Below are 52753 nucleotides of genomic sequence, written 5' to 3' on the forward strand. Positions count from 1 at the left end.
CTGGTTGTGACAGTAAGTTTGTTGCTAGAAGATGTTCAATAAAATACACACAGACCATGGGTGATTTCAGCCCAGGTGTCTACATCACAAACACCACTTTCATAACTGATACTCCTAAGCACCCTCTTTTACAAGTCTCAGCAGAGAAGCCAGGCATGGTATAGACAAAGGATGGTGGAGGGAAGGAAGGTTGGACTTCGAACGTAAGCTCCTTGGGGCAGGTACCATCTTTTTGTTCTGTGTTCGTGCAGCACCTAGCCCAGTGGGGTCATGACTGCGTCTCCTACACGCTATGATAATACAAATAAACTTGTAGTTTGGAGCACAGCAGTTTTTCATCACTGCCACAGACTATGAGAACATAAGCAAGTCACCGCCTCAGTTACTCCCTTTGACGCTTTGCTTCCCTACTCATAAAGTTATGAGAGTTCATTCATTAACATTTATCAGTGCTTTGAGATGGAGGATGCTATCGAAATACAAAAGGTGTATTAAGAACCCTCACATCAAGATTGAAATATAATAGTGGAGTAAACGCTTACACTGCCACAGCTAATGATTTAACTAGTCTGTGAAAAAACAGAATGTCAGATTCTCCGGCTGTCATTCCAGCACCTTTCAAGAAGGCTAAAGCTGCAAAATAATTGTTTATTAGCCTGTAGAAATAGACTCACCACTGGTGTGCCCCTGGTTTCTGGGCATGGTGTAGTAAGTTCCTTCTCTACTGACGCCTGCTGGCAGCTGCTCCAGCTCTGCAGGGGTCTGCCTCTTCCTATGTTCCTGCCCTTCGGTCGGTCGCTGAAGTATCAGCACTCCCAGGGTAACAGAAAATGCAACAATCTCAAGCAGTCTTTGGCATGACTCCTGACTCATTAGTCCTTCCAGCCCCGGTGTCTGGGGTCTTTGCTATGGGCTGGTAGGAGAACCCTGACAGTCTCTTCTCTGGGTTTCAGACTAGGGACCCTGTATTAAGCAGGTAAGGTCTGGCTACTCAGACCCCCTGCTTCCGTCCTGGTAACTTCCTACTGTGGTCATCTGCAGGCTTCCCCACCAGCCCCTTCATGGGTTCACTGAATCTATAGTCCTCTCAGGGTGCTTGCAGGATCATGTGAAGGATTCCTCTCTGGAGTTCTCCAACAAATCCCAAACCAAAAATATAAACTTAAATCACTTCCACCCTCCTCAGGCTGGATCCCACAGCTGTCTCCATACAGTCTTGCCCCTATTTTGCCAACCATCAGAGGGGCTAAATCCCCTCTTCTTGTGGCTTTTCACCAATGTTTCTCTCCTCTCATTTCAATTAGCCCATTTGCAAAAGCAGGAACTCACAGCCTCCTCTCTGCTGGGCCCCAGCCTAACTGAGTTTTTCTCAATCCTTGTAAAGCAACCTGATTACTTTCCAGGTGGACCTGATAACTGACCCACTTAACTCCCCTCCAGGTGCCAGCAGGAGGAATAATTGAGCTCTCAGGCACCTGGTACAGCTCTCAGGACCAGTATGGGATTTACACCCCTCACTAACTATATTAAGAAGTGAAGTGAATTATGGAACACCCTATCACTCCAAAGACCTGGGGTTCAAATGCTAACTTTGGGGGTCAGTGGTAAAACAAGAGTAAGGTGATTACACCTTAAAGCAAAATTCATGACACAGCAAAATTACTGCTCAAGTTAGCTCGACAGACTACCTCTGCTGAAGGAAGCCCAGGCTCCAGGGTAACAGGATAGGAGTGAGGGGCACTGTCACAGTATAAGTAACTAGAGGAGAAAGAACAGGTCTTTCTGCTGTGGAAGCCAAGAACTTTTTAAAAAGAAGTTGTTTCAATGACTGGATTAGGGCTTTTTAAAGTTCATCTTGCACCAGGAGCAAGAATTAAAATCTACTCACAGGCAAGAAAAACAGCAAAACAAATGGAACCAGAGTTTTTATTGGAGTTTGTGTAGTACAAGAATAGTCCTTGTGGCAAAGCTGTACCAAAGTAACCACTACAAATCGTCTTCTGGAAAATAAGGACAATGCTAGTGAGGCCCCAGCAAGGTGGGAGGGGACAGAAAAGTGTCCATATTTCATCCAGACCAAATGGGGCTCATCAATGGAATGCTATTGTGGAGGATTCTCCTGTACGTCTTTCTCCTTCCTGATATTAAGGTGTATGCAGCATGCCTTTGGGATGGGAAGGCATCATGTTCTCAGTTGCCCCAGCTTCTTCTACGACTCTCCTTGCACATCCTGGCCCTGAATCAGAAAAGTACTTACCCATGTGCCTAACTTTAAGCATACGAGTCTTCTCACTGAAGTCAATCGTACATGTGCTTAAGCAGGGGCGGTTCTATGTATTTTGCTGCCCCAAGTGCAGCAGTCAGATGGCTTTCGGCAGCACACCTGCGGGAGGTCCACTGGTAACGCGGATTTGGCGGCATGCCGAGGGGAGGTCCGCCGGGTCCTGCGCTTTCGGCATACCTGCTGCCAAATTGCCACCGAAACCATGGGACTGGCGGACCTCCCGCAGGCATCCACCAAAGGCAGCCTGACTGCCACCCTCATGGTGAGCAGCAGGCCGCCCCTCGCGGCTTGCCAACCCAGGCACATGCTTGCTGTGCTGGTGCCTGGAGCCACCCCTGTGCTTAAGTTCTCTCCTGCCTTAGGGCCTTTAACTGGTAGGCTATTCATGCTGAACAAGCCTACAAGAATAGAAGAGCTAGGTGTGCTGCCCAGCCTTCACAAGCACCCCTACAAAACCAATCACCAGCACACAAACACACAGAGAGGGACATTTCTAGGAAGGAGACATATTTCTCACCTTCAAAGGGGTTTGTTGTAAGCAGGGGAAAAGGTTTTAATAGAAAAAAAAAATTACCCTAACATCGTCCTTTTAATACCCAAGGCTATTTCAAGGCCTCAGGCTCATCTCTATTCTGCCATGGGCAACTCCCATCACACCTGGGTTAGAGTTGAGTTAGGCTTTATTACTTCACAGCAGCAACCCCGACTCAGCAGTGTGGAGGGGGTGAGTGGGAATGACCACTGGGCGGTGGAGGTCCCATCAAGATTAAAGGGAAAGGCAGAAGGGAAGAGAAGATGAGCAGAGATCCAAGACCTGCCTCTCCCGACTCCCTAACCCAGGGTCACTTGTTCTGGAAGAGAACGTGGGTTGGTGGAGAAGCAGTGACTGCCGTGCTGGTGACAGACAGACAATCAGAGAAAGAGGCTGGGAGGTCGGCAGAAGAGGTGCCTCTGTCTCTCCGTGGCGAGACTCAGCCGATGTAGATCCGATGGAAGTCGTTGGCACCAAAGGCAGCATTACACTTGGGGCACTTGCGCTGCCGGGTGTCGTAGCGCGTCTTCACACACTCAAAGCAGAAGACGTGAAAGCACTTGGTGAGCACAGCATCCTTCTTACGCATGTTGCAGCATGGACAGGTCAGACGAGCCTGCAGGAGAAAAATGCTGCCGTGAGAGTCTAAGCTACCACACGTGACAGACCTTTGCAGAGCTTTCAGGTGCCTCAAGTGGAAAATACACCATCATGGGAAGCAGACTTTACCTTCTGCCCTAGGAGATGGTGGTTCCTCCAGCTCAGAGCTGACCTTCACTGACAGAACACAGCTAGGGAAGGCCAGTACTAAATGAATATGAAGACTAAATCCTTTGGCTAGGAAAGAGTAAACAGGGGAGAGTGACAGAGTTTCTCACCTTGTAATCCTTGATCTCCTCCATCAAGATCTCATCACAGTTGGGCACCATATCGGGTTTCTTTGTGGTCTCCAACTTCCTACGCAACCTGGAGATGTCCTCCTGCAGGAGGATAAGAGACCAACAAATAAATTATTGGAGCCATTTCTCCAGAGAGCTTGTGCTTCAAGGATACAGAACTGGGGCCCTTAAAGTACATGGTAAAATACACCAATGCACTGCTTCCAACCCCCTCTGCCCAGTGCACTGTAGAACAGCCTTTCACAAGAAGAAAGTGGTTAGATTAGATCTGTACTGGAATGTTGTCAGATCTCAAACTGGGCCAAGCCACAGGGGCTGAGTGCAGAAGGTTGGGGAACTGAGAGAAAGGACACAGGCAGGGGCCAAAATGACTTATGGATGGAGCTGGAAACAAAATGAAGTTGAAAATACCTGGAGAGGAGAGAGAAGGGGTGGGGGAGTAGTATGATATGAACCCTATTGAAGTTTCACTCTGGCAGGCAGAGGCAGACTGACTAGAGATGGAGAGTGAGGGCCTGTGCTATATGGCACGTACCTGAGCCCGTTTGAAGTTGAACATATCCTTCTCTTTAGTCACACTGTTCTCCACAATCTCATCCTGAAAGTCATGTAGCTTCTTCTGAGCCAGCTCTAATTGTGCTTTGAGATCATCTGCAAGCTGGGCTGCATCCATTGCCTGTTGAAGGAGATGGCCACAGGACCACAGATACTGGAGATGGAAAAAACCTAGAAAAACCTTCTAGTCCCAATCCCTGCCCACCCAAGACTGTGCCCTACAGTACTTTCAGGGTTTTCCCTCCAGTCTAGTTTTAGAAGACCCAAGCAAAGTGATTTACAGGACTTCCCTTGAGGGCCTGCTCAACAAACTAAGATTTCATTGTCAAGAAGTTCTTGACAGTCAGTCTAAACTTTCCCTTTCTTAGTTTAATTATTTAGTGAGATACACAGAGTAGGACTAATGCCCCTCCTTGGTGTTTATACCCTTCAAATATGTGTAGCCTTATGTCCCCATGGTCCTGTAGCTCCTGGCTCTATTACCTTGTAGATATTTTGTGACTGTTCTGCTATTTAAACCAGACAGAGAACTACAACAATCATTATTTTTCCCTTTATGAAGACCAGTCCCTCATTTTCTTTGCTCTAGTCTTCCAGCACCCCACTAACTGTCCATGATTTTTTTTAATTTGTCAGTGGATCAGTAAATCTTTTAGCTAAATTCCCTTCATACCATGGGATGCGACATCCAGAACAGCTGACTGTTGGTTACAAAGAGATACTTTTATCTTCCTTCCTTAACAGTCGTTCAGATTTCTTTCCAACATTTTTCTTGACAAGAGATTTAGAAAGGGGGGTAGAATCAGTGATACCAGTCCATCTAATTCCACTCCTTATTAGTAGACATTTTTTCCATTGCCCTCTCTCATTCCTCTGAAGTCATTATGCTTTTTTACTGTCTTTATCTTTTCTCTGCAGGCTTTAACAGACCCTGATCATATACATTTGGCTGCCTCCTCTTTTTCCATTTGCAGGATAGTTTTCCTTTTACCCTCAGCTCTCTTCTCAGTCTTTCATGAAACCACTTTGATTGCTCTCGTTCCTTGCATTCTTTATCAGTCTATTGTGCCTTAATTAGAACATTAGTTGGCATTCCTTTGCCTTCTGCCACAATGGTGTAATGACATGGAATACCAAAAGCCATCAGAGAAATCCAGTGCTAGCAGCTTTGCACACCTGCCCCAGGAGGAAGAAAACTCAACCTTGCGAGTCAAGGGTTCATGCTCACCTTGCGTTTGTTCATCTCCAGCGCCTGGGTGCGGAGGCCTAGCTCCTTCTCTCCCGTGCCTATAGTGCTCTGTAGCAGGTGTTCCTTTTCCTCCAGCTTCCGCACAACCTGTAACTGAGCATCCACCTTCCGCATGGGAAGGGTGGCGGAAGGGACAGAAACATTCAGAACATGTGCTGCTGATATTTTGTTTTTGAATTTTCTCCTCCTTCCCATGTCACAACTTCCACAACTATATGTTGCAACCATCACATTTCCCTGTCACTGTGTTTTCTCTCCTCCCACTCCTGCAATCCCACTTCTCTCTCTCAGGTTGCAGACACATGGACAATCAACAGAGGTCAAACCAAGGGGACATCTTCCCACAGCTCCAAGGTGAACCTTTCTAAACCCAGCGATCAAACACCCAATAACTAGCTGTTAAACATATCTATCCCTCTCCTTTGGAAGAGCACTTAGTAGAATTATTCAAAAGCAATGAACATTTCCATGTAGGCTCCAAGAAGAGGGCTATGGGAGGGACAGCACCTAGGAGCACGTTTTCTCATGTGATTAAAAATATCCCTCACCTTTTCCTTCTCCCAGCCCTACGTAGTGGTGAACCTCTCTCTAAGAAATTTCACATTTACACACAATCTCTCATTGCATAGCTCAAACAGTGGGGTGTGCTCCCTGGAGGGGCACAGAGGAAGGTTGGGGGCGGGGGGAACGGAGGGAGCGCCACCCAGCCCCACTCCACCCCCAGCCACAGTCCTGGCTCCGCATCTGGCCCTGTCCTCAGCCTCATCTCTGCACCCAACTCTGCTCCTGCCACTGCAACTCCGCTACCAGCCCCACTCTCAACCCCAGAACCGCCCCCTAGCAGTGGACCGCTTCCCCCCTTCCGCCTCAGAAGCCATGGCCCTGCTCCATTAGGGACAGGGGCAAAGGAAGGGACAACTCTGAAAACTTTGGGGACCACTGGCATCTTTCAATGCATCACTGAAGAGGTTTAAATCAAATCTAAGCAGCAGCTTGTCCTGATCCATTGGGGGAGTATCCCTACCCAGCCTGTTTTCCCATCACCCCTCTTCTGCTTACCTGCGTCTTCAGGGTCAGGACCTGGTCTGCCAGCTCCTCCTTCTCCTCCTTCAGTAGTTTATGGATCTGGTTTGACTTGATGCGTTCTGACATCAGCTTGAAGTTGGCATCGTCCTTCTCCCGCAACTGCTGCATAAGGCGAATGTTCTGCTCTTGCATATCCTCGAAGGCCTGTCCAGTGACATCCATTTCTGAAAGCAGGGCCTCCTCTTCCTAGAACAGAGATGGAAACACACTGTAATTGGAATCTCTTTCCTCTTCCACTATAGGGCGTTGAAACACTAATACCCCCTTATCTTTATTTTAAGAAACAGAATTTAGTGTTGCTGAAAGATGCAGATCAACATCCTGGAGAATAATAACCTCTCTTTACCCAAACAACAGGTAATACCACTGAACTGAAGGATGCTCCACTAGGGGACAGACGGTAGTTCAGTCTCCATAGGCACTCAGTCCTTGATCTCTGTGCTAGGAAAGCCGACAAAGGTGAAAGTTGGCTCTAACTGTTACAAGGCCATCTCTCCACTAGGAACTAGACAGAGACAGTGACCTGTTTAAAATTAGTTGATGAACAGCCATCAGGCGGTAACATTTTTGGGCTGAATTTCAATTTAGGTCAATTAATCTAAAAGTCAATGGCTCTATAGCTCATTACTGCTTCCCTGAGCCATCCAGCCCCCTTAACAAATTCTGTCTTAAAATTCACAAAGGAAACAGGCAAGGTGGGATCAATCAAAGATCTCCACTGTTAACTGACAAGGAACAGGGACATGCCCCAAGTACTGGTGCTCTAGTCACCCTCGCACAATCCTGCCTTCGGAATGCAGGATTTTCCCCATCAGCGAAAGTATTTGTTCCTTATTCATTAGTACTTGTGTTATATAGACTACACCAATTGTTGCTATTTCTAAATCATATAAACTGTGGGCTTGTCTTAATTCTGAAGTGGATTAAGATAAACAGAATGAAGGCCACTTTAATTCTGAAGAAGAGTGGCCACACAGGAGTTTAATGCAGTTAACTAATCTATTATGCATTCACAACTTATTAATTTGGATTAATTTTCCTGAGTGTCCCTGTTTAGCCAAGCTCTGTATAAATCAAGTGTACTTTAAAAATGAAACATCTTACCTCACCGCAGACTGACTCTCCCCTCTCCTCACTCACCTCACGCATTAATCGCCTCAGCAGTGTTACTCTAGCCCGATATATATGTGTGTGTGCACGCGTATGTGTAGAAATTAACTCTTTCCTCACTCTGTCCCACTTACACCATGATGATATTGCCTTACATGGCCATGGACAGAGCTGGAATATCATCTGATGGAGGTGGTGGATGTGGCGTAGAAGTGCTCTCTCTTGATTAATTCCAGCCATTTCCTTATAAGGTTTGCCCCACAAGAAGGCCTTACTAAGAGGGCATTTCCATAAGCTCCTCTCACCTGCTTGGCCATGGCTAGTTTCTTCTGCAGATACTCGATCTGCTCCTCCACTGCCCGGATCTTGCGTAGGGCATCCTCATCTGCCATTTTTTTACTTTCTTTTTTCTCTTTGTCCTCCAGGTCCTTCACCCTCTGCCTCAGCTCATCCAGCTACAGCAAGGAAAAAGAGTTGAGATGGGGGGAAGAGGAAAGAGCCCTGAGGCTAGGCAGGGAATAGAACAGCAAGAAAGGACTCTGCTAAGGAATCAACCTTCCTCACAATTTTCCAACGCCACGGAGAAACCATTCTTAAAAAAAAAAAAAAGACCCATTTTCTCATCTAGTCCAACTCCCCAGCATGGTGTTAGAAGGCACTGTGCTATTGGAGGTGTTGCTGTAATAACTGGCCCACAAATTTACCCTAATTTTAAATGTGAAGAGCGAGAGCTGATTAGATGTCACAGTAACCTATAACAATCAGTGTTGATGGGAAAAGGTGCAAAAGGGAAACAGATTAAATGAATCCAAACAAAAAGGCCCCCTGATATTATTCAAGGACTGTTTTAAAATCATGCCTGGTAACAAGAAAAGTCTGGGACTGGAAATCAGTGGTCCAAAATTGATGTGTTGGAAATTAGGCCTAATTGAGGGCAAAATAATGAGGGAATGGGCTATTCCACCCATCACTGCCTTTGGGGTCCTCAAAAAGTCTTTTGCGGGTAAAAATTGGCAAAGCAAAGAGGGACAACTGCTAACTGACAGGAGAAGGAAAAGGAGAAAGCTTCACCAGCAAAGCTGCCACCCCCAGTATCTCCTGGGAACCAAGGATCTATTGCAATACCACTGGGCCTTCACTGACCCAACCGCAAGAGATGTCCTGACCAGACTAGGCCAAGAAAGGGATGCAAATGACAGCGCCACCTTCACTGGCTCTGGCTAAATCCCAAACACCACCTGGGATATAAGACTCTCTCTCTCACAATTGTCTTTTCCTTCCTAGCCCTCTTCTTTTTCCGGCTATCTAACAAGAGTCTGGTTTAGCCAGCCCAGAGTGCATATTTTGCAACACTGCTGTGAGAGCCTATGACCAGAGGGGCAACTAAAAGCAGTGCCCTAAACAACCTGATACTGGAACAAATCTGTCAGATCTCTAAGCGGTTGATGAGATCTGATATACCTGTTTTACTTGCAGCCTTGCTGCTGGAAAAACTCACCGTATCAGCCTACTTTCAGCTCTGAGTCTGTCCCAACCTTAAGCTGTCTGACAGAGAAAAAAGGGGAGGGACATTCTGGAGTCAGGAAGAGGAAACAACAGCCCTACAACAAGCTTGAGGAGGGCATTTCAAGAACAGCCGTTAGATGCTGAGGGGCAAGAGAAAAAGGAGGACTGAGACTGAACATTGTTACCTCAGCTTTGGCCTTCTTCTCAGCTGCCATGAGCTGAACTTTGTCTCTCTGCTCCTTTGGGGCCGAGCGGTACATGTCTAACAGCAATTTCATCTCCTTCTGGCTCTCCTGGGCTTTCCTAGCAATCGTGAAAGAAAAACCCCAATTTGAATATTTGGGAGAAATGCTATGGTGTGATGCTGCCTGCCTGAAAGCAAGAACAACATTCTCTCAGCGTCCTCCAGCGTAGGCTTGTATGTGACTACTGGGCTCGTCTTGCTCTGGGCACATGTACATACTGTACATGGAACAATGCAGAAACATACATCGGAGGATGAGCAGACACAGGGCCGGCTTTAGGAAGTGCGGGGCCCAATTCGAACGCTTTCGGTGGGGCCCTGGCAGGGATGACTTAAAAAGAAAAAAGTGTAAAAAAAAAAAAGCCTTCCATTTCTTCCATGTATTATTTACTTTCCATGACTATATAAATAATAAAATTGTATATTATGTGCATTGCATCATATATGATGTTGATTGGTTATTAATGACTGCCGTTTCACATGTGTGGGTCCCCACTGCTTCCTGCCCCCCTCATTTAAGCAGGTGTGCAGGTTACTGGCCTGGGAACTGCAGGGTAGCAGTGGACATGGGGCTGGTTCGAGGCAGGGCAGGGGCTGACTGGAGATAGGGTCTGGTTGCAGGCTAGCTGGAGACAGGGGAGTGTGGGGCAGGCTGGCTTCAGACAGGGCCACAGGGGGGTGCAGCAGGGGTTGGCAGGGCTGGAGACAGGAGTATGGGACTGGCTGGCTTCAGGCAGGGGGGTGCAGCAGGGGTTGGCTGCAGACAGGGCAGGGCGGGCAGTGCAGGGCTGGTGTGGGCAGGAGTGTGTGGCAGGGGTTGGCTGGAAACAGGGCAGGGGGTTTGGTAGGGGCTGGCTGTGGGCAGGGGGTGCAGAGCTGGCTGCAGGCAGCAGGGGGCGGGGCTGGTGCAAGCAGGGCAGAGGGTGCAGCAGAGGCAGCTGGATCTCCGTCCCTTTAAAAAGCCCCCAGAGCCCCCCGCTATCCCAGGGCTCTGGGGGCTATTTAAAGGGCCTGGGGCTCCCCTGCTTCTACCCACCCCGGACCTTTTAAATAGCCGTGGGATCCCTGGGGAATGCATGGGGGCGGCGGGGCTCCGGCGGCTATTTAAAGGACCGGGGTGGCAGAGGCAGCTGGAGCCCTGGCCCTTTAAATAGCCCCCAGAGCCCCCTGCTACCCCAGGGCTCTGGGTGCTATTTAAAGGGCCCGGAGCTTCAGCCAGGAGAGCGGGGCCGCGGGGCTTCTCGCGCTCCGGCCAGAGCTCCAGCCAGGAGAGCGGGGCTGCGGGGCTTGTTGCGCTCCAGCCAGAGCTCCAGCCAGGAGAGCGGGGCCAGAGCTCCAGCCGGGAGAGCGGAGCCGCGGGGCTTGTCACACTCCAGCCAGAGCTCCAGCCACGAGAGCGGGACCGCGGGACTTGCGGCGCTCCGGCCGGAGCTCCAGCTGAGAGAGCGGGGCTGTGGGGCAGCCCCGCTCCCGCCGGCGCTTTGGTCAAGGGAGCGGGAACATGGAAGACCCCTGAGCAGACCGCAGCCAGGGTAAGTAAAAAAATTTAAAAGGCGCCTAAAGCGCAGGGCCCTCTTAGGCGCGGGGCCCGATTCCCAGGAATTGGGCGAATCGGACTAAAGCTGGCCCTGAGCAGAGACATGCTAATGTGGACTCAGACTAAGAAGGAAAGAGAGCAGCAGAGGAACTTACCTTGGTAGTAAACTCTAGACTTTCTCAGTCACTGATCCAAGACAAAGAGGAGTGTGGTCTTTGATTGGAAATCTGCACCTGACAAGCCCCACCCTTTACAGATATCTGCAACCAGTTAGGTTTGTTGATTGAGGAGGACCTAAATACCACCTCCTCTGTGTGTCCCTTGGGCACAATCATAACACCAGTGACCCAAGGAAAGAGTTACCTTTACCAGAATTAAGACACTACCTTTGGGAGTTAATCAGGGGTTTCTAGCTATGCTCCCTGGACACCCCACATTAGGGCATGATGCTGGAAAATAGGAACAAGAATTTCAACAGTACTTCTTACTTGAGATCAGCCTTCAGCTGCTTGATCACTTCAGCTTCTTTCTTCCTCCCATCCTCATGCTTCCCTTTCTCCTTGGTGGACTCTCTCTCCTTCTCAGACTCCTTCTGCTTCTGCTTCTCCCGCTCCCGTTCTTTTTCCTTCTCCTTTTCCCGCTCTCTCTCCTTCTCTTTCTCCTTCTCACGCTCCCTCTCCTTCTCCCGCCTCTCACGCTCCCTCTCTTCTTCATCTCGCTTGGCCTTGGCATCACTGGCATCCTCGGGGGCAGTTTTGGGCACAGACGCCTGGGCAGAGGAATCATCAGGCTCCTGTTTGACCTCCGGTGGTTCCTCCTTGGTCTCTTCAATGCTGGACTGGGACTGCAGGAGGGCACTCCCACTGCGGGAGCGAGTCTGGGGGGGGGGAGGGGGGAGCAGTCAGGAAGAAACAAAGGGAAACCAATCAAGTGAATAGGAGAAGTTCTCAGCCAGAACATATTTCTCATTGCTAGCCCTGTAGGATTCCCTTGCATGTTTCCCTCACAGATGCTATTGCCATGCTTTTACAGAGTACAATTCAGCCATGGAGAAGGGTCCACTCTGTGGGAGGTGGAAATCCAAGAAGCGGGTTCTGCATAGAGCACGATAGAAAACTGTACAGTTTATCCCCTTGGGCCTGTAATGCTTTTCCCAAAGCCTGTGGCACCAGAGAGACATTTACACAGGTAAACTATGAGACAGACTGGTAGCCTATGCTTGCTGTAGCATGTTTTTCCTCCCTCTCCATCTTCCCCATTCTCTCCCAGCATCTCCAGCTCCGGTACCTTGCTCAGGTCAGACTGGGCCTCTCTCAGCTTGCGTTTGTACCTCAGCACCTCCCCCTTCAGCTGGTGGTTGTGATTCTGGAGGCTGCTGATGAGGTGACGCATCTCCCGATTTATTGGGCCTATAAAAAAAAAAAACCAAAAAAAAACCAACCACACACACACACTAGTTACCACAGGCCACAATCAGCTCTGCCCTCCAGACCTCAGAGTATTTTTGTAGGTCTTTTGAAAAGTCCTTCCATTGTATCAGTATATTTCTGGTAATGATGTACCCAGAAGTGAATGAAATGTGCCAGGGACAGGCATAGTCACTGAGAAAGACTCATCTCCCTGCTCCGTGGCATGGTGGCTTGGACAACTGTAGTGGTCCTATTTGCCACCATATCTTCTTGCAAATCATCACTGTAGATCTCTCTCAGCACCACTGCTTCACAGATTTCTTCTTCCCATCGAGAATCTGAGTACGAGAAGGCAGTGCTACCCCATTAGAAGTCTCTTATCTAAATGCTATTTAAAAATACCTTTTCGCCGCTCTCTGGAGAAAGTTAAATATGCCAGGGTATAAACCCAATTTCCTAGACAAAATCCCCTCTCTCAGAAAGAGAGCTTCTGATAGTGTAAGAGGGATATTCTCCCTACACAATCTCTCCACTGCCAATAACCAATTCATTCCCAAACATACTGGAAATCCTTTTAGGAACATTTGGCCACAACCAGAAAGACAGAAAATAACTTGACACCTGTTTGTCTTATACATCTAAGGAGCATTTTTTCCTGAGACAGAACAGTGCAAAAAAGTATTTAACAAGAGCAGAGAAAGCTCCAAAGAAGGCATTCTGCTGAAATCATAGAAATGTTGGGCTAGAAGGGGCCTCAAGAGATCATTTAGTCCATCCCCCTGCCTGAAGCACCCCGACAGGTGTCAGTCCAACTGTGACTCCAGGAGCCCCTAAATGCCAACTGATAGAGTGTCTCCTCCAATGAAGTAACTCACATCAGGCCTGACACTTTGTACATTATGACAACTATGTGTTGGGGGAAAGGTGTCATATAATGTGTCATATGTAAACTGGGAACACACTGGTCCCAGAAATCACTGTGTATGTAGAGGTTATGTACAAAGATTTATAGAAGTGCACTGAAAATATGTTTTTAAAATGTGTTTGGGAGGCATCGCATGAACCCAGCCTGCTCTAGACAAAGAAATGTGTCTTTCCTTGTCTGACTGGCTTGGTTACAGGCAGAGGACAATGAGTACCTTTGCATGCAAGGTAAAAAAAACTCATTAAGCTGAACAGGCAGAGGAGAAAACCGGTCAACAATCATACTGGGGGACAGAATGTGCACCCTAGAAAGCCTTCCTGGCTCCTGAGTCAGAGACAATGGACTTTGAGTAATATAAAGGAGAGCAACAAGATCTTTTAGTTATCCACCACTGAGGGGACATTGGGTACAGCACCCCTGTGGAAGTTGGATCCCCTAGCATGGAGGGTTAGGGATGCTGACAACTTGATGTAAGAAAGAAAATTGTTTAGACAAAGACTGTAACTTGCTAAAATTAAGTTTTAGTGACTAGAAAGCATGTTCTGTTTTGTTTTATTTGTAACCATATTTGTCTCTTATTCTTGCTTAGCATAACTTAAATCTCTGCTCTTTGTTAATAAACTTATTCTTGTTATAGTACAAAACCATCTCAGGGCTGTGTATTAAAGTGAAGTGAGAGTCCTCAGCTAACCTAACGTTGTGATGTATGCTCTGTCTGTCTCTTCGGACGCAGCAAATTTAATTGCTGTGAGGTTTCAGAGTAGCAGCCATGTTAGTCTGTATCCGCAAAAAGAACAGGAGTACTAACAAATTTATAAGATCATAAGCTTTCGTGGGCTACAGCCTACTTCATCGGATGCATGCAGTGGAAAATACAGTAGGAAGATAGATACACACACACACACAAAACACTAAACAATGGGTGTTACCATACACGCTATAAGGAGAGTGATCAGTTAAGGTGAGCTATTATCAGCTGGAGAGAAAAAGAACTGTTTGTAATGGTAATGAAAATGGCTCATTTCCAGTAATTGACAAGGAGATGTAAGGAACTGGCGGGGGAGGAGGGGGGGAGATAAGCATGAGGAAATAGTTTTACAAAACTACATGCATTCGATGAAGTGGGCTTTAGCCCACAAAAGCTTATGCTCTAATACATTTGTTAGTCTCTAAGATGCCACAAATACTCCTGTTCTTAATTGCTGTGAGTGTCCTGTGAGAGGGACTGGACGCTACCGGGAGACGTCTTGAGGAAGTGGGGTTCACTGATTGGCAGAGACTTGAAGAGTTTGCTGGCAAGGCAGATGGGCCGGAGTGTCAGGGTACTGACACACAACTTCGCAAGAGCAAAGCGCACACTCTTGCTAAGGCACAGTGGTAACACAGTGGCTCACAGTTCTGCATGAACTGAGCATAATGTCACACCAACCTGTTCTTACAAGCCACCAAGAACAGGGATACCACAACCTCCTCAGGTAACCTGTTCCACTGCTTAACTATCCCTACAGTGAGAAGGTTTTTCCTAAAATCTAACCTGAATCTCCCTTGCTGCAAACTAAGCCAATTGCTTCTTGTCCTACCCTCAGTGGACATGGAGAACACCTGATCATTTCCTCTTTATAACAACCTTTTACATATCTGAAGACTGTCACATCCCCATCACCTCCTCTTCTCTAGATTAAACATTCCCAATTATTTCAATCTTTCCTTATATGCCATGTTTTCTAAACCTCTTACTTTTGCTGCTCTCCTCTGGGCTCTCTCCAGTTTGTTCACATCTTTCTTAAAGTGTGGTGCACAATATTAGACACAGTACTACCACTGAGACCTCATGGTGCCAAGTAGAACAATGATCACTTGTATCTTACACCTGGCACTCCTGATAATATATCCCAGAATGACATTTGACTTTTTTGCAACAGCATCACACTCTTGACTCATGGTAAGTCTGATCCACTATAACTCCAGACCCTTGGTCTCCTTCCCCATTAAGTCGTGGACTAACACTTTCCTCCATCATTCTCTTACCTTTAATGTATTTTTCGAACCTCCTCGTATTGTTTATGTCCCTTGCTGGTCATGACTCATTTGGTGCCTTAACTTTCTGAAATGCAACCTCTGTTTACAAACAAAACGGGGAAAAATGTGGTACCTGCTTGTTCATTGGCAGCAAGTGTCTGTTCAAACTCTATCCTCAGCATCTCATACTCCTTGCGAACCTGTGCCAGAGTGTCCTCTAGCTGGATCACCTCTGTGCGCAGCTTCTTGTGGAGGCTGACCTCATCCCGCTGGAGAGCAAGAGGGGACATGGGGAGAGAGAGATTAGTGCTATGATCTAGGTGTCTCACATTTCCTCATCAACCTGCTTTTATAAAAGAGAAGCGGATTACTACCCTCCCAAAAAACAGAACAATTGAGCCTGCAAAGACCACTGCAGAGGGCTGGTCCACTCCAAGGCCAGTCAGAGGGCTAGGGCAGAGTGGGAAATCTCAAAGAGGAGAAGATGGAGGAATGAGGTGGTTACCTCAATGAGCTCCACCTGGCGCTGGTGTGTGCTGCGAGTGCCGTGAAGCAGAGTGCGTGCCTCATCCAGATGTGCCTTCAGCTGGAGACTCTCATTATACAGGACCGAGAACTGGGACTGCATGCAGCGGTACTCAGGAGTCTCCTTCACAGCCTCTTCTACCGCCCTCCGCAACTCCACCTGGGTGAGACATACATTTCCCATGAAGAAAAGAAGAGAAGCAGAGAGGAAAGAAATGTTACCTCAGAGTGCATGCCAAACACAGGAAGATAACAGAACTCCAAAGCCCAATCTCCTTCCATATCCTTCCCTTGACTAGAAAGAACTTCTACAGGGCAAGGTAATGACTTTGTGAACTATCCCATTGCTGGAGTTTATCTGTATGAATTCAGTACTGATTAAAGTATCAGAGGGGTAGCTGTGTTAGTCTGTATCCACAAAAACAATGAGGAGTCTAGTGGCACCTTAAAGACTAACAGATTTATTTGGGAATATTTCCTTTTGTACTGACCCAGCCACACCCAGTCCTTATACAAGCCCAAATTGATGGCATTAAGTTTGCAAATGAATTGTAGATGAGCAGTTTCTCTGAAGTCTGGAACCTGTCTTGAAAGATGACCCTCCACTCTCACAGACCTTGGGAGGCAAGCCAATCCTCATTTAAAGATGACTACACACCACAGAAACACTAACCCAGGAACCAATCCCTGTTGCCTACTCTGTCCCCAGATCTACTCTAGCGACACCATCATAGGACCCAACTACATCGACCACACCATCAGGGGCTCAGTCACCTGCACATCTACTAATGTGATATATGCCATCATGTACCAGCAATGCCCCTCTGCCATGTACATTGGCCAAACCAGTCTCCATGTAAAAGGATCAATGGACACAAATCAAACAACAGGAATGGTAACACATAAAAGCCAGTAGGAGAACACTTCCATCTCCCTGGACATTCAATTACAGATTTAAAAGCAGCCATCCTCCAACAAAAAAACTTCAAAAACGGACTTCAAACAGAAACTGCAGGGCTACAATTCATTTGCAAACTTAATGTCATCAGTGTGGGCTTGAATAGGGACTCGGAGTGGCTGGCTCACTACAAAAGCAATTTCCCCTCTCTTGGTACTGACACCTCCTCATTAATTACTGGGACTGGACCACCTCCACGCTAACTAAATTGGCCTTCAACACAGGTTCTCCACTTGTAAGGTAACTCCTTTCTCTTCATGTGCCTACCTGTCACCCAGGCTGTCAGTTGGGGGGATGATTTCTATAATGTGGACTACCAAGAGCCAGGCTGAAATCAACAATTCATTTCACAGAGGCAGCAGTGCAAGCAATTTTGAACGAACGAACAAACAAACAAACAAACAAACAAACAAACAAACAAACAAACAAACAAACAAACAAACAAACAAACAAACAAACAATCAAACAAACAAACAAACAAACAAACAAACAAACAAACAAACAAACAAACAAACAAGGGGTCTTAAAAATGTAATAGCATCCAGTTGGAACAAACTGACTCATAGAACTGTTCCACTCACTGGAGAAGCTCTAAAACCCCCTTTTCTCCTCTCTCACTTCCATTCACTAGACTCTCTCGCAGTCAGATAATTGGATTTGTTGAGCACTGAGCTCTGCATTAGTTCCCCCACAATCAGACTATGAGCTGGGGAAAAGAGCTAATCCCTGTCCTTCTGGGCAGTTATTAGTGTTGACAGATGGTCATTGAAGATGCAATGAATGGATGAAACCAACACACATAACAGGGAACAGACAGCTACGATTCCCTTTATTGACCACATAGTGTCACCATTATGCCAGGAAGGCCAGTCACAGCAAAACCCCAGGTTTCAATTAGCATCCCGGCCTACTGCATGTAAAACATCACCCAAACGCAGAGAATGTGCCTGAAACAGAGACAGAGACTGACCAGAAAATCTAGCTTCACAGAAGGAACTAATGAGGTTTTACACAGATTCAACAGAGTGAAAGAGAGAGGAGACAATCACATCCATCCATCTTCATGTTCCCCAGAGAATTTTGCTCCTACCTTCAGTTTATCATTCTGCACCGTCACCTCTTCGAGATCCTGGCGCAACTTTTCCAGCTCACTTAGTCGGTTCCCAGCCAGCTCTTTGTTCTCCTCCAGCTCAGCGTTCATTTCCTCAAACTGAAGAAGAAACAGTTTTTTTAAATGTCTTGAAAAAACCCATTTTGCATCTATCTACAGTAGTCATATGACCCAAAATACCATAGTATCTGCGCACCTCACAGTCTTTAATGTTTTTATCCTCTTAACTCGTGACATATATAGGGCAGTGCTATTATCCTTGTTTTAGAGACTGGGAACTGATGCCCAGAGAAGCTAAGTGACTTGCCTGAGGTCACACAGGAAGTCTGTGGCATAGCAGGGGCTCAAAGTCCGGTCTCCATAGCTCTAGGCTACAGCTCTAACCACTGAACCATCCTTCTTCTCTTTCACCAATCAAAGCTTCCCCTCACCCCGCCAACCCCAAAGCCCTAGATTTTACCTTGCGAGCATTGATGGTGATCGTACCCCCATAGAGGCTGCTCCCAGCTCCATATACTTTGTAGCCTTTTGAATTCACCTGCAATGAGGATAAAGATTTTATAACAAAAGAGTGTAGTGCTTGAATCCTGCCACACTTCCTAAACCAGTCACACAAACAGAAGACAGTCACTCCATCCTTAGCTCATGTCTATTATGCTATTCCAATTAGCAGTGGTTTAGTAAGGTAGAAGAAGGATCCATAAAGATTCCCCTCTCTTTCTCTCAGCAATATTCCCTATGAAGATGTTAACAGGTGTTTGTGAGCTCTGATCTGCTCTAGCCCTGGATCTCCTTGGCCATTACCCGTTCCAGCACATCGGCCAGGTGTCGGTTGAGCCGCTGCTCTCTCTTGCGGATCTTGTCAATATCCCACTGAAGGTCATCGATCATGGTCTCCAGCACGCACACCCGTGACTCTGCCATCTCTACTTTCTCCTGCAACTTGGAGAACTGCAGCCAAGGGACAAAGGGGAACGTGGGTTAGGATAAGCCGCAGTGTCTGATTCACAGCCTTCCAGGATTGCCCTGCACTAACTTCACACAGTATTGCCTGGCTCCATTTACTTTTAGTCTTCAGTAATTCTACAGTGCTCATTACCATGGCAATTGTATCTTGCTTAGGAGTCACTCTGAGAAAGGGGCAGGATGGCACTGAGAAGCCGTTCAAAATTTCAGGCCAATTAACCCCAGTGAAGGAAAAAATGGGAAGTGAAGAACTCAAGAAGCTTGTGGCTTTTGGTGAAGTTAGGTGGCAGCTGCCTAAATGCATTACACGTGAGGCACTAGTTCTGCATTTAAATATCTGTAATTTTTGCTCACACACATCTTTTGAGTGTTCAGCTGACAGGCCAGAACTGGAATTTCAAGAGCTGAAATTTCCAAAGGAAAACCTGGCTAGTCATTCATACTCCTTGCAGGTAGAATCATTTTGTAAGGAAGGCTCTTACACCTCAAATAACTACCAGAACAGAAGAAGCATGTCAGCTCCAACCTGCCAGCTGTTTTTAAGAGCATCTTAGTAGCACCTCCCCTGCTTTCTTTCCCTCCACTATGCCCCCAATCCCCTTTTCCTCTAGCAATAAAACCAAGTGTCCCTCTAACACTTGAATTCAGTTTTTGCTCCAGTCAAGTTTGCCAGGTACTTTACCACATGATTCTGCTTCAGAATCACACAAGTACAGTGCACATTACAGTTCTCCAAAACTAATTACTCCTCCCTTAACCTTTGCTCAGAACTTGAATTCTTCAGACCTAACCATCCCTGGTGCTCTACAGTTCGCCCTCTTCATGGCAATAACATGCTTCCTGGGTGACAGTAACCAGAATCGTTCAGTATTCCAGACAGGGATCAAAAAAGCACAAACACAGACAGATTCTGTTTTTCTTTCTTGTACCTCTTGAGACATGATTCGGTGCTTTTCCTGGAGTAGATCAGCCAGTTCCTGCAGCCGCCCATTTTCATGTGCAAGGTAGGAATTTAGTTCCTGGACCGCTTCCTCCACCAGTGATGCATCTGAAGGAAGTTGGGGAGGGGAAGGGGGAGAATGAAAGGGGAGTCATGGATGAGTGTCTTCAATTCAGCAAGCAAAGGGAAAGGGGAAACAACATAATAAACCTATTTAGGATGGTGGAAAGAGAAAAGGGGAGGGGAATCTGAATGGAGACAATTGCTCAACCCTTATCTATTATACCATTTCTATTAGCAGGCTCCCAAATACCACATGTACCACAACACTTAGGCACATCTGGGCAGTGGGGAAAATTATTGACAGAGCAAGAATTCATTGTCTGTTGTGCAGAACTGAGTGAGGCTTTCCTAAACATACAAACTCAAAACTCAGGCCAGTTTCACAGACTTTTCAGGGAACAGAACCTGGGAATTAAGAGAACCTGAGCTCATTTTTATTTTGAGGTGAAAGACATGGAAATCTCAGCTGCTTTTGCAGAATTTTTCTTGACTTCATGTGACCCTTACACAAAGAACCTTTTCAAGAAATCAGCCCGTTTGGAGTTTGCAATCTTCCCTCAGCGCAATGTGGTTACCATACATCTCTGTGTCAAATAGTTACATACCCAAGGAATCAGACTGCTAACATCTTGTCCAGGTGAACTATTGCCTCAAACCACAAGGAATCCAAGAAGTGTCCTCCAGCAGCCCACATTGCTGGTGAATTGTGAAAGGAAGGAGGATGGTACCAGTTTCCATCGTTCCCACTTTGGATATAATTTCCACACTGCTGCTCTTGACAGCACCTTTTGTGTAGTGGCGGACGATGTCAGGGTTATAAGGTTCCGCTGGGACTTAAGTATTTCCAAGTGGATAAACAGGTGATTCAGCACTGGAGATGCCCTCCACTTAAACCCCTCATACAAGGCATAGTTTTCAGTATTCAAGTAGTTTAACTATCTGAAGAAGGACTTTAGCACGGAGGGACAGATTTTCAACAGAGCTCAGCAGCCAACAGACCGCACTGTTCTCAAAGAGGAGCTGATGGGTGCTGAGTGCTTTGGAAAACCTGGGCATTTCATTTCGATGCTTAATTCTGAGAGGGAAAATCTGACCCTTACCACTTACATGGCAGGAACTGGTTCATCCCTGACTCAATGTGTTAAGAAAGTTGGAATTTGCAAGCATAGGCTCTCACAGTCAACCAGCTCTGTCGTACCTCCACTATTTAGCTTGTGAGACAGCATGTCCATTTTCTCCTGAAGCTTGTCATACTTTGTCACAATTTGGGCGACAGCTCGGCGGGAGGACTCCACACGCTCCTGCAGCTGAGACTCCATCTCCTCACTGGTACTGCTGGCCAGGGTAGCCAGGAAGGAGAATGCTGGCTCCAGCCCTTCCCCTGGGAGACAGAGGTGAAGGAAATGGACAAGTGTATATTTGTGTGTAGTGGGAGAAGTAGTCACCAGTATCTGCAAATCATTCATTTTCCCAGAGGCACAGAACATCAACACTTCCCTCAGTGAAGTCCATCTTCCCAAACTGCCACAGATAACTACATGGCACAAGCCCTCACCTCGCTCCCTCTCATCCTTACGTTCCTGATTGCTGTCTGAGTCTGGTTCTGGTTCTGGCACCACCAGGGCTTTTCGTTCAGACAGAAGGTCTCCAAGACCTTGCTCCGGGTCATAGCGTTTAAGAATGATGCGGATATTTTCATCAAACTGAAAGAAGGGAAAATGAGAAGATACATACCTTGCATAGCATCAGAGTGAATGAGACCAGGACAACAGAGAGAACAAGACAGCTCGACTGAGCATGCTGCACACCTGACTCCAGTAGCGGTTCACAATCAGCAGAGAGGCATCATCGGTGGCCTGCCGCCGCTCCAGCTTCTCAATATGCTCACGCAGCTCATCCTCAATGGCCTGCCGCTGGTCCAGCATCTCCGCCAGCTTTCGGTTCTTAGTCTGCAGTGTCCGGATGTCCAGCTCCTCCTGTGCAGAGGTGAGAAACACATCAGTGCAGTTAATGCAGCACAGGCCTGTTCTACCCCTTTCTATAAAAGGGCCCTGGAGCAAGATCTTTAGGCTTGGGTGAGGATGAAAACAAAACAACATGGTGGAGGTGAGAAGGTTGGTTGTATTACTCGCAGGACATGACAGAGATCAATGAGTTGGGGGCCCATTAAGGAAGAGGTTGTGTGGGGTGCCATAGATATACATACCGTTGAGGAAACGCCTCCTAATTTAATGGTCTCCACTGTAGTTCCTGAGTCTTCGACCCCTGCCTTTTTCTCTGGGGGCCCAGAGGGGCCAGGCTCTGCCACCGCCCGCTTGTTGCCAATCCCAGACATTGTGGGTAAAGAGTGGAGATTCCCAGCTCTTCCTGAAACAAAAAGAAGAAGTTTAATAAACATCTACCATCTAACCAGTACTATTTTAAGGATTTCTAACATGCCTAACACTATGGTATCTGCAAGCTTTACACACCACAGGAACACAAAACACAATAGCAGATTCTATACACCAGAAATAGACTGCATGAAGGATTTGGAAGGTAAGAATTTAAAGTAAACATTACAAGAAATTGGCTGGGCTAGTATTATGAATGTCAGAACAACGTATGATGAGATACTACAATAAACAGAAATTACTCCAACAAGTTCAGAACAAATCCTTGAACTCTTAACGAAAGACTCCTATTGTCTTCAATGGTCTTTGAGATCAGGCTTCTGGAGAAAATATCCTAGAACATTAGAAGTAAATTAGAGCTTTGCAAGTGGATATGGTCATCTAACTTTGATATGTACATGCAAAGAAATCTAAGAATACTTTTTAAAATGTTTTGGGATCTACATGCTCCAAAACATCTGTTAGTCTATAAGGTGCCACAGGATTCTTTGCTGCTTTTACAGATCCAGACTAACACGGCTACCCTCTGATACTGCTCAAAAGTGATATATAAGAGCTACGTGTTATTTATTTTTTTATTTTAACTGTAAGCTTTTTAGGATAGGGGCTGAGACCACTGTAAAGACCTCAATATTTCTTATAGTATAAGCTCTTTGGGCAAGGATTGCATCTTACATATTTGTGCAGTGCTCAGAATAATGGGATTCCTATCCTGAATGACCTACTACAATATAGATATTTAAATATTAATTTCTCATATACAAATGTATTTTACTTGTTTCCTCTCAATTTTTATTTTAATGGATCTTAAATAAAAGACTTAAAAAATGCACCAATCATAAAAAATACCAACAAACAACAAGAACGGGGACAGAACTGCTGCATCTGATGGCTTATAAAAGAGGTCTCAGATGTGGCAGGGACTGGTATAGTGACGTTCCCCATCAGGATTCTCACATTCTAATTTTGACCCAGGATTAAAGGGTTTGGTAATACTCCTCCTTATACCCCATATGTCTACCGCACATTCGGACTCTATTACAACTGTGCAAGAAGGAAATGCTGCGACGCAGGGCTGAGGTGCACGGGCAAAGCTCAGCAGCAGATCTTTTCATATCTGCCAACATCTGAAGGCTATAAATAGGAACACTGCAGAGAAAGTCTGAGGATACTCCTTTTAAATCCACTGAAACCTATTGCTTTTTACAAGCTTATTAATACTCCTTGACCTACATATTGAAAAAGGAAGGAGTGGAGACTTCCAGCTGCAAACTCACCATAACTTGAACAGCCTGTGTAATCACAGAGTTTCCCTATATCTTACTGTTTTAAAATGAAGTGCATGTGAATGGATTAGGGGCCATCTGAACCTAGTGCAGGGGTTCTCAAACTAGGTGTCAGGACCCCTCAGGGGGTCACAAGCTTATTACATGGGAAGGTCACAAGCTGTCAGCCTCCACCCCAAACCCTGCTTTGCCTCCAGCATTTATAATGGTGTAAAATATATTTTAAAGGGTTTTTACTTTACAGGGGGCTCCCATTCACAGGCTTACTATGTGAAATGGGTCACCAGTACAAAAGTTGAGAACCACTGACCTAGTGCTAGTGAAAGGCATTAGCTTGATGATCCTGAAGACTGAAACGAAAGCAGCATCATGTTTCCCCACACTGTCCCACCTCTAAGCCGGTGGGACTACATCCAGAGCCAAGAAAGCATAGGTCAGCCTCTGTGCCTGCTCAGTCCTTGGCCTCCCCACATCTTATTGCTTTTATAAAACGACACTCAGTTGCATTTTTAAGAGAACTGTTACATGAGCCTTGGAGATTACATCAGGGAAGTGGCACCATAACAATCCTTATTGACCAAATTTCTCCCACCATAGACAGATCCAAGACAGCGGGAGTTGAGGGTGCTGGCCACTTGATATAAAAACAGGTAGAGACCCTACAAGTCCTACTGAACTGAAAGGAGATTCTAAGCGCAGGTTTTTAGTTTGTCCATCTTATGAAGAATTTTGTCATTTCCATAATATCTTTAAAGGGCCACTCTTCATTTTAATTTGGCCCCCAAATAATTTTTAAAATAATAATCTGCAAAACTCAAGACCATCATTTCTATTACAGGTTTCCCCCAACACTGGAATTTAAAATAAAAAAAAAATCCCAAACCAATAAACATTTTCTGGAAATGTTTTTAACCCAAACATTGCAGCACTGTACTAGTACAGGAGAAGCTGCATGAAAGAGACTAATTAATTTTTAGGGCCAGATGCTCAGATGATGTAAATGGACACACTCCAACTGACCTCTCTGATGCTGAGCCCATTCACAGGAGCTGAAGATGTGCCTCTACCTACAAGCTGAACAAAAGGAAAAGGTAAATAAAATGCATAGCATAAACAAATATCATTTTGAAACTTCTTTCCCTCTTATTCATTTACAGTGGTATTTCTAATACAGCTAAGGGATTAGGTTCCAAACCAGCAAAGTGTTAAATCAGTGGTTCTCAACCAGGGCACGTTTACCCCTAGGGATACGCAGAGGTCTTTCGGGGGTATATCAATTCACCTAGATAGTTGCCTAATTTTACAACAGATACATAAAAAGCATTAGTGATGTCACTACAGACTAAAATTTCAAACGGAAAATGATTTGCTTATACTGCTCTATACACTGAATCATAAGTATAATATTCATATTCCAATAGATTTATTTTATAATTATATGGTAAAAATGAGAAAGTAAGTTTTTCAGTGGTAGTGGGCTGTGACACTTTTGTATTTTTATGTCTGATTTTGTAAGCAAGCAGTTTTGAAGTGACGTGAAATTTGGGGGTACACAAGACAAATCAGACTCCTGAAAGGGGTACACTAGTCTGGAAAGGTTGAGAGCTACTGCATTAAGTGCTTTGCTCAATCAGAGCATTATTTTGCAATATGTTCTTTTTTAAGTGACCTTTTCAAGTGCCTCAGGTTTTGAAGTCACCTTCATACAGATTCCTGTGGCACCTTATAGACTAACGGAAGTATTGGAGCATAAGCTTTCGTGGGTGAATACCCACTTCATCACAGGACTGTGTGTCGCTTTTTACAGATCCTGAGTAACACGGCTACCATTCTGATACTTCATACAGATTGTTACGGCAGGTCAACACGGCCCTTGAAATGTCCATATAAAGAGCCTTGAAATGTACAACCTCTGTAAGTTCAAGTCTCTCCTTCTCCCACTTCCTTCTCTCTCTAAAATTTGACTGAAGGAAGATTTTCAGTTCCTTGTGATTAACAATTTCCCCCTTTTTCAGCAGAACATGCTTTTGTTATTTGGGTGATCGTTTTTCCACAGAGAGCATTGTTAACAAGAAACAACAAGAAACCAGAACCAACAGGCTGGCAGGAAAAAAAACACTCTAAGAAAATATCTATGCGTGCCCTCTTACCCTCAGAGGTGACATCCCCACCACCACACAGAGATAAGGGACTGACACCCCACAAATCCCACTGACAAATGACCCTGTCCACTCAGACCAGAGACAGAGGTGATACTGACCCCCCAGCATACACAGACCAGGGGCTGACCCCTACACACCCCAATCAACTGATACTCACCCCTCTCCCCCATCCCAAGGTCGAGTTCCCCACCTCCTCACTCTGACGCTCCCCCCCACACACAACCCAGCACAGATGCCAAGTCCCCCTCCCCCCTAACATACCCCTTCCCCACAACGCCTACCCAGGGGCCAAGCTCCCACTCCCCCCGACACTCCCCCACCCAGCAACCCCCCACCCAGGGGCCAAGCTCCCCCCTCCCCATAACCCCCACCCGAGGCCAAGCTCCCTCTCCCATCTATGCTCCCCCTCCCCACAACCCCCATCCAGAGGCTAAGCTCCCCTCCCTACAACTCCCACCCAGGGGCCAAGTTCCCCACTCCCTGTAACCCCACCCAGGGCTAAGCTCCCTCTCCTCCCTATGCTCCCCCTCCCAGCAACCCCGACCCGCTGCCAAGCTCCCCCTTCCCCCCGACACTCCCCCTCCTCACAACCCCCACCCAGGGCCAAGCTCCCCCTCCCTCTGACACTCCCCCTCCCCACAACTCCCACCCAGGGGCCAAGCTCCCCCTTCCCCCCGACACTCCCCCTCCCCACAACCCCCACCCAGGGGCCAAGCTCCCCCTCCCCCCGACACCCCCACCCAGGCACTGCATTCCCCACCGAGCCGCTGCCCCCAGTCCAGGCTCCCTGGAACCGAGCCGCCCCCGATACTCACTCACCCCCGGCCCCGCCACTGCTCCTCACCTCCAGCCTCCCACCCCTGACCCTGCAGGAAGCGGTCGGTGACAGCAGCTCAGCCAATCCCCGCCACCTTCTCACGTCGTTTGTCGCCCTCAGTAAAAATGGCTGCCGTCGCCCATGCCCGTCAATAGGCTGGGAAGCCAGGCTGCCATCGCCCATGCACATCCATAGGCTGGGCAGCCAGGCTGCCCTTAGTAAATATGGCTGCTATCGCACATGCCCGTCCACAGGCTGGGAAGCCAGGCTGCCCTTAATAAACATGGGTGCTATCGCACATGCCCGTCCATAGGCTGGGAAAGCCAGGCTGCCCTTAGTAAATATGGCTGCTATCGCACATGCCCGTCCATAGGCTGGGAAAGCCAGGCTGCCCTTAATAAACATGGGTGCTATCGCACATGCCCGTCCATAGGCTGGGAAAGCCAGGCTGCCCTTAGTAAACATGGCTGCCAGCGCCCTGTGCGTTCCTTCGGCAGGCCTTGCAGCCCGTCTGCCCTTAGTTGCCATGGCTTCCAGCTCTCCGCGGTGTCTAGGTGTGTGAGGTCAGAGTGCCCTCCAGCCCTGCCCCTGGTCGGGAGGAAGCGGCTGGGCGGAGGGGAAGAGCGAAGCAGTGAATGGGGTAAAGGCGAGGCTCCGCAGCAGGAGGTGGGAAGAAGGGGTGAGGTTTGACCCCATGGCCCAGATCCTCTCATGCATTTAGACGCCTCACGTCCGTTGAGAACCGTGGAAGCGAGGAGCCTGAATGCCTTGGAGGATCTTGGTCTATGTTCCTCCTGGTCCATCGCCACTAGCCCCTGCAGCGCTGTGGGAGCAAAACAGCCAGCCCAAGGGGACGGGGGAGACACATGGCGGGGAGCGGGGGGGTAGAAGGGTTGTAACTGCGGGGTTAATTTGATGACTGCACATTTCTGTTACCATCTATGGAAGGAGAATTAAATTGCACTGTGAGATACACTTCAGCAGGTGGCAGACTTCCCTCTGAGTCAGTACTGAAGCCGCGGGCCAGCATCATGCCAGCAGGCACTGCATCCCTAAAGAGCTACCCTGCATATGAAAACTCACATCTGCATGTTGATAATTTGTGATGCAAATGTGCAGGGGCCAGAGGACCGCAGTAGGAAACATAAGATCAGCCTACAATTGTTCTGTGACTGGGGCAAATTAGCTCACCTCTCTGTCTTAGTTTCCCACATCCACAGTGATGCATTAACGGACATGACAGGAATGTTGTGAGGATTAATTAATGGTTGTGCAGGGAATTGAACATGAAAGTGCTAATATTACTGCAAGTAACTAGAATATAGGATGTGACTTAGAAAACTGAGCTATCAGATTTTTAAATCTAGTTCCTCTCTCTCTCTCTCTCAGGCCTATGCCTATTATTTCAGAGGAAGACAAACCTCAATCCGCACAGCACGCCTAGCCACTGGCTCTTGAGTTTTGATTATACTTATTTGATCATGCATGTTATTAATGGCCATAACATTATCCAGCCTTTGTTAAAATCCAGCTATAGCATTTCACTCTGATTTCCTTCAATGGCAAATTCCATCAGCTGATCACATGATATATAAAGAAATATTTCTTTTTGTTTTAAACTGTTTTGCCACTAACTTCATTAAGAACCAAACTTTTTAAATTATTATTATAGGATCATATAAGAATAAGGGGGCGGATCAGTTTTTACTGTAACTTTCAAAATTGTAAATACTGTATTTCAGTGATGTCCCCTACCTCTTCTGTCAAAGCTAACCCTAGTTTTCGCAGTGCTTCATCTCAAAGACCCACTTAACCCATCTTCATTGACATTCTCTGGACCTTTTCAGTCTGAGTTGTATGCCTTTCTTAAAGAGAGACAAACCCAGTACTCCAGAAGAGAGTGTATCATTGTTCAGTATAATGTGATTATAATACAGTCTATATTGCATTCAGAAGAGAGAGAAGCTTTTTTAACTGCTGTTATATAGTAGGCAGATCTCATTAAAGACCACTTGGCTCTTTATGTTAGAATAAGGATGTTAACACTTATGGGCTAGACAAATTCCAATTTATTAAATTACATCTGCCTTCCAAATCTCATTCTGGTAGTTACATTCTGCCATCCCATGAGGTACTGAGAATCCTCAGCTCCCGCTGAAATAATCAAGTAAGCAGATAGCTTGTCTGTGCAGGAGACAGAACTTTTTTGGAAGTAAGTTTGAGGCTGTGGCATGAATATCCATAGGAACGAAGGACCATCACAAACTTCACCACTTTACACTCCAGGGGCAAGGAGTTCTTCTTCAAGGTGTTGTTGTGGAAAATTGACCACACGGTTGATTTTGGATCAGATAGCCTGAGGCTCCTTTATTTTATACGAGCATATATGCAAGGAGAGTCAGCATGGCCCCATGCAAGGTGGCAAGCTGCTCATAACTTGTTATAATTTGTGCAGTAAAATTAGGTTCACAATCACGGTTGCTGCATATATGCTATAAAATAAAGGAGCCTCAGGCTGTCTGATCCAAAATCAACTGTGTGGTGACCGCACCATTTCCTGGGAGAAAGGATCTCTATAGGAACCAAAACACAATCAATGCTACTTAACTGCATTTTCACCTTGAATGCTGCAGTTCCTTTCAGGCTGTTCCTGGCATTAACTCAGCAACAGGAAGTTTTGGAATATATGGAAATATTTTTGGAAACTACAGTAAAGGAGGATTTTAGGCATGCGTAATTTAATTACCTCTGCCTACAGTGCTCCTTGGCTCGAACAATATAAATGGAGCAATAAAATTCATGTATATGAGATGAGTGCCTCCTGGATAGAGGTTTCTGATCATGTGACTGGATAACCGTAAAACAATACCTCCATTAAACAGCATGTGGTGTACTAAAGGGAAATACACACATTACTTTTTGCTGTATTTGCAGAATTTTTCTAGCAACAGGCGAGTTCACAGGCTGGCCAGCAGTATGAAAATAATTTAACCCAGATATACAGCCATTCTCTTCTGTGCTAGATCAAGCACTAAAAAGTTCTGCAGAAATTTCCCTATAGAGACAGAATCACAGAGGTATAACTTGGGAGATAGCAAAACTGAACTTTGTTTTCTACCGCATCTTTCAAAGGAACAGTAGCTGAAAACTCTGTAAATTGTTAAATAATATGAGCTTGGAGAAGCTGGGGAGGTGGGACTGTTTGAAGGCCAGAAGAGGGGCTTCAGGAAAGATTTCTTTCAGGAGGGGATCCCCATAGAGTATGAGTTGCAGTTGTTTGAGGATACCCCATATTGGTTCGAGTGTAGGGTGGTAGATGACATCTAGGGGCATGTGGTTGGAGGGGGTTTCCAAGCTCATCATCAGAAGCAAGCTCCCCACAACCTAGGACACACCAATGCCAAGCAACATCAGACCTTGCCAAAACAACAGGTGCAAAACGTGCAGATACATGTCCAGTGATCAGCACCCCAACAACACACCTTTCAAGACCTCTGGGTCCTAAACGTGCTTATCACAACATGTAGTGTTCCTCAGCCCGTGCACTAAATGCCCCAATAACAACTATGTGGGTGAAACCAGACAATGATTCTTGAATGAACTCACACAGGAAACTGATAAAAGACAAAAATACCCTATCACCTGTGGGTGAACACTTCACAAAGCGATCACTCTGTATCTCACCTTAGTCCTCCTCCTCAAAGGAAACCTGCACAACACTTTCAAAAGACAAGTGTGGGAGATTAAATTCATAACTTTGCTAGACACTAGAAATCATGGACTGAATAGAAACACTAGATTTATGGCTCATTACAACAAACTATAACCCACTAACAACCTCCCATCCCCCGGCTGCTTTCTCCCTTATGACTGGAGAGGTGTTAACAATTTATGCTAAATAATCCGTTCCACCTTGTATTTAGCTGTGACACTGCGCAGCGGCCCGGACTCCAGGAATATTCAGGGCCAAGAATGTCTGTAGCGGAGTCTCTCCCCCGGCCCTGTCTGTTACGCTCCAGGAGCATCTCCCGGGGCCCCAGAGCGGGCAGCTGCCCTTCCGCTCTGCGCTGCTCTCCCTTGCCTGCGCGTCTCGCTGCTGCTGCCTAAGGCGAGGCCACAGCACAAGACCAGCGAGGGCGGCAGGCAAAGGCAGCTGCTGCACCTGTGGTGGGGAGGAGGTGCACACATGATTGGCAGCTCTTCCCTTCACGGCAACCACCAGGAGGTGACACTCAGGCGACTTCCAGTCGGGAGACGTCTGGACTCACTCGCCTGAGTAGTCGCTGGGGCTTCAGTGAGTGTCTGACCCCGTGATCTGCCCGCCCCCAGCTGCTGCTCCTGCCCCATGCTGGGCAAGGGTCAGCCTCACCCCCACCCCAGTGAGGCTACGGTGAAGGGTAGCAGCAGGGGAGGAGGTCACACAGGATGGCAGCCGCCCCACTTCCCTCCCTGCACCCACCACAGGGGAGGTGAGGTGGCTTCCTGGACCTGAGGCAGAGGGTTGGGGTGTGGGGTTGAGGGCTGTGGGGTGGGGCCAAGAAACAGGGGTTCAGAGTGTGGGAGGGGACTCAGGCCTGGGGCAGGGGGTTGGGGTGTAGGAGGGAGTCAGGGTTCTGGGCTGGGGTTGCAGGCTCTGAAGGTGGGGCTGGGGATGAGGGGTTTGGGGTGTGGGAAGGGGGTCAGGGCTCTGTGCTGGGGGTGCAGGTTCAGGGGTGGGGCCAGGAATGAGGGGTTCGGGGTGTGGGCGATGGCTCTGGGCTGGGGCAGGGGGTTGGCATGTGGGAGGAGGTCAGGGTTCTGGGCTGGGGTTGCAGGCTCTGGAGTGGGGCCGGGGATGAGGGGTTCGGGGTGTGGGAGATGGCTCTGGGCTGGGGCAGGGGGTTGGCATGTGGGAGGAGGTCAGGGTTCTGGGCTGGGGTTGCAGGCTCTGAAGGTGGGGCCAGGGATGAGGGGTTTGGGGTGTGGGAAGGAGGTCAGGGCTCTGTGCTGGGGTTGCAGGCTCTGGAGTGGGACTGGGGATGAGGGGTTCGGGGTGTGGGCGATGGCTCTGGGCTGGGGCAGGGGGTTGGCATGTGGGAGGAGGTCAGGGTTCTGGGCTGGGGTTGCAGGCTCTGGAGTGGGTCCAGGGATGAGGGGTTTGGGGTGTGGGAAGGGGGTCAGGGCTCTGTGCTGGGGGTGCAGGTTCAGGGGTGGGGCCAAGAATGAGGGGTTCGGGGTGTGGGCGATGGCTCTGGGCTGGGAGTTGGCATGTGGGAGGAGGTCAGGGTTCTGGGCTGGGGTTGCAGGCTCTGGAGTGGGGCCAGGGATGAGGGGTTTGGGGTGTGGGAAGGGGGTCAGGGCTCTGTGCTGGGGGTGCAGGTTCAGGAGTGGGGCCAGGAATGAGGGGTTCAGGGTGTGGGCGATGGCTCTGGGCTGGGGCAGGGGGTTGGCATGTGGGAGGAGGTCAGGGTTCTGGGCTGGGGTTGCAGGCTCTGAAGGTGGGGCCGGGGATGAGGGGTTTGGGGTGTGGGAAGGGGGTCAGGGCTCTGTGCTGGGGGTGCAGGTTCAGGGGTGAGCCAGGAATGAGGGGTTCGGGGTGTGGGAGATGGCTCTGGACTGGGGCAGGGAGTTGGCATGTGGGAGGAGGTCAGGGTTCTGGGCTGGGGTTGCAGGCTCTGGAGTGGGGCCGGGGATGAGGGGTTTGGGGTGTGGGAAGGGGGTCAGGGTTCTGTGCTGGGGGTGCAGGCTCAGGGGTGGGGCCAGGAATGAGGGGTTCGGGGTGTGGGAGGGGGCTCTGGGCTGGGGCTTGGGGTGCAGGAGGAGGTCCAGCACTCTGCGCTGGGGGTGCAGGCTCTGGGTGGGGCTGAGGATGAGGAGTTTGGGGTGCAGGAAGGGGCTCCAGGTTTGGGGGGGGCTCTCGGCTGGGGCAGAGGGTTGGGGTGCGGGCTTACCTCTGGCACCTCCTGGTCAGCAACGCAGCCGGGGTGCAGAGGCAGGCTTCTCACCTATCCTGGCACCACAGACCACGCTGTGCCCCGAAAGTGGCCAGGCCGTATTCTGCCTTAGCTGGGCAGCATTGCCAACAGGATTTTTAAGTCCCCAGTTCTGGGTCATAACCCATGGTTTGAAAGTCACTGCTCTAAGGCCTCATCTACACTACACTCACTCTTCCCCCCCCACTCATACACTGGTTCTCTTTCTCTCATACACCTGCCCCCCCTCCCACACACACAACCCAGCGGTTTAATTACAACTGTACATTGACATAATTTACATCAATAAAATGCTATAGACAAGGCCTAATTCTTGTCTCTATCACCAACAGAAGTTGGTCCAATAAGATTTTACCTCACCCACACAGTCTCTCTAATATCCTGGGACCGACACAGCTACCACAACACTGCATAAATCAAGAAAGACAGTTATTCTGGAGAATATAGTGGTAACATGGTGCATGACAGAAGAGCAACAGGGTTATGTCACAAAGGATCAGGTGGAGGAAGGAGCTTTTAAACAGCCAGGGAATGTTAAGTGTACTTGAAATCCTGTCCAGAGTCGGAAAAGGGCCAGTAGGGGGTAATCTGACTGGATTACCAGCCAGAACAGAGAATTGCAGCTGTCTCCAACAGTGAAGGGGTTAACATTTCATTAGTCCTACTGGAATGTTAATGGACCCTAGCAGAAATCCAGTGAGTCTAGCTGCAACAGGAGCTCAGTCCCTGGCTTTGTTGACATTTGTCTTAGTTATTTTTCCTCATTCTTTCTCTCTCGTTTTTGGTCTCTCTCTGTCTCCTGTGGTCATGTTTGGTTTTAGGTGCTTTGTTTAATCCCACCCTCCTGGCCTGAGAGAGAGGAGGAGGAGGGAAACTGCAGGGGAGAAGTAAGCAACAAGATAAAATGGATAGCAGAGGCAAGAAGCATGGAGGGTAGAATAGTGTGCTGCTAGGGAATATTGGAAAGGAAAGCGGAGACACCCAGGATTTACATAAAGCCAGCGGCTCAGGTTTTCAGGATTACTAGCTCTTTCCTTCTCTACATGCTGGGCAAGAATCCAGATGGGAAAACGGATAATTCTTTCTTCCTGTATTTTCCAGCCCAGCTTCTGTGCAATTTTTCCATTATGGCTTTTGCTGCTATGGTGAGTTTGATTTTTGCTATTTTTATACTGGGGTGCCAGGAGGCTTAATGATCTCAAAGGGCCATTGCTTTCTCAGACGAAAGGCACTGCCTAGACCGAAAACATTGTATTATGCTCCTGCCAGTTGTACAGCTCCTGTGGGGGAGATATTAGCGGAGGGTTGGGGGAAAGGGGGCGGCAGAAACTTAATGGTTGCAAAAAGCTGGTTTCCTTGAATGAAGATCTCTAGAGGGACTGTCGTTCTGGGAGCAAACTGCAGTGCGTTCTGATCACTGGGCAGGGGAAGAGGAGCTGTGGAAGCCCCTGCAGGGACAAGATGGATGTTTTGTGCTTGCTAGAAGGTGGGTGGCCAGGAGTGGTGTAATAAAGAAGGGGAAATGGATAGTGGTCAGGGCACGGAAGAAGCAGCCTTCTGGAGGAAAATTTAATGACGACCTAGTGTAAGGAACGAGTGACAGCTTCCCAGAACGATTCCTTAAATCAGTCTGAGTGAACGTAGCCCGAATTTCCTAGGACAACATCCCTGCGAGGAGCTTTCTGCCTGTTGGCATCTAGTAACATCTGCGGCGCCGTTGCCTTGGGAGAGACGGGGAAGAATCAGCTCAGCTGACACTCCCTCCTCTTTGACCGTCATCACCAAGGTAACTGCCATTAATCTCAAGCGATCAGCGCTTTAAGGGTCACATCATGCTACCTGGCAACGCTCCAGAAGGAAAGGACGCACTGGGAAAAACAAGGGCTGTAAGTATGAGATGTTTAAAAATTGTTGCATGGGAAGTTTGCAACCACAGTGATTGTATGGTGAAACATAGTGTATATTCTTAATAACTGCGTGTGGGGAGGAGGTTGGGAGGAATATCTGTAACTGGAACTATTGGTGATGGCTCTCTCTAAAGTCACTGGGAAGATGGTTTCATGCACAACTTCTGAACTGCCATAAATGCACAGTGGTTCAACACCTCAACTAGCATTTGCTGGGAGGACAGGGGAACAAGCTGGTCCACTTTACCATTAGTCAAAGCCTGCTGCTTTGTTGCCTCTCAAATGTGTAAAATATGTGTGTGCACAATGTATTTTCCAGCTGCTCTATTTTTCCCATTCACCCTCCCTTACTAGCTGTAGGGATGGGCCTAAATGGATTAGCGCTTTGCTCCAGAGCCAGTAGCATCATGTTTGCTGTCACTTCTTGCAGGGTGGCGAGGGTGGCACATTGTTTGTTTTGTATTCAGGGAAAGGCTGCCCACAGAGCTCTGAATCCTTCTGAGTTGAGTACAAAGAAAATGACCTAATGCTGCTTAAGATTTTCAACTGTCTCATTCAAAATAGGTGACTAATGTTTGCCTCTGGACACTGGCTGGAATCTGGATCCTCTGGTTCACACCTGCTACATTTGTACTGTGCTGCTGATCTGTCCTGACTGGAAGCTTTCAGACTTATCAGCAATGGTGTTTGATCACAAGGAAGTGTGTGCCTGAGACTGTTTTTAGACTGAGAGGCAAGAAAGGTGCAGCCAGAGGTGAAAGTAAGTCAGTAAACTTCCCCAGGCTGGCAATTTAAAGGGCCTGGGGCTCCCAGCAGAGGCCAAAGCGCCAGACCCTTTAAATCACCACTGGAGCTCTGCCGCCGCTACCCCAGGGCTCCAGCAGCAGGGCTGGGGCAGCGATTTAAAGGGCTTGGGGCTCTCTGCTGCTGTAGCGGTGGCCAGAGCTCCAGGCCCTTTAAATCGACCCTGGGCCCAGGGGCTCCCAGCAGCCTCTGCAGCTGGTAGCTCTGGGGATGATTTAAAGGCCCCGGGGCTCCCAGCCGCAGCCGGAGCCCCGGGGCCTTTAAATCTTGATTTAAAGGCCCCGCCTCTTCCGGTCGAGGCCACGCCCCTGCTCAGGACTCCAGCGTACCAGTAAGTCCTTTAGCTTACTTTGACCCCTGGGTGCAGCATTTCCTGAGTGGTGCAGTGATGACCCCATTCTACTGTTTTGTCCCCCAGCCCAACCACTCAAGGCAGGGGAATGGGGAGTTGTACTGCCATGCATGTGGTTAATGCAGAGGTTTTGCTAGTAGTGAGTGTTAAATGCCCAGGGTGTAGGGAGGTAGGAACAGCTCCTCACCTTGTGTGATCCTGGACAAGTCACAACACCCTTCTGATTCCCCTCCTACCTTTTGTTTGTCAGGTTTTGTCTATTTAGGCAGGAAGCTCTTCAGGGCAGGGCTTGTCTCTTCCTATATTTACATACAATGCCTAATATAAGGGGGCTTCGATCTCAGTTGGGGCCTCTAGTTGCTACATCATACAAAAAGACAATAACACCAGGGAGAGGAAGCCACCTGTAGGTCTGAAATTCCTGTAGTGCAGAGCAAATGATAGAAGGGCATCCATATGTGATTTGAAAATAAAAGGTGCATCCATATGTGATTTGAAAATAAAAGGTGCATATTAAAAGTAGAGATGAGCCCATATAAACCTCCATGTTCTAGACTTGGGGAAGTTCCCAGGCCATCTCTAATGAAAATTCCTTGTATTCTTTTTATTCAGGACATGTCTACTCTACAAAATTAAGTCAACTTAAGGTAGGTCGACCTACATCCACCTCAGTAATTAAATCGGTTCTTCGTGTCCACACTGTGCTCCTTCTGTTGGCAGTATGCATCCTCACCAGGTGCGTTTACACCAACTGAAGTGGGGCATTATGGGGCACTGAGAGCTGTAGCCCCAGCCCTTTGGGATGGAGAGTCAGAGCCCCACTGCCTCCAGTGTGCTAATCAGCAGAGCTAAGCCAGTATGGAGGAGCTTTTTGGCCACCAGCAAAGCAGATTAACTTCACCCCTGAAGCAAAGGCAGCAACGGGGAAGAAACTATAACTGAGTCATAATTCGGTGGTTGGGCTGCTCCTGGGATGGCATAGTTTACTCAGGGCAAATTGTAAGGGTAACCTCTGGCTACCACACCCATTTTACTCTCACTTATTTAACAGCTTGACTCTGTTTTCACTTTCCTTTTTCAGTACTCTCTTTCAGTAAGCCTGTTCAAATAGAGGTAAACAAGGTTTAATTCTTCTCCATCAGTCTCAATGCACTTGTTTAGGCTAAGAAACAAAGCCAGCTTGGACAAAGCACGGCCCTTTCTGACTGGTGTGGAAAATTACTGTCCCACTATTGCAGACCAAGCCAAACAAGTTCAACACCTGTCATAAGCCAGCCTGGCCAATCGCTAACTCTAGTAGGGGTCAGTCATGCTTTAGGTTTGTCTGCATCAGCATGACAACCATTTTCAAGCCTGGTTGAAGTGGCTGGTGAGGGACAGAGAGCAGGGTAACAGCTGATAGCAGTCATTCACAGGCCACATTTAACTGACCAGTCTCTAGCTAAGATGGAGTGCAGCTGTCTCAGAGATATTTTAGTTCTTGTATTTGTAAATAGAGTTTTGCAGTGAAGCCAAATTTGTTATAACAGCTCAGTTGTCACTTAGGCATCTAAATTAAATGGCCAGATTTTTCACAAGTGCTCAGCATCCAACAGATCCCATTACTCTCAGTGGGAGCAATTGGGTGCTGAGCTCTTCAGAAAGTCTGGCCCGAAAATGATCTCTCCTGACTAATCTCAACCCTATCGGAATTTAGGGTGGGAGTTGCTACACTAGGTCAGACCAGTAGTCCTCATAGTTCAGTATCTTATCTCTAGCAATGCTTGAGACCCAAGGCTCCAGCAAAACTTGAAACCCCTAGCTCAGGGGCGGGCCAATTTTTTGGCCTAGGGCCGCATCTGATTTCCAAAATTGTATGGAGGGATGGTTAGGGGAGGCTGTGTCTCCTCAAACAGCCAGGCATGGCCCAGTCCTGCCCCCTATTCGACCCCTCCTGCTTCTCGTCCCTGATGGCCCCCTCCAGGACTCCTGCCCCATCCAACGCCCCCTGTTCCCTGTCAGCCCCCGGACCTCCCACCACCCCATCCAACCCCCCCCACCTGACTACCCCCTAGGAACCCCTGCCCCATCCAACCACCTCTTCTCCCTGTCCCGACCGCCCTCGGAACTCCTGCGCCTGACTGTCCCCTGCTGCCCCGTCTAACCCCCCTCTCCTTCCTGACTGCTCCTTCACCTTTGCCCCCATTCAACACCCCTGTTCCCTGCCTTCTGACTGCCCCGACCCCATCCACCTCCCTCCCCCTAATTCTCCCCCCAAACTCCCCTGCCCCCTTACTGTCCTGCCTGGAGCACCAGGACAGGCAGCTGCACCACCCAGCTGGACCCAGCCACGACACTACACAGCACAGAGCACTGGGTCAGGCCGTGGCTCTGCAGCTGCGCTGCCACCAAAGGCTCGCAGCCCACAGCTCAGAGCACTGTGCTGGTGGTGGGTGAGCTGAGGCTTTGTGGGAGGGGGACCAGCAGGGGGCTAGCCTCCTGGGCCAGGAGCTCAGGGGCCAGGCAGGAGGGTCCTGTGGGCTGGATGTGGCCTGCGGGCCGTAGTTTGCTCACCTCTGAGCTAGCTGATGGTGTAAATTGGTACATAAAGTGAGAGAGAGAACAAAGGGAACTCTCTATTTTTCTTATGGGTTTAAGCTGGTCTGCCAGCAGGGACTTTGCAGGTGTAGCCGCAACTGTTTACCTCTAAAAGTTCTGTATATTTCAATGGGTTTTAACTACCTGATTTCTGCTTAAATCACACTAAAAATATCACCCCACACCCAGAACTCATCTGTCTTTAGCAAAGTGGTTAGAAGCTAGGGCTGCTAGGCACTGAGCCTGCAATTGAATCTGATGAAGGTGGACCTTGAAACTCCTGTGATGCCCGGGGGCTTGGTGGAGATGCAAGATTTCTGCTCACATGGGTGTCATTGAAGGAGCAGGGCACAAGTCAGACTTTCCCATGAGACAACCAGACATTGCTGCACACTCTGTAATCCTAACAGCTGATATTTCCATCACACCTTTTTCCTGAGGCTCTACATATTATGAGCTGGGTGAAACCTTGTTTAAGTAGAGTTAAAACCTCACTAAGTTTGATAGGTCTGAACATAGCCTTCAATTAACATAACAGTAAGGAAAGTCACTTATCTAAGACAAATGGAGTACAATAGAACCTCAGAGTTATGAACACCAGAGTTACAAAGTGACCGGTCAACCGCACACCTCATTTGGACAGTAGTAATGACAAAAAACAAAACAAACAGCCCACAAACAACACAAAAAACCCCAAATACAATTACAGTACTGTGTTAAATGTAAACTATTAAATGAAAAAGGGGGGGGGGAGTTTTAAAAAAAAAGATATGACAAGGTAAGGAAACGTTCTATGCTTATTTCATTTCAATTAAGGTGGTTTTCTTCTGCATAGTAAAGTTTCAAAGCTGTAGTAAGACAATGTTCAGTTGTAAACTTTTGAAAGAACCACCATAATGTTTTGTTCAGAGTTACAAACAACCTCCATTCCCAAGGTATGCAGAATTCTGAGTTTTTTACTGTGTGTGAACCTGCTCAGGAGCTTTTGCTGAATATTGTTTTGGGGCGGTTTGCATGTGGGCATGTGTGTAGGCAGAACAGAAAATAAACTAGGAGAGACTAGCAGAAGGAGCAGCTGAAAGCACAGTGTCTGACCCTGGAAGAAGCATGAGGACAGGTTTTTGGGTCAGAAGCACAGGCGGAGAAGATTATTCTTAGTTCTGTTACCAAAGAAGTTGTTTCTTACTATTTGATTCCTGCCGTGTTCAGAGACACAGGACTCTGTACATTCTGTGTAAATATGCAAAACTGCATCAGAGAAAAATACCAGTCTGTCATCAATTTCTACTCCTACCTGGAACATGCCCAGGGCCCCAAACTTTGGCTAGCCACTTGGGTCAAAAAGGAGTAACAATATGGTTCACAAAGAGAGCTCATCAGGAAGTGTGGTCACTTTCAGGTGGAACTCTAAAGCAGTGACTTTGGAGAACAGCGTTTGTTATGGTAGGAGGGGAATGGAAGAATAGCTTTTCCAATGAACACATTTTAGGGTGGCAGAGTGGGATTACCCAAGGTGCCATTTAATGGTAAAGAACTAGATTTTGGCCTTGTTTTACATGAGCACATAGTTGGAAGTAAAGAATCCCTCTGTTGTGATGACCATATGTGGGCTCCCCACGGAGCAGGCATGGTGGTAGCAGAACCATGGCTGTCCGCTCCTCCACACCAATACAGAGGAGAATACGCTGCACCCTGAAGAGGGCTGTTATATATGTCTTCCTTCCTCCACCCCCCCAGCACAACTGCAGTCCTGCTAGGTAGGGTGTCTCTGAGCTACCACAGGGGCAGTGTGGACGCTTTACTCCCCCCTGACTTCAGGCTGTGCCTGAGTGGCACAACATAGTTCAGAGTAAATGGGGATACGATAAATATGGGAAGGGGATTTGATTTGTATGCAGTGCCACATTCTGGAAGATGTGGAGTCATGGGGCTGATAGTCCTTAAAAAAGCGAGCAAGATCAAGTTATATTTTTCAGCTAAACATTCAGACAAGAAATCGATCAGAAGCTGAAACGGATACAGAGCTCTACAGGAGTGTGTTTAAGAGTAATATCAGTTGAAAGCATTTATGCTGTTACAACAAAAACATACAGCCATTGCACGTGGGGGAGGGTTGAAAAAAATTACAAAATCCAGTCATGCCCTAGATAAATATTTTACTGAAAATGCATTTAAAGTCCCTCACAAATCTCTCTAAAATCTTAAGGGAAATTACACAGAGAACTGTAAAAAGAGTATTTCAGTGAGAACATTGATAACACATCTGAAAAATGGAGGTAATGCCAAAATATGAAGCATTCTAATAAGTAGAGAAGAGCCTGAAATAAGAGTCTACATCCAGGTTAATGCCTGAGAGTGGGACCAGAACCAATCTCTAAAAAGTGCGGACTCCAACAACCCTGAACTTTGGGATCTCTCCATTTAAGCAGTTCCACTCACCATTATAGCCCCCCCTGGCTGGGAGGGGGGGTGTCCTTCATTTCTAGCACCTCAGTTGACCATTTCTTTGGCTCTGCAATGGCCTATTTCTGTCTTCCTATTTTATGGCCCAGCCTTCCAGCCAGATCATCTCTTTGCAGTTCTGTCTCCTTCCAGCTACAGAATCCACAGCAACATCCAAATAGAGCTCCTGATGTCCTTCTCAAGCTGTATTGAAGTTCTCTGCTTTCAAACCCCACTCTTGGGCACTGCCGAGTTAATTCTTTGCTCCGTTTCCCCAGTCCTTCCCCTTCCTGGGGACTCTGGCAACTTCTACCAGGGACCTCCCTGCTCCTTTGAGACTCTCCTGCTCTCTGTGGATCTCTATACCCTGCCTTCACCAGACTCTTCCCAGAGAGCTGGCACTTCCATCGCTCCTCTGTCCTAGATGTCCCCTTTTTGACAAAGTTCTTTCTCTATGTAGTCCTCCATGACCCTTTCCCAGCTGGGGTCATTACTGGTGATTATGCCACCAGATCAGGATCTGCTGTGGGGTAACTGCTAAGGAACAGGTAAGGTTGAGGCTGACTTTCCTTAAAGGGCCTGCTAACCTTTGGCAGGCCATTCTAGAGTTGATGGGGCCGGTCTAGTTCTCTTGGCCCCTTTGACTTGAGTTCCCGCCCCATATCTCTACTTACCCAGGAAACCGCCCCTCTGCTCCCATCTGACTGTGCTCCAGTCCCACAAGTTGTGGTTCTTCTCCTCCTCCTCCATCACCTGTTTACATCTCCGTGACCATTCTACTCCTGCTATGTGAACAGGAAGTCAGTAGATGGAGCCACAACACAACTTTCCAGGCCAGGAGAAAGATGGAATTGCAAGCCTCTCTGCGGTGACTTGTAGGCACAGCGATCTGGGGATGGTACCCTGATGACTGGCTGTGTGTGTATAGCAAGCATCCAAGACAGCGAGACCCTATGCAAGGGCACAGGTCTCAGGGTACCTCTGATTCACCAAACTGTGTTCCATCCAAGCATCTGATGAGCTGGCAGCCAGTCCTGCATTCCTCTCTCTCCCAAATAGTTCAAAGATGCCTTTCCTGAAGGGTGGGTGAAGAACAGGTGGCATCCGCTTCCTGCTCTTCCCTGCCTCAAACAGGCCACCCTGATAATGATCATCTTTGGGACCAGGGACCTGCTCAAACAGGGATTACCTAGTGTGACGAAGTGGGACTGGTTTTAATGTTTCCTCTGAATACTGGGCTGGTGCCTCAGCTCTGGCCGACCCTCTGTCACCTAGCAACTAATGGCCTGGCTCTTCCCCCCCTGCAAGGGGATGCTAAAGGTGTAGGAGACAGAGAGATCAGGTGACCCCCTGGCCCAGGAAAGAGACAAAGCCCAGAGAGGAAGGGCTGGAGGGGATTGGGTAATTTTTGGAAGCTGGCTGGAAAATGGAGAGGAGCTCTGAGGAGGCTCAGGCCTCCCAGCGGGGCGGTGGCCTCCCTGGGGCCCCAGATGGACCTAACTAAAGGGCGTCCTGTTGTCTGTACTGGCAATACCTGTTTTGGACGGTATTCCTGTCATCTAAATAAACCTCTGTTTTACTGGCTGCATGAGAGTCACATCTGACTACAAAGTGGGGTGCAGGACCCTCTGGCTTCCCCAGGACCCCGCCTGGGTAGACTCACTGTGGGAAGCACATGGAGGGGAACATGCTGAATGCTCCAAGGAGAGACCCAGGAGGCGAAGACATGTGAACTTCTTGCCCTGAAGATAGTCTGCTCCAAGGGAGAGGAGACTCCCCAAAGTCCTGACTGGCTTTGCAGTCAGAGCATCGCCCAGGGACTCCATGACACCTAGCACCCAGTATGTGTTCCTGAAAACTACAGAGCCAGAACAGCTTGCTGCAGGCCCACAGCTCCTCTAGCGCTGGCTTCCAGTTTGTTTGGTGGAGGGAGCCCGATTTCCTTCCTCTACTCTGAGAATGTTAATGCCACCATTGATAGTGCTCCCCACCCACAGATGCGGGACCTGATCCTGCAGGGCCTTGCAGACACAAGCAGCCCTGCTGATATCAATGGGCCCACACCCATGTACTTGTGCAAGTGAGGCTTTGCAGCATCCAGCCCTTCATGCAAGTGCTCCCTTCACCACTGTGCCTGACAAACTGAGGAGCAGGAGCAGTACATTCACCAAATTAGCCCAAGATAGCTTCAGAAGTAGACCTCAAGTCCCTCGTGTCCTTGGGGCTTCGGGTCCTCATGCCCTGAGGACTCTGGGCCCATATGCAGAACAGCAGTACAACTCTCTGCTCTAATACCCTTGCAAAGCTCATACATTCAACACAATAGGTTATACATAAAACTTTCAGTTTCTTCTCACTGTGTTTCTGTGGGGACTGAACTGTTCAGATTTTAATTTGTTTTCTTTATTTATGTTAATATATAACTGAAAGTAATGTCTGTGAATTATAAAATAGGCATGTTATGCTGTAAACATTAGATTATTTGTTTCTTTACCATAAGATTGGACAAACTTATTTAATTAAATTCATTTATTTAGTTCCTTTTGGGAGTTGAACGTGGGGAGGTTGACCCTGTGCAATCCTTGCTGAAAATCCTTAGAGCCTGATCTCTGGGTCTCCAGCTACTTTTATATGGGAGTTGGGTTTTTTTAGGCACTGGAGAAGGGCAATGAAGTGAACTATAGCCCACCCAAAGGTTACACTAACTTTGTGTAAACTAAGTGCATTGAGACAGTTAAGAGTGGGCTAGTGGCAGCCCAGAAGAGTGGGGCAGAGTAGATGGACAAATACTAATTTTTAGGAAGTTAGAGGGGGTTGGTTGGTTCAGCTTTGATTTCAGATGTTTAATGCAAACTCTTAATTCTAAATCTGAGTTAACTGTTTAATCAGTAGATATATCCAGTTGCTCCTGAGTCTTTGTCTATAATAGCACTTTTGTTGGTAAAACTTTTTCCTCCTTAGTGACGTAAGTTTTGCCAACAAAAGTGCTGGTGTGCACAGCACTGTATTGGCGGGAGATGCTCCCCCTACTGACATAGCTGCTGCCACTCATTGGGGTGGTTTAATTATGCCAATGGGAGAGCTCTCTCCCGCCAATGTAGAACAGCTCCACGGGACACCGTACAGTGGCGCAGCTGCAGCGGTACAACTGTGCTGCTATAAGGTCTGCAATGTAGACATAGCTTGAGAGACTTGATCTGCCTCTTTAAAGTGGTCCAGAAAGAGGGAGCAACCTGGGAGTAGGGGATCGGAATTGCATTATTTAATAGAAGGAGGGAGAGAATCATGGTTATGTGCCTGAGCCTGTTTCAGACATTCATTTACTGCCATCAGACTCCACAATGCATTGAACCTCACAGCACCCCAGAGAAGCAAAGAATAAAACAGGCATATGTACTTGTGAAATCACGACCTACAGAAGAGAAGTACATGTTTCTATCTGGACCGAAAGTATGGTCTCCTGGTTACCACACTGGGCTGGGACTCTGGAGAGTTGAGTTTAGATCTTGGCTCTGCCACACACTCACCCAGTGACCTTGACCAAGTCATGTAATTTCTCTGTGCCTCAGTTCCTCATCTAGACAGTAGGGTTAATAATACATTCTTCCATTGAGACTGAGTTGTCTACTTAGATTGCAAGCTCTTTGAGGCAGACACAGACATATGTAGAGCACCCAATACAGTAGGGTCCCAATCTCAGTTGGGGCCTCTACGTGCTTCCATAATAATAATGTTACTAACAAGATCAGAATCCCTAGCAATCTCATGGGACTCTCTAGCCATGGCGTGTGATGTAGTAGCCTCAATGAGCTCAGCAACTCAGGATGCACCCCTGGGCTCCTTCATAAGTCACCCTATTATTTCTTATGCTGTCCCAGTAAGGGACCCATTGAGCATGATGCCCAGGGACCTTTTCCCACTGCTGCTTCAGTGGCATGGCATTAATTTCCCCACGAGCTCGTCACAGATTTTTGCTCTCACCAGATTGTTAGGCCTGGAAGTTCTTCCTTTGATACTGGTTGATTTGTGCATATTTTTAAATGTTTCCTTCTTTCCCTGTAGGTTGGCTGCATTGGTTGGGCCTCACTTATGTTGCACCACTGATGGCTTGCGATTCTAAACAGAAGCAGAGGAGTGAACGAATTGAGGCATGAGCACAGGGGGACCACGCCCTGTATCCGGCAGCCATGCTCCTCAGAGGACTGCGGCTCCATGGGAAGTGGTGCCGTTTTTCCAGTCCCATTACTCAGTTCCTTACCTTAACTGTGGTGACGTTTGGCGTGTTGGCTCCCTTGATTTGCCACCGGCTCCTCCATTCCTATTTTTACTTACGCCGCTGGCATCTGAACTCCATGAGCGAGGAGTTTCTGAAGCAGAATCAGGAGGATGGCCAGACTGCCCTCCGTTACTTTGAGGACCTGCGGACTCCTAACTCCTCGGAGATCTCAGGTGACAAGGCCCTCAGACCATGGCTGCTCATCACCATTGTCACCGTGCAGAGGCGGAATGAGTTCCACTACGTCCTGCAGGTAGCTTCCCGCTTCCACCGCCTCCTCCAGCAGTGTGGCCCTCGCTGCCAGAACTACCAGGTCTTTATCTGTAATGTAGAGCAGGACCCGGGCAACCACCAGGACGCCAGGCTGTTGGGTAACTTCTTTGCAATGGTCAGCCGCTACAAAAACTGGGAGGACCCCGATGCCGCAGTGAACCAGTTTGAGAAAGAGAAGCGGGACTATGCATTCTGCATGGAGCAGTCGCTGTTGGCCTACAATCCAGAGTACATCCTTCTGGTGGAAGACGATGCTGTTCCTGAAGAGGAGATATTTCCCGTCCTGCAGCACCTGCTGTTGGAACGGCTCTCAAAGCCACACCTCAAAGATGCCCTCTACCTGAAGTTGTACCATCCCGAGCGACTTCAGCACTATATTAACCCAGAGCCTATGAGGATCCTGGAGTGGCTCGGCCTGGGCATGTTTCTGGGCCCCCTGCTGAGCTTTGTGTACTCCTGGGTGTCTGGCCGCCCAAGCCTTACCTGGCCCATTGTCCTGTTCTTTGCCTTGTACAGCATGGCACTAGCAGAGCTGGTGGGTCGCCACTACCTGCTGGAGCTGCGCCGGCTGACCCCTGTGCTCTACAACGTGGTGCCAGTCACCGAGTGCTGCATGCCCGCCATGGTGTTCTCCGCCTCTTCCGCCCGCCGTGCCTTAGGTTACCTTCAGGAGGTGCACTGCCATCCAGGCTTTGCCAAGGACACTGCACTCTACTCCCTGTTGCGCATCAAAGATGAGAGGGCCTACGTGGTGGAGCCCAATCTGGTCAGGCACGTGGGGATGTTTTCCAGCCTCAGGCCAAATAACATCCCTAAACTACTGTGACCCACCAAGAAATGCCTTTATGGAAAAACTGGGAGCCAAAGGAGCCTTGTCCTTGGACAGACATATCAGGTGTGACTCCAGAGGTCATGCCAGTTGCAACTGTGCTCAGAACTACCAGTGCCACCTAGTGGAGGGAAAGGAAATTAAAAAAAAAAGTTTACTGAAACCTATAGCTACATTTATTTTATAATGAAGAAGTGAAAGGAGGGTGGAGGTTTTCAGGGAAGGGGAAGGTTTGCTACTATCCTTAGTCATTTTTGGGGGGAGATCCCAATACATACACACACACACACATGCCATTTGCACGTGAATGTGCCTCCTACAGCACTGTCCAACAAACCAGTCTCTGATATCACAGACCCAAGACAGTTTGGCTATATCAGTGGATGTTTGAGATCTCCTTTGTATTTTTAGCCCCATGCGCCCCCCCACCCGCACTTGTCCTTCCTTACCTACAATGGCCCTGTCTCAATTCCCTCCACATTAGTCAATGCCACTCCTGTGGTCACAATCTCTCAGTCTCAAGATACTGGAAATGCTAGCCAGGGTGAGTGCATCGGGCACAAGGTGACCTAGGAGGAAATATGGAGCTGGAGAATAGCCCTTGTTTCCCCGAAATGTCTCTATATATTATCCCGATGATCTGTTCATCTCCTCAAATAAAAACATGAAGAGACCTTTACAAGAGGCATGATGCATATAGTGAGTCCCTTACCCCACATTCTGCACATGGTTCTGGGAACACGTTTCATGCTGCTTCAGCACCTCCGGGTCTTCTCCTTTGTGGGTAACACGCCTCTTCCCCCCAAAGCTTTCTTTTCACCTTGGAGCAGAGGATCTGAAACGCAAAGTCCATGTTGTTAGGATACAGATGTTCAGGCCTGTCTGCAAAGGCCTATACTTTAAGAATTTAGGTGTATTCTTATCACTTAGCTAGTTATAGAGGTATAAAAGAAAGAATCAAAAATCACTGTCTGTCTGGGCCTTCTCTTACTGTGACAGTCTGAGGTCCTGTTTAGTCACATTGAAATAAGGCAGTCTGAGGCTGTTAGTAAGGTGATCCGATCTATCACCTCCAGAGAAAGGAAAGAGCCTAGATGATGTAAAAGGAAATTTAGTTTAATAGCATCCTGTCTGGCAAGAACTCACTTATCAATAGACACAGACGGAAAACCCTTATGTCTATATAGCTGTAGTTGTGAAATCCTCACTTCTGTATTGTTTTGTATGTTTATTTGCATGGTCTCTGTCTGGTTCTGTGATTGTTTCTGTCTGCTGTATAATTAATTTTGCTGGGTGTAAACCAATTAAGGAGGTGGGATATAATTGGTTAAATAACCATGTTACAATATGTTAGAATTGGTTAGTTAAATTTCAGTAAAATGATTGGTTAAGGTATAGCTAAGCAGAATTCAAGTTTTACTATATAGTCTGCAGTCAATCAGGAAGTCGGAGGGGGAATGGGAAGAGGGACTGGGGATGGGGGAATTGGGATCATGTCTTGCTAAAGGGGGAAATGGAAACAGGGGATGGGAACAGAAACAGGGACACAGGCAAGGCTCTGTGGTGTCAGAGCTGGGAAGAGGGATACTAAGGAAGGAAACTGGAATCATGCTTGCTGGAAGTTCACCCCAATGAACATCGAATTGTTTGTGCCTTTGGACTTTGGGTATTGTTGCTCTCTGTTCAAGCGAGAAGGACCAGGGAAGTGAGAAGGTGAAGGAATAAGCCCCCTAACACATGTTCTTCCCCATTGCTTCAGCCTGGGTCCCCATGGAGCCAAGAACATTAAAACCAAACAACCTCCCGCTTGCTGTATGTGGCTTGGATTTGCTGGCCCATGCACATACTCATACACAGCCTCCCATCAGAACAACCTTTGAGATTGCACATACAGCTACCTCTCATTGGTGAGGAAGAGCAGATTCCCCATTTAGGCCCTGATCCTGTATCACCGGGAGCTCACTTGTTAACTTTATTGAGCGCAAGCCCTTAAAACTGGCCCTAGATGGGTTGCCACCTATCCTGATTTTCCATGGATTCCACCTGCAGCATAGAGAAGCTCCAGTTTGCTTTGTGCAGCCCAATGAACGATCCAGCATGATCATATTTTTACAGGAAAGGTGAAGGAACAGTTGCAGCAACATGGTGTCATAGTGCACTTATCTTGCCTCAACTTGCAGTTAGATATAGCTGACAGCTGCAGAAGACACAGTTCACTGCTCCTACCATGAATAGCTGGGCATGGTCAGATTAGCAAGTTTCAGTAATGTGTCATATCGAAGGGGCCACTTCTAAATACGCATGTTAAATAACTAATCTTCTGTTCCAACTGGCAGGGAGTTTGGATGGTTTCCAAGAGTTGGCTGCTTTCTAGCTGAACTGTTCTGTGTGCATTGAAAACCAAAACCACATGAGAAATAATTGGGGGTTGTTACATATTCAGAACTGTCTTTGAAAGGTTTGTACCCCATGGCCCTGATCTACAGCCCACTGCAGTCAGTGAGAGTCTTTTTTTACTGATTTTTAGGGTGCTTTGGACTAGGCGCTATATGAGGAGACCCACACCCAGTTTTGAGTGGCATTTGGGTGAAACTGTGTGCAAATCACAAATTTTCCTGGCTTCAGAATGAACCAAGTGAAACAGTTTTTGGGGGAAAAGAGTTCCACTTTCAGTTTTCTTCTTTTTTGTTTGTCAGAGCCTGGAACTCATGGTAAAACTAGGAGTAGTAAGGGCAGATGTCTGTCTGTGTGTGAACCCATGTGGACTGAAACCAAAGAAAATATTTGCACAAGGCCCCTAAGAAGTAAGTTTCACACAAAAATGACGAGGAGTCCTTGTGGCACCTTAGAGACTAACAAATTTATTTGGGCATAAGCTTTCGCGGGCTACAGTTCATTTTCAGGTCATGAGGGGAAACTGACTTGTAAAGTGCTCAGCACAAAGGAGATAGGCAGTCAGTCACAGGGTGTCACTAGAGCACAGAACAATGCCAGCTCAAGCACCTGATCTTTGCCTCTTGCTAGATCAGCTGGGATTTTTTAGAGGATCACTGTTGTTTGCACAAGGGCATGGACTGTAAGAGCTAATAAAACACTACATTTTATTTTCACCTGATGAAAATTCCAAAGGTTCCACACAGCAGTCACCAGCATCCTATCAGGACAGATGCTGAAACCTGTTCCCAGACTGAGTGCAGCTGGTATCTGGCTTCCCTGTGTCTCCCTCGCAGAGAGCCACACACACAAGTATCTTCTCAATAGTGTTGTTCTTTGTAAGGTTGTAGAATTTGGGGGTCATTGTGAATTTATTCCACTAAGTGCCTGGGCACATAGAGGGAAAGGTGACTATCTATTTATGCTGCCTTGACTGTTGAATGTTTCAGATGTGGGGTATTTTTTTTCTTCTTTGTTTTTTAATCTTTGTACTGTATGGATCCAGAACAACACCCCATTTTTTGGTGCCTGGTTGTTCATGTTAGTGCAAAAGAAAAGCCCACAGCAAGGGGTTACAAATTGTTTGGCTTAAAAAAGAGAGAGAGAAAGAACAAAGTGATAATGCTCAGTTAATAAATATTCTGGTGTGGGAAATGATTTATCGTTTTGTCAGCATGTTGCTTTTCTTCCTTACCACTATGGGCTCGAGCCAATGCCTCCTGAAGTCAGTGGGAAATTTTCTAATGATTTCAGTGGATGCTGCATCAGACTCTTTATTTCCGAAAATTCTTCCGTCAGCCTAGCACTGTCTACACTGAGGGTTAGAGTGGCTTAATTACATCCCTAGGAAATGTAGATTTAGGTATCCCTGAGCAACATAGCTGGGCTGACCTAACTTTTTAGCATAGAACTGGCCTAAATCACTTTGGGCAGCCCACAAGGCACAGGCATTAAGGGCTTTCCAGAAGCAGGGATGCAAAGGTTGCATGTTTGCCCCTGGGAAGGGATGCTAGCTCTGTTTAAACACTCAAGCCCTCTGTCTTCATTCAAGCAAGGATTCTTATACCCAGCCAGCTTGCAGCTAGATAAAGGCAGGGAGCCCTCTTAAGATTACGCAGCCAAATGGCATTGTTAGGTGCAGGAGTGGCGCCACGGTTTTTGCCGCCCTAGGCGGCAGCACTCCTCCTCTGAGCATTCGGCGGCGGGGGTCCTCCCGCTCCGCGTCTTCGGGGCACGTCAGTCGCATAGTGGAAGTGCCAGCCCTAGCTAGGTGCAGGAATGTACCTCTCCATTGGGACAGTGTCTCTGAAGCAATGCATTGCTCATTTGGTGCCTTCTCCAAAACCCACAGCGGGAGTCTTTCTATTCACATCAGGCCCACACACAATATATATTTCACATTGATTCTCTTTATTAATCTTTTTTTTTAAATGTCCTAATGGTTTTAAAAATGCTTAGAAAGAGACCCTATGTACTTATTTGGCCTCCCTCCCCATAAAATGTGAGTGCCTCACTAATGGATTTTGTCCTCCCAACACCCCTGGGAGAAAGAAATACTGATCCCATTCTACAGATGGGGAACTGAGGTGCAAGGCGATTAAGGGTCTGTCTGCACTCGGAGCTGGGGGTGTAATCTCCAGCTGGAAGAGACATACCCCCCCTGCCAGCTCTGAACATGCTAAAAAGAGAACGTAGCTGTAGCAGTGTGAGTGGCATGCTCCTCCAAAGATGTACCCAGCCAAGATGCTAGATATGTATTTGGGGTGGCAAGCCCATCCTGCTGGTTATGCTGCCGCAGTTACGCTGTTTTTAGCATACTTGCTCGATCAGAGGTAGAGCAGGTATGTCTCCTTGAGGTGGAATTTACACCTCCAGCTCCAAGTGTAGACGTGCCCTAAGTGACTTGGCCAAGGTCTCACACAGTCTGTGGCAGACAAGGGAACAGAACCCTGAACCCCAGCCCAGTGTCTGGCCCCTCAGCCCAAAGACACTCCTCCTCCCCTACATCCTTCTGTGTGCAGGGCATGTCTGTATGTTGATGCTGTGTGAGTGTGTCAGAGACGTGTGTGTGAGGTTGTGCTTATGGGGAAGAGCTGTGGTTATGTATAAGGAGGGTATAATTGGGCATATATGCGGAAAGGGGAGTGTGTGACTGTGGGCATATCAGAAGGTATGCGTTGTGATTGTCAGTAAAGGGATGAAAGGACTGGAGTGGGGGACAGTGCAGTGTATGATTGTGTGTGTGTGTGAGCACGGGGGCCCTGTGATTGTGTGCAGGGAAGTATGTGTAGAAGGGGAAGTTTAGTGCATGTGTGTGTAGGTGGCTGTTGAAGAGAGCTGTGGTCGGGGGGAGTCTTTGCATACATGTGGGAGGGGCGTGTCTGCTAATGGGAAACTGTCTGTATTAGTGGGTATTGGCAACACTAGGGGGCATTTTGTGTCTTGAGTCCAGGGCAGACTCCAAGAGCCTTCCCCCTTGCGCCTTCCGTGAAGGGCACGGGGCAACTGCATTCCCTCCTATTCCCCTTTGAGTGTAAGTAATCCACAAGCAGGTGGGGTAGAGCCCAGGCTGATGGCCTCTCCCCTTCTGCACATGCTGGTGGAGCTGGCCAGAGGCAGAGAGGAGTGTACTGTGCAGGGATGGTGCCGCAAGCCTATTCCCTCTGTAGCTAAGGGGAACTGGGATCCACAGTGCCTGCTGGTGCTTCTGCTGACATGAGGCAGAGCCACCCCACATCTCTACCTCCCTGACAGGTTTGCCAGGAGGCTGCACTGATTGCTGTGGAGCCAGGACTGTGGAAAATTTCTCATAACGCTGATTAAAGGCCAGTGTTTCTGAGATGAGGATTGTGGGGTGGAGTGGGGAAACAGACCACTTTACCAAACAACTTCCCTGATTAGATAGCGACAAACCAGCTGGACTTTGAGACAGTTGAGCAAGACCCACAGAAAACAGCCACATGGCAGCTCTCCCCAGCGTGAGAGGAGAGATGAAAGGTAAACAGTCACGCATGAATACTAATCTACATCAGATCACACTTTAACCCCACCACGCACAGAGCACCCTCTTTGTTCTCTGTCAGTCCTATGTTTCCACGTGTACACACATACACGCTCACACACACTTCCACCAATCAGTACATTTCAAGTTCCGTTTCATTCCCTTTATAGGTATAACCAAGCGTGCAAGTGTTGCCAAGGCTAGGGACAGGCTTTACGGTGCAGGCTGGGTTTTAATCTAACCTTCTTGTACATTTCTGATGTGGTGCAGATTATGAAATGGTGTGATGCAACTTCAGACATCACGTTCCTTTCCCCCAAGGTTAGGGCACAGTTTTCCTTCCTTGCATCATCATCAATCTTTATTTAAATACTTTAGAGTAGGATGTAAAGGCCTCAATCAGTATTTGAGATTGGGAAGGAATTTCCCCCCCAGGTCAGATTGAGAGATATTTTGGAGGGTTTTCACTCCAGCATGGGGAACGTGTCACTTGCTGGTTTGAACTAGAGTAAATGGGGGATTCTCTGTAACTTGCAATCTTTAAATCAAGATTTGAGGATGTCAGTAACTCAGCCAGAGGTTAGAGGTCTAGATCAGGAGTGGGTGAGGTTCTGTGGCCTGCAATCATGATGGTCCCTTCTGGAATTAAAGTGTATTTGGCAGAAGCTGGGACTGGGCAATGGGATGGATCACTTCATGATTACCTGTTCTAGTCATCCCTCTGGGGTACCTGGCATTGGCCACTGTCGGAAGACAGGACACTGGGCTAGATGGACATTTGGTCTGACCCAGTAAGGCCGGTCTTAGGAG

The 52753-nt window shown here is 47.8% G+C and overlaps 2 protein-coding genes across 9 annotated transcripts; one reads left to right on the forward strand and one right to left on the reverse strand.

Annotated features, from left to right (window-relative positions):
• Window positions 1–1909: 1909 nt before the first annotated feature.
• Window positions 1910–26726, reverse strand: RNF20 (ring finger protein 20). 3 transcript variants are annotated; one of them, XM_030567276.1, is made up of 21 exons: window positions 26604–26726; window positions 24618–24671; window positions 22125–22285; window positions 21727–21894; window positions 21474–21621; window positions 21117–21299; window positions 19845–19963; window positions 18754–18900; window positions 18410–18487; window positions 17929–18048; window positions 15861–16040; window positions 15489–15624; window positions 12290–12411; window positions 11491–11879; window positions 9407–9524; window positions 8021–8170; window positions 6579–6791; window positions 5499–5624; window positions 4251–4391; window positions 3695–3796; window positions 1910–3432 (listed from the first exon to the last, which is right to left on the reverse strand). In XM_030567276.1, the coding sequence occupies exons 3-21, from the start codon at window positions 22251–22253 to the stop codon at window positions 3256–3258; spliced, it is 2946 nt and encodes a 981-aa protein (XP_030423136.1). In that variant the 5' UTR covers window positions 22254–22285; window positions 24618–24671; window positions 26604–26726; the 3' UTR covers window positions 1910–3255. The 3 variants fall into 3 exon arrangements, with proteins under 3 accessions (XP_030423136.1, XP_030423138.1, XP_030423137.1); XM_030567278.1 differs by having other exon boundaries at window positions 26579–26726; XM_030567277.1 differs by having other exon boundaries at window positions 26571–26726.
• Window positions 26727–33233: 6507 nt separating this feature from the next.
• Window positions 33234–46726, forward strand: TMEM246 (transmembrane protein 246). 6 transcript variants are annotated; one of them, XM_030567279.1, is made up of 4 exons: window positions 33234–33693; window positions 34207–34434; window positions 36224–36258; window positions 44693–46726. In XM_030567279.1, exon 4 carries the CDS (start codon window positions 44818–44820, stop codon window positions 46003–46005), a length of 1188 nt encoding a protein of 395 aa, XP_030423139.1. In that variant the 5' UTR covers window positions 33234–33693; window positions 34207–34434; window positions 36224–36258; window positions 44693–44817; the 3' UTR covers window positions 46006–46726. The 6 variants fall into 6 exon arrangements, with proteins under 6 accessions (XP_030423139.1, XP_030423141.1, XP_030423140.1 ...); XM_030567281.1 differs by having other exon boundaries at window positions 34207–34334; XM_030567280.1 differs by lacking the exon at window positions 36224–36258.
• The last annotated feature ends 6027 nt before the right edge of the window (window positions 46727–52753 follow it).

This window comes from Gopherus evgoodei, chromosome 6 (assembly GCF_007399415.2).
Source record: "Gopherus evgoodei ecotype Sinaloan lineage chromosome 6, rGopEvg1_v1.p, whole genome shotgun sequence".
NCBI lineage: Eukaryota > Metazoa > Chordata > Testudines > Testudinidae > Gopherus > Gopherus evgoodei.

Excerpts from the sequence above, each read along its gene's own strand:
- RNF20 (XM_030567276.1), bottom strand. The coding sequence starts at position 22,253 with ATGTCTGGGATTGGCAACAAGCGGGCGGTGGCAGAGCCTGGCCCCTCT. Across the intron at positions 21,622-21,726 it reads TGAACCGCTACTGGAGTCAG|TTTGATGAAAATATCCGCAT; the intron begins GTGTGCAGCATG and ends CCCTTCTTTCAG. Across the intron at positions 16,041-17,928 it reads TGCAGAATGATAAACTGAAG|GTGGAGTTGCGGAGGGCGGT; the intron begins GTAGGAGCAAAA and ends TGTCTCACCCAG.
- TMEM246 (XM_030567279.1), top strand. The coding sequence starts at position 44,818 with ATGCTCCTCAGAGGACTGCGGCTCCATGGGAAGTGGTGCCGTTTTTCC.